This window comes from Chiloscyllium plagiosum, chromosome 1, assembly GCF_004010195.1.
Source record: "Chiloscyllium plagiosum isolate BGI_BamShark_2017 chromosome 1, ASM401019v2, whole genome shotgun sequence".
Taxonomy (NCBI): Eukaryota; Metazoa; Chordata; class Chondrichthyes; order Orectolobiformes; family Hemiscylliidae; genus Chiloscyllium; species Chiloscyllium plagiosum.
In genome coordinates this window covers 127,799,883-127,871,971 of record NC_057710.1, presented here as the reverse complement: position 1 = coordinate 127,871,971, position 72,089 = coordinate 127,799,883, and the positions used below count along the sequence as shown (strand labels likewise).

Sequence of the window (72,089 nt, the reverse complement as noted above, 5' to 3'; positions counted from 1 at the left end):
AGTGGATTGGGTGTAGTTATTGTAGAAAACTCTATATCAGAGAAGTGAGTGTCTTTCAAAAATGAAACAGTGGAGGTTCAGGGTCAACATGCTCCTGTAAAGGTGAAAGGTGGAACCAACAAGTCCAGAGAATCTTGGATGTTGAGGAACAGAGATGGAATTCTGGAAGGCTTTTGACAAGGTCTCACAATGGACACTGATCAAGAAGATAACAGCCAATGGGATCCAAGGCAATTTGGAAAATTAGATCCAAAATTGGCTTAGTGACAGGAAGCAGAAGATGATGGTCAAAGATTGAGTTATAGAAAAAGTGCATCTATGGAAGGAATTTACCCTTTCATAATGAGTCAAAACCTAGGGGACACAAGTTTAAGATAAAAGGCAAGAGACTGAGAGGCGAATTATAGAATAAATCTTTCACCTAGATGGTAGTGGGTGTCTGGAAAATCTATCTGAAAGGGTGGTAGAGGCAGGACATATTTAAATAAACAGATGTTGAGCCATAGCACATAAGGCTACAGGCCAGTTGCTGGAAGAATAGATAGGTGACTGATAACTGGTAGAGACACGTCACATCTCTTTCCATGCCGTAAAATTTAGATCACAGAATTTTACAGTGTATCAGATTAGGAGAACTGCCAGGAGTACATTGGGATAGTGATCATATAGAGATAAATCAGGCATAATTGAGGATCTCAGCAACAGAGCCATGGAGTTATACACCACAGAAACAGGCCCTTCGATCCAACTCGTCCATGCCGACCAGATATCCTATATTAATTTAGTCCCAGTTTCCAGAACTTAGCCCATATCCCTCTTAACACTTCCTACTTAGTTACCCACCCAGATGCTTTGTAAATATTGTAAATGTACCAGCCTCCACCACTTCTCTGACAACTCATTCCATACACACACCACCTGCTGTGTGAAAAACTTGCCCCTTCAATCCCCTTTAAATCTTTCCCATCTCACCCTAAACCCATGCCCTCTAGTTCTGGACTCTTCCAATAGATGAATGAAACAAAAGATGAAGTCAGGTGATTGTACAGAGGTGGAAATAAGCCATCTTGGAAATGGTAGGAATGAGGTTAAAGTTCTTCTGGGGTAAAATGTGTCAGTAAGGCTGCAAAGAGATTAGTTTAATCTAAGCATGTTGTCAGGGAATAGACTTTAGATCAGAGATTAGAAACAATGGCTTCAATTTCCCCAATGATTAATTCGGAATTAAGTTTTCACACAGAACCATCAGCAAGCAACCAAATCGGAACATGACAATGTTTAAAAGACATTTGGATAATAACATGAATAGGAAATGATTTGGAGGTGCTGGTGTTGGACTGGGGTGTGCAAAATTTAAAAATCACACAACACCAGGTTATAGTCCAACAGGTTTATTTGGAAGCACTAGCTTTCAGAATGCTGCTCATTCTTCAGGAAAGATTTGGAAAGATCTGAGCCAGGAGCAGACAGGTGGAACTAGTTTAGTTTGGGATCATGTTTGGCATGGACTGGTGGGTTTAAGGGTCTGTTTCCTTGCTGTATGACTTTATGTGCATTCACCCCACATGCAAATTTTGATCAGGTAAAACACATACTTCCAGGAATTTCCAGATTCTATGACACTAGAAAATGGGAGCTAGCTAACCACCAAGTTAACAGGGCATTAGGAGTTAGATATGCTTCTTTAATCCCAGGATCATTTAAAACCTTTAAACCTGACCCTGTGTTACTTATTGAAGGTGCTGAACTATGTCACAAATAAGTGAATAAGAGGGATCTGATTCCAGCAAGGTTGTCTGAAATCTCAGGTGTTAAAGTCAAAATCGAACTATGTCAAAATGGAAAGAAAGGGAAAGTGCTGGTAATCTGAAATAATAGTTTTTTAAAAAAATGTTGACAATGAAAGCGTGTTAGCATCAGGACTATAGAATGAAAGGGCTGCAGCGTTACAAGCCGTTACCTGTTGACAAGACCGATGTGGTGGGGAGAGTGAGGAAATTTTACTTTAATAATGATATTGCTGGCTTCAAACTTTGAAGGAGAGCAGTATTTGGGAGGAGAGCCCTTCAGACACTATGCAGTAGCAGCCAGTGAGAGCCCTGGGTGCTCTTATACGTGGCACTCGGGGTGAGCAAGCTGACCGTCTGCACAACAACAAAAGTTACAACATCTTCCTCAAACAAAAATCTCTCACACACACACAGCGAAAGGGCAGCAGGAATGTTGTTCATTCGCAATTATAAGGCGAAACCTCACCAATTTCTTTTTTTAAAAACCCAAAGAAAACAAACCTTTTTTATTCTCCTGGCAGTGTACAGCCCGATACCTTCTTGCACTTTGGACGGTTTCAAGGAGAAGCGATCGGGGACGTACATACCGAGCATGGTGCCGGGCCCGGGCCCGCTACCCTGGCGCCAGGCCGGGAAGGAGCTCAGTTGAGGCTCGGCCCGAACGGGAAGCAGCTCCCCTCCCAGCCCCGAGCCGGCTCCCCTCCTGGAATAGCCCGCACAACCCCAGCGCTCTGATTGGCTCACCGAGCACTCTCCAGGCTCGACTTTCCTCCGTAAAAGCCGAGCTTTCAGCAAGGTTTCAACACCAGCTCAGCAGCAAACTTTCTCCAGCACAGAAACAGACCCTTCGCTCCAACTCGTCCATGCCGACCTGATATCCTAAATTAATCTGGTCCCATTTGGCCCATACCTCTCTAAACCCTTCCTATTCCTATATCCATCCAGATGCCTTTTGAATTGTGATTGTACCATCCTCCACCACTTCCTCTGGCAGCCCATTCCATACATAGAGTCAGACAGCATGGAAACAGACCCTTTCGTCCAACCAGTCCATGCCAAACAAAATTAGTACCATCTGCCTGTTCCTGGCCCATATCCCTCCAAACCTTTCCTATTTATGTATCTATCAAAATGTCCTTATATCCACCACTTCCTCGAGAAGTTCATCCCACGAGCAAAGCCTCTTATTATTTAAATCTCTCTCCTGTCACCTTAAAAATATGTCCCCTAAGTCTTGAAATTCCCTATCTTAGGCACTCTATCTACACGTCTCATTATTTTATAAACTTCTATTAGGTCACCCTTCAATCATCTACACTTCAGTGAAAATAGTCCCAACCTATCCAATCTTTCTTCATAACTCAAACCTTCCATACCATGCAACATCCTGATAAAATTCTTCTGAACCTTCTCCAGCTTGCTAATATCCTTCATATAACCGGTTACTCCATTGTCTATGTGAAAATGTTGCCCCTTAGGTCCCTTTTAAATCTTTCCCTGCTCACCTTAAACCTATGCTCTCTAGTTTTGGATTCCCCCACCCCAGGGAAAAGACTTTGGCCATTCACCCTATCCATGGTCCTCATGATTTTATAAACTTCCATAAGGTCACCCCTCAGCCTCCAATGCTCTGGGAAAATAGCCTCAGAATATTCAGCCTCTCCCAATAGCTCAAGCCCTCCAACCCTGGCAACAGCCTTGTAAATCTTTTATTTTTCAAGTTTCACGACATCCTTCCTGTAGCAGGGAGACTAGAATCAAATGCACTATTCCAAAAGTGTCCTAACCAATGTCGTCCCAACTTCTATACTCATTGCACTGACCAATGAAGGCACGCATACCAAATTTAACCATTTAGTTTCCTCAGGAATCAATTTGTGCAAATGAGCATAGTTAATTTACAAACTTAAAGAGTTGGAGAAATGTGTTGTGGGAATGCGTGCTTCAAATGTGAATGGATGAATTGCAGTATGTAAAGATTTCATGATTAATATACTCATAGACCAATGGAACTGGTGTACAAATTTTTCCAGGTCAATCACAAAATAAATCTTGATTTGTCTGTTACCTCATCGTGATAGAATGAAATAACCGAGAAATATACCCAACAAAGATTCAGTCAAAAGGCACAAGACTCTGTCTTTTTTCTGGTTCGCAGTCACTGGTATTCTTGAGGTAGTTCACTGCCACTAATCCTTCTTTCCATGGGCCAGCAGTGATAGGGGATAGACCTAGAGAATCTTATCAAGAAGAAGCACTTAGCTCACGTAACAAATTTTTGTTTTAATGAACCTGCTCAGAGGTGGTATTATACATCTCTGGAGGAAGTATGACTTGAACCTGGGTCAGGGTACAATTGACATTATCTATCAACAGGTATAATTGCAACTGTCAGGAGCAAGGTAAATCACATCTGTCTCCATATCTTATGCAAGACTTAGTGTTGCTCAACCCGAAGATCAAGTGACATCATCAGTTTGGGTAGAGCTCAATGCAACTCAACATTAATTCTGAATCATTATCTTATACAACAGTCAATCATTTTGAATATTCCTTGTTGTAAGTTGTACAGCTACCTAGTCTAAGGCATGGCACTGCCTCCTGAATTAGTGTCCAGGTAAACTCATTCCAGATGGAAAATAATATCTCCACATTGGGCTTCTATTCAATCAGTTGAAGCTGATGTTTGTCAGGATGAAGACATTTCCTGCAGATATGATTGGCTAGATATGCTGTTCACAAACTCTCACCTGCCACAAATGTGGTATGTCACTGGCGCCACCATTATTATGCAACTTTGATATATTTAAATCTTGTAAAGAATACTTTATTTAGTTTAAGTCACAGATAGATGAATTTAAAACTTTATCTTGAATGCAAACCAGAATATATAAGGATGATGACATCAGCTTGTATGAGAGGGCATAACTACAAATTGAGGGGTGATAGATTTAAGACAGATGTCAGAGACAAGTTCTTTACGCAGGGAGTGGTAAGGACGTGGAATGCCCTACCTGTCAGGTAGTCAACTCAGCCACATTAGGGAGATTTAAGCAATCCTTAGATAAGCTCAAGGATGATTTTGGGATAGTGCAGGGAGACGAGCTGAGAAATGTCCACAGGTCGGCACAACATTGAGGGCCGAAGGGCCTGTTCTGCGCTGTATTTTTCTATGTTCTATGTTCTAAGATGAAAAGCAGCTCTGCTGCATTCTCTGAACGAATATTCTACATATATTTCACAATTTGTGGCACACCACTCCGCACTGAACATTGTTCTGCATTTTCTTTTTGCTCCTAGATTACTTTATTTCTTCTTGGCTTCTGGTGCCCAGACGAAGTTGTTTTCCTGCAAGCGCTACTTCCTTGCCCCCAAGCAGATGTTGTAAATTTGAAATTAAAAACAAAAAATGATCACACCACTCAGCAGATCAGGCATCATCTGTGGAGAAAGGATACAAGCAAGGAAACAGAATTATTTTCCAGGTTTTTGCCCCTTAATTCAAACTAGTTCCATACTCTTCTCATTGTGTCAGGTCTCCTCCAAGAATGAATGATCGAAAAGGGAAATAATTTGACTACCATTGATTATTTACACTTCTTTAGCATTAATTAATTTAAGCTTTGTTCATACCTGCCAAGTTATAAATTCTCAGATAATCATTGTCAAATTGGATCAGTTTAGAAAACTGACACTTGGCCTTCCACTTTGTTTTTGCAGTATGTCTGCATCAGACCATTACATTTTTTTTTAAGATTAGATTACGAACAGTGTGGAAACAGGCCCTTCGGCCCAACAAGTCCACACTGACCCGCCGAAGCGTAACCCACCCATTCCCATACCTTTACCTAACACTACGGGCAATTTAGCATGGCCAATTCACCTGATGTGCACATTTTTGGACTGTGGGAGGAAACCGGAGCACCTGGAGGAAACCCACGCAGACACAGGGAGAATGTGCAAACTCCACGCAGTCAGTCGCCTGAGGCGGGAATTGAATCCGGGTCTCTGGCGCTGTGAGGCAGCAGTGCTAACCACTGTGCCACCGTGCCACCCACCAGTTACAGTTTGAAACACAGGCTGAAATGCTAAAGTATCTTCCAGTCAGCTGCATACATATTAGAACATTACTCCATAGGAGTGTTGATTCATGGGGAGAAAGTGGCAGTGACCTGGAAGGACTGGGCCCTAACCAGATTCCCATTCTCCTGCCCATAACTGCACTTCCAAGGCCATAAATGTCAGGACCACAATCCATTTTGTGACTGCAAGCAAGACAGCTCTCCATTCACTATCCATTCCTATCCAAAGGTATAAAAAATCCAAATTGTTATAGAGGATATCCCAGACTTAGTTTTCATAATATATACACATTTACAATTTACAACAATAAATTACATGTTCACAGTGGTTTTAAGATAATAAATGTCCCAAGGTCACTCATTGTCACTCATGTTTTATTGAGGTCACCATTAACTAAACTGAAGTGATAGTCCCCATACTTATTATGGATAATCTGTGTGGCTTTGTGCGAAGGAGGTCTTGTCTTAAATTTGACTGAGTTTTTTGATGAAGTAACAAAGATGATTGATGAGTGTAGGGCAGTGGATGGTGTCTCCATGACTTTATTAAATTTGAAAAGGTCCCTCATGGTAGTTCGGTCCAGAAGATTAAGACACATGAGATCTACGGTGAGTTGATAAATGGGATATAAAATTGGCTTGATCATACAAGGCAATGGATGCTGTAGAGAGGTCCTTTTTTGACTTGAGGTCTGTGAACAATGGGGTTTTGAAAGGATCAGTGCTGGGACCACTGTTGTTTGCAATGTATCCATGATTTGGATGAAATTATAATGGTTAGTAAGTTTGCAGATGATACAAAAACTGGTAGAGTTGTGAATAGTGAGGAAGGTTGTCAAAGGATACAACAGAATATAGATCAGTTGGAAAGTTGGGTGGAGAAGCGGCAGATGGAGTTTATTCTGGACAAGTGTGAAGTGATGCATCTTGGGAGATCCAATGCAAGAGGAAAGTGTACAGTAAATGGCAGGACTCTTAGGAGCATTGATATATAAAGGCATCTTGAGAGCAAGTCCATAACTCCCTGAAGTAGCAATACAAGTGGATAAGTTGGTAAGGAAGGCATATGGCATGCTTGTCTTTTTCAGTTAGAGCACTGAGTATAAAAGTTGGTAGGTCATGTTGCACTGTATAAAACTTTCATTAGGCAACATTTGGAGCACTGTGTGCAGTTCTGATCACCACACTGTAGGGAAGGATTTGGAGGCTTTGGGAAGAGTGCAAAAGAGGTTTACCAGAATGTTGCCTGGATTGGAGTGTATTAACTATAAGGAGAGCTTGGATAAATTGGGATTGTTTTTGCTACAGATGCAAGGTTAAGGGGTGAGCTGATAGGAGTATATAAAATTATGAGAGGCATGGATATGGTGGATAGTCAAGAATCTTTTTCCCAGGGTAGAAACATCAAATACTGGGAGGGATAGATTTAAGGTGAGAGAAGAAAATTTAACAGTGTGTGAGGCAGGATTTTTACACAGATAGTGGTAGGTGTCTGGAAGGTGCTGCCAGGGTAGGTGATAGAAGTAGATACAATACCACCTTTTAAGAGGCATCTAGAGAGAAACATGAACAGGCAGGGAAAAGAGGGATCCAGACCATGTGCAAGCAGATGGGATTAGTTCAGAATGACATTATGGTTAGCACAGACATGGTGTTGTGAAGGGTCTGTGCCTGTGTTGTACTGTTCTATGTCCTATACTATGTTTGTATCCATTCTCAATATCAGCATTAAGCTATGTGTTTTTTCTTCCTCAGATACGTCGCCAGGCAATGACAAAGGAACTACTGTGAGACCAGGCTAAGAGATCTCAGAGAAGGGTATAAACACTGAGGATGGATCATCCTTCACCAACACAAGTACCTGGGTGGGTGCTGCAGGAGGGCTAGCTAAATTGGCATTTGTTGAAGAGCACATCATATAGAGACAAGGGCAACAATGGAAAAACCCAGTAGGATGATGCAGGAAACTCTAAATGCTGCTCAGCTGGGCATAGGCTTGAGGAGTCACATATATAACAAATCTGTAGAGCAGCACCAGAAAATGTGTGTGCAGCCACAGGCATTATCAATCCATATCCTTGGAGAACAAATGAAGGAATGCATTTCCATCCATATCGTTTTGATGTCTCAAGTACCTCCATGGAGAATTTGACATACTGGACACACTCTGTCTCTTTACAAAGGTTTGAAGAAAGCATTGCCTCTTGGTGACTGAAAGCTTCACTGAGTGGTCAAGTGCTTTCTTGCTCTTGATTAACAGGGTCATGTGGAGAGCCCACGAGAGCAAAAACGGAGAAAGGACACATGGAACTGTGACACTCGCCCCATTTCTCATCCACTCACGTCACTCTCCATATCAACTTCCAACCACCTACTCCAGACAGAGCTCTACTTGCTCCCTTAGAAGAAGTTGAAGATATGAATGAGGTTAATGCTTTGCTGTTTGACTGTTGGAAAGAGATGTGTTGGTTGGTAAGGGGAACAGGATTTCTGAAGGAATTTCCAGGTGGCCGCATGCACACATTTTAATGAGTCCTGCACAGGCTCTATTGTAGCTAAGTGTGGGGTGCACGCAACATGGCACATCTGTCCCCTCCACCTCCTACTCTCCCTCCTCCTTGTCAATCTTCACCTTCCTCCACCGTGCAATGAGACACTTGATAGAAGATCCTAAAAGGTGCCTTTAAATCTGACCAGACACTTGAATTGGTGTCTTGATTATCCCAATGGCTTGAACTGTTATTGAGCCCATGGTGATGAGCTTCTGTTTTGAACTGTCTCTTATGACTTAGTGGTACGATTCCTCCCAGCACTCAGCAGGCAGATTGTCAGTGTCTTGTCCTTTTCCAGGTGCCAGCTGCTGAGTGGATTGGAGAGAACCTTTCAGAACACATGACTGTCACAGTACAAATGAGCAGCAGCAGACTGCTAGATATCTGGATCCGACCTGGATAAGTATCTTCCAATTGTTACCATCTAACTGGACATTGAAGGAATTAAATTCCTTAAGACGAATGAAGATATTTGGCTGATCTGAGGCACATGCAGTGTCACATGAAAGCAAATAATCACATCCTGCACCGGTGGGAAACCAGCCATTGGAGTAAAACTGATAGAACTCTGGATTTTACTGTCTTCATTCATAGCAAAGATCACATAAATGGCAGACTTGAAAATCAGGGCATGATGGACTGAGAGTAAGTGACCTTCTCAGAGACCATATTGTGAAATCCCAGCGATGTCTTCAGCAGATCCCTAGAAAAAGCTGGAGGGAGTTGTGGTGATCTTAATAGCTACAGGCAAATGTTCACTAAGGCTTAGCACAAGGTTAACAACTTTAGTCTTTAAAGTCTATCCAAACAGTCAGTTTCATTAAACACACATACCTCACTGCACTCTCACCTCCTGAACCCTGGCAAAATGCAGAAATCTCCAAGAACCACCTGTTAAGGCAGATCGCAATGTTAGAGTCAATGTTACTGACTTATTGAAAACTTTAGTTAGTTACAGGACAATTGCACAGATGCCCATAGCAATCCTGCCCGCACCAAATCTGCAATTGGGTGTGATCATGTTGGAGATTTAACCCCATATCCTTCACTGTGCCCAGCTTCCTTTGGTAATTAAAATTCTACCCGTTAATAGTGTTTCTGTTTTCCACAGATATGGCTTGACCTAGAGTATTTCCACAGCTTTGTATGTCATAACCACATACAAAGTCTGATTCAGGTGGTAGAGAAATAATGTTATACAGTAAATCAAGATATTAAATACATTCACATCCATGTACTATTACTTTGAAAGTACGAGTAGAAGTCAATCTGTTGCTGACCACCTCCATAGTTGTCAGCTGGTGTTCTTATAAATTGTAAAGTTTAATAAATATTGCATGCTTTAAGCCCAAAATTTGTGCAGTAGGTTATGTAAAGATTATTTCAAATTATTTTATGTGATTAATTACAAACTAATCTGGGCTTATTTGGATTGTATACTATGCTCGTTGTCACTTGGATCCTATCACATAGCTATAACATTGATTCTACCTGACAGAGTTACTGAAAATTCTTGACTATGAAATCTTTATAGATATCAAATCCAGCTTATGCATAAATAATATTGTAAGTGCAATCAGCCAACAGTGAAGTTGTTGCAGTGGCCTAGTAATCATTTGAAGAAACAAGTGAATGAGCGAAGTGGATGTATGCAGTAAAGTTTGTAGAATAGATTAAATGTCGGTGGGAACACAAGTGGAGAGGATGACACAAAAATTCTGCAGAGGATTTAGGACAGGTTAAATGAGTGGGCAAAAGCTTGGCAGATGGAATATAATGTGGAAAAATGGGAGATTATGCACTTTGGCAGGAAGAATAGAGGAAATGGATATTATTTAAATGAGAAAGACTGCAGAAGGATACAGAACTGAAGATCTTGGTCCTTGTACATGGATCACAAATAGTTAGTATCTAAGTTCGGCAGGTTCAAGCAAATGGAATGGTGGCCTTTATTTCAAAGGAAGTGGTGTGTAAAAGTCAGGAGGTTTTGCTAAAACCATATAAGATACAAGTCAAACCATAGCTGGATATGTAAACTGTTTTGAGCCCTTTAACTAAGGAAAAGTATACTGGTAAAAGATAGTAATCTCTGGAACTTTTTACCTTAGAGGGCTGTTGTGACTGGTCCATTATCCATATTCAGGGTTAAAATAAGCAGATTTTTAATTAGTAAGGGAATCAAGGGTTATAGAGAAAATACAGGAAAGTGGAGTTGAGGATCATCAAATCAGCCATGATCTCACTGAACAGAGACAAAAAAAAAACTGCAGCTGCTGGAATCCAAGATAGCCAAGCAGGAGGCCAGCTTGTATACCGTGATTTCATTGAATGGCCGAGCCGACTCAATGAGTTGAATAGCCTATTTCTGCTCTTCTGTTTTATGGTCTTTTGAAGAGTTGCATTTGAAAAGCACCCTTCATGATAGCAGGCTGTCCCAGATCACTTGTAGACAATGAAATATTTTCAAAATGTAGTTACTGTTGTAACAGAATGCTATATTTTATCACAAGAGGAATTGAATATAAATATGTTATGCTGCAGTTATATGTCAGAAAATTGGTGAGATCATTTCTTAAACATTGTATGCTGCTTTGGTCTTCTTCTGCAAGAACGAAGTAAATAGATTGGAGTTGGTTCAGAAGAGGTTTACTAGACAGGTTAATGAAATGGGTGGGTTGCTTTATGAAGAAAGTTTTACTCACTGGCTTGTTTTGGAAGTTTGGAAGGGTGAAGGGTGATTGTATTGAAATGTATACGATTCTAAATTATCTTGACAAGATGGACAACAAATCAATGTTTCTTCTTGTGGTGAGTCCCATAAGTGGCAGCAGCGTTTAAAGATCAGGTGTTACATTTTGATGAAGAGAATTTTGTTCTCTCATTGGGTTGTGTGACTCTGCCACAGAAGGTGCTCAAGGAAGGGCCAGTGAAAATTTTTAAGGTTGACGTAACTAGTTCTAGCCCACAATCTCTTTATTGAAAACGACCAATGTGACATCGGCCTTCTCGATTTCTGTGCTCCTCTCACCCGCTCTAACCTGCCCCCTTATGAAATTGCTGCACTTTGCTCTCTTAGATCTAACCCTAACTTTGTTATTCAACCTGCTGACAGAGGTGGTCCTGTTGTAGGCTGGTGCACTGATCTTTGTCTTGCAGAGGCTGAACACCAGCTCTCAGACATTTCTTCCTACCGGCCCCTGAACTATGACTCCACATTCAAGCATGATGCCAATGTTTCCAGGACTGTCACCAACCTCTTTATCTCTGGAGATCTTCCCCTCACTGTCTCTAAGTAGTAGTCTCCCAATCCCAGACAACCCACCTCTACCTCCTTCCCAAAATCCACAAACCAGACTGCCCTGATAAACTCACCATATCAGCCTGTTCCTGCTTGTTTCGTCCTACCCTGACTCCATCCTCTCCCACTTGCCCAGACCCTGCCCACCCCCATCGGTGATGCCCTCCACCATGTTGACCGTTTCCAGTTCCCTGGCCCTAACTGCCTCCTGTTCACCATGGATGTCCAATCCCTCTATATCTCCCCCACCAGGATGGACTGAGAGCTCTCCTCCACCAGAGGCCTGAACATTTCCCATCCACCACCACTCTCCTCCACCTGGCTGAACTTGTGCTCTCACTGCACAATTTCTCCTTTAATTTATCTCACTTCTGCCAAACCACAGGAGTGGCTATTTACACCCACATGGGTCCCAAGCATGCTCTGCCTCTTTATGGGGTCTGTGGAACGAACCTTGCTCTAGTCTTACACTGGCCCCTTCGCAAACTCTTTGCTCAGTACATTGTTGACTGCTTTTCTGCTGCTTCATGCTCCCCCCAGGACCTTGAAAACTTCAGTCATTTTGCCTCCAATTTCCACCCCTGTATAACTTCCACATCGTCCATTTCTGACACTTCCCTTCCTTGTCTTGACCACTCGGTCTCCATTTTGGAGAATAAACTGTCCACTGTCATTCACTACAAAGTCACTGACTCCCACAGCTACCTTCACTACAGCTCTTCCCACCCAACGTCCTGCAAGGATTCCATCCCATTTTCCCAGTTCCTTTGCCTACATCACATCTGCTTGGATGATATCACCTTCTAAAACAGCATTGTTGACATGGCTTGCATCTTCCATGACTGTGGTTTCCCACCCACCATGAGTGACCGGGCCCTCAACCACATCTGACCTATCACCTGTGTTTCCATTCTTGCCCATTCCCATTACTCACAACAGCGTGATCAGGTTCCCCTTGTCCTCACTTTTCATCCCACCAATCTTCATATTCAAAGGATCATTCTCTGCCATTTTAGACAACTCTAGCAGAATACCACCACCAAACATTTTCCCTCCCTCCCCCTGTCTGCATTTAGCAAGAATTGTTCCCTCTGGGACACCTTTGTCCATTTCACAACCACCAGCAATGCCCACCCCTCTCCATGACACCTTCCCATGTAACCACAGAAGGTTCCACACCTGCCCCTTCACCTCCTTCCTGCTCACTTCCCAAGGGCCTAAACAGTCTTTCCACATGAAGCAGCATTTCACCTGTACCTCCTCCAGTCTCATGTGTTGTATTCGCTGCACCCAATATAGCCTAGGCTACATTGGAGGAATGAAACATTGACTGGGTGACTGTTTTGTGAACATCTCTGGTCTGTGCGCAAGCATGACCCTGACCGTCCCATAGACAGTCACTTTAACACAGTGTCCTGCCTGCATGCCCACATTGTCTGTCCTCAGCATGTTGCAGTATTCTAGAAAATCACAGCACAAACTGGAGAAACAATGTCACATCTTCAGACTCGGCACTTTTACAGCCTTCTGGACTTTATATTGTGTTCAATACCTTCAAATCGTGAATATTTCTTCCCTTTCATTTAGCTTGTTATCATGTCCTCCCCTTCCCCCATCCCCCTTGCTGTCCTTTCAATCTGGCAGGAGACACATCATTGTTCTGCCATTCTCATGTCCCAGCCACTTAATCTGAACTATCGACATCTTTTCTTCGCTGGCACCCTACACCCACGCATCCCTCTTATACGATAGCATAAATGCTGTCCCCTCCACACTTTACTTCAGCTCTGATGAAGAGTCATCTGACCTTGAAATGTTAGCTTGCTCTCTCTCCATGGATGCAGCGAAAAATCACACGACACCAAGTTATAGTCCAACAGGTTTATTGGAAGCACTAGCTTTCGGAGCACCACTCCTTCATCAGGTGGTTGTGAAGCACAACCATAAGACACAGAATTTATAGCAAAAGATTACAGTGTCATGCAAATAAACTGATATATTGAACAAACCTAGATTGTTGTTAGATCTTTCATCTTTTAGAATGGGTTACAGGTTTTGGTTCATTAATATGTAAATCTCAGAACTTCGTTTAAGTCACATTCTCAAGATAACTTAAGTTTTATAAAAAAAGGTGACATCTCAGTTCAGACAATGCATTAAAGGTATGAAGCCAGAGTCTATCTGTATCTTAATCTTGAGTCAGACTGGTTACATTTCCAAAGCGGAGCTTACAAAATATTATATAGATTTACTGTCTGCAGATTGTGCATTTTTTTGAGCAAAATAGAATGTCCTGGTGTGTTGGCTTTGTGTGTCTTCAGAAGGCAATAGAAATCCCTATTATGTGGAATTAGACCATGTAGGGAAATCTGAAAGATTGGATCAAAAGTCTTGATCAGCATGTTTAGTTCACGCATGTGTTCTTTGGTTGGATCGGCTGGTAATTGCCTGTAGTGTTCCTGGTTGTTCAGTTGTTGGTACACTTCTTTGCAGAAGTCCATTCTATTTTGAATGACGATGGCTCCTCCTTTATCTGCTGGTCTGATGACAATGTTGTGATTGGTTTTGAGAGCGTGGATAGTGTTGTGATCAGGTGATGTTTGCTTTACCTTATGGGTGCGGCTGATGAATCTGGCTTCAACCAGGATCTTGGATTCATTTCACACAGCAGGTAACCCCACTACACTATACCCTGTCTTACACACGCATAGATATTCACACACTCTTACATACACACACACTCATACAGACTCTCTCTCTTATGCAATCTCTCTCCCATACAAACACATATACCACCCAGACTCACAAGGTTATACCCCATCACACTAAACACACACTTTTACAAGCTTGCACACATGCGAAACAGACTCTGTCACGTGCACTCACACTCACACGCACACACTCACATGCATGCATTCACTTTCTCTCTCTCCTGCAAGCGCGCACACACATATAAGTCTATGGGGTGAACTTTTATTTGGAGGGTTATATTTGCAGAAACATTCTGTTTTGCTCAAAAAATGCACAATCTACAAGCTGTCAGTCCATATAATATTTTGTAAATTCTGCTTTGGAAATGGAACCAGTCTGACTCAGGATTAGGATACAGACAGACTCTGGCTTCACACCCTTAATGCATTATCTGAGCTGAGATTTCACCTTTTTTTTAATAAAACCTTAAGTTATCTTAAGAATGCGACTTAAAAGAAGTTCTGGGATTTACATATTAATGAACCAAAACCTGTAACCCATTCTAAAAGATGAAAGACTCGACTACAATCTAGGTTTGTTCAATATATCATTTTATTTGCATGACCCTGCAATCTTTTGCTATAAATTCTGTGTCTTATGGTCGTGCTTCACAACCACCTGATGACGGAGCAGCGCAACAAAAGCTAGTGCTTCCAATTAAACCTGTTGGACTATAACCTGGTGTTGTGTGATTTTTAACTTTGTCCACCCCAGTCCAACACCAGCTCCTCCACATCCATGGATGCTATCTGACCTGTTGTGATCTCCAGCATTTGCTGTTTTCAGTAGCTAGTTCTTGGTAGGTAAGGGAATCCAAGGGTAGGGAAGTAGGTGGGAATGTGGAATTTGAAGTACAAACAGATCAGCCATGATCTTCTTGAAAGGCAAAGCAGACTTGAGGAGCCAAATGGCCTGTCTGCTCCAAATTGGTATGCTTGTTTGTAATGTTGGAAACATGGCAGCCAACTTATACACAGCAAACTCCCACAAACATAGAAATGACACTGACCAGATCATCTGCTTTTGTGATGCAGAAGGATCAATGTTGACAAGAGACCAGGAGTCAACTCCATACATTTATTCAAAATACCGTTTTGCAATCTTTTATATCCAATATACAGGGCCTTGATTTGATATTTCTTCCAAAAGGCAACACCTCCAACTTTGTTAGTATTGCATTAACTTTTGTGCTCCAATCTGAGAGTAGAATGTGAAATAAATCTCCTAGTTTACAGAAAGTAGTGATATTAACTGAGCAAGGTCTGACATTCAGTCAAGCATGTCAAAACAGTTTAAACTGCTTCATTCCAAAGCTCTTCAACCATATTTTAACTCCTTCCAAATTGCAAATACTTCATCTATGTGATCAAAATTTAACTGTCCAGTTAAATTTTTAAAATCTCATCATTGTTTTCAAATCCCTTTGCTTTACCCTTTCCCATTTCGATGACTTCCTTCCAATGTGGCAGTATCAAGAATGCTTCAGATTTTAACTCTTGTCTCCTGGAATTTTTGAAGTATAAAATTACATAGTAACCATTTCATTTATTGTGTTTTTAGCTCTTTGTCGAGCGATCCAATTAGACCCCTCCTCTACTCTTTCCAAAGAGCTACAGCATTATTTCCTTTTCAAGTATATATCATTTTCCCTTTGAAATAGACTGAATTTATAGAATCCTCCTCCTCTACTTTTAAGGAATGCAACCCCCACTTCCTTTTTTTCACCATTGGTGGCCAACTCATTCAGCTGCCTAGGCCCAGTGCTCTGGAATTCCTCTGCCTCTTTACCAGTGTCCTGGTATACATTTAAAGAAAGAGGTGAAGATTTGCATTTATATGGCAACTTTCAAGATTATATATTGTTCCAAATTGTAGCTAATGAAATATTTTCAATCTGCTGTAACAGTTTGTTTCATTGCAAGAAGAGTCAGACATAAATTTAAATACATTATGCTTCAGTTATTCTCAGATTCTAAGCCCCTTTAGATTTCTTTCCTCCTCTGAGATTGTCCAAAATGTATTCCACTTTTGCTCACTTGTCCTAATGAGATTTTCTTTGGCTTAAGGTAAATTTCTGATGGATTATAGTGCTTGGCTTTAAAGTCCATATGGACCTTAAGGACATTTAACTACATTGAAAATTCTATATAAATGGCAGGTTATTGTTGGTTTGTTTCACTTCTGTTTGAGGAACCTTGGTGTATCCATGGTGTTGCTGCATTTCTCCGAAAACCAATCATTTCAGCTCTTTATTGTTTGAACTTCTTTGGAACTTTCCAACGACTTGAATGACACTAAATAAATGAAAGTCACCCTTCTCTTTTCTCCTTCTGTCCAAATGGGATACATTGGAACTGTTTTCCACAAACTGCATCTGAAACTGATTATTTAAAAATCCCTCAGATTTCTTAGTCAATTATTACTGGATGTCTTAAGTACTAACATAGTATCACAGCTAATGTCTAATTAGTGAAGATATTAATTAGCCCTTTCAATTTGCCCCATGATCAAAACCAAACTAGCTGTGGGATTTGGCTCATATGTATCTTCTGTTTCATCTTGCGATATATTTTGTCAATTTGTTCATACAATCGTCACAAGAACTGATGAATGTGAGTTTTTTTTATTAGTTCAATAAATATGAAACACCAAACGGACGTGATGCAAGATGCAAGAAACATTGACAAGGTCACCAAACTATACATAAACGATGAGTCCTTGTAAAGAAAACATCAATGCAATTTCTCTCAGCACCAAGCATTAGAAACTGATTCAGAGTGTAGTCAAATAGATAATTAGAATTGTATTTTAATGGGGATGATTCTTAAAGTTTACAATCATAAAAACATAGACATTTAAGACTGAACTTTATTCTTATAAAATAATTTACAGATTTCCTATGTCCTATATTGCATGTACGATTAACAGGGCAGCTAGTTTCAAGCGGCTTGGAAGGTGAAATAATTTAGATGCAGTTCATGCAATGTAGAGGTCAAAAAAACTGACAGCACTTGAGTGATCTCCTGCCACTGTAGACCATTATTATTCAATGTCACATGTGACAAAGGACCTTGCGGTCATGCAGCTACAAAAGCCCAGTGCCATCTGAGTGCATCAGCCTCAGTCTCTTCAAATAACCACTGAATTATGTAAACATAAATATACAAGTTGATATCTTTCTAAATAGTACAAATACATGTTGCAACATCTCAGCTGTATAAGTAGTCAGTCTGTATATTTTCATCTAGTGAAATAGTCCAATAAATTTTTGAGTCTATACATGGAATCACTAACAAGACCTCCTTGTTTTGACCAGTTTGCTTTGATACTTGACCGAGTGGCCCCCATGTCCTATGACATAAACATCCAGAAGGTACGATTTGCCTGGCTGCAGTCCTCTGATTGTCTCTGTCGTCACTGCTTTCTGGAGAATATGACTGTGGAAATATTTGCAGACCACCTTCTCAGATTTCTTTCGGATGTCTGGTCCAATACATTGGTTCTGCTCTCTTTTCTTCTGCTCTTCACTGTAGTTATTTTCCACAAGCTTTTTATAAACACAGAACTTGTTTCGCTCCTGCGTGCCTAGCCAGGCCACTGTGACTGAGGAGCAGGTACGTAGCTTGTCAAAGGCTTTAATGCGTGTGTCTTCAGGTACAGATGGGAAGGGTTGCTTGTTTGGCCTATTGGTGGCTAGGATCTTGAGCATAGATGCACCTTTTTTACTCCCTTTCAGCCGGATCAGGTACTTGGCTTTTGGTTTCCCTCTCAGCTGGAAGTGGCGAACACCTTCCATATTCTGTGAAAGCAACAGCTTCCCATCTCTCCTGACCTGGATTTGGACTGCATCCAGACATGAGTGAACATAAAGCATCATCTTCTGGTGGGAGGAAACTGGAGCAAATCTCAGGAACTTAACACCTTTCCGTTTAATAAAGATGTCAGTCACTTTCCCATCCTTCAGTTCAATTGTCTTCTGCTTAGCTTCTTCCTTGGTTTTTGCAAAGGTTCCAACATAGGCGGTGCTCATATTTGAGTTGGTGTTTACGGCAAAAACGTCAAAATAGTACTGTGTGTCTGGTTTCAGATCAGATACAGTGAAAATGTTTTTGTTGCCAATGCATATCTGCTGAAGATCCACTCTCCGTGCTCCAGCCATCTGCCGTGACACCCATGTGGTGAGCGACTTGACGCCGGTTGTTCGTTCTCTGCCAGGGCCGCTGTCTGAAGTAAAGCCAAAGTATGCAAAATCAAATGGACTGAAATCTAATCCAGGCTTGGGAGCTGTCATAAAGGCATCATCAGCATTCAGTTTTGCTTCCACCGCACAAAGACTCTTAAAGTTGTGCTCCTTATTAATAATCACACAATATTGAATAGGCTGTTGCAGTTGTGAAATGGTAGGACTAGGCTTCCACGTTAATGTGACGGTTGTACGACCAAGAGCAGTCACATCCACCCGTGGGTCATAGGGGAGCTCAGGATAAGGCTGGTCTGACTCAGGAGTGGTTGTAGCATAAACCTTGAAATTTGTATCTTTTTCTGTTGAAATCAGTTCCAAACGGTACAAACCAGAGGGTGAATTGGGTGCTAAGTATGATTCAACATCATTGCCTTTGTATGAGTACAGATCGGTACCTAGTTCATTCAGTACATGCTCTTGTTTCTTCTGCTGGTCTAGTGGTTCTGGGTCTCCTGAGAAGATAAAGAATAAATTAATAAAACGTGATTGTATCTCATGTGCCATTACACTATTCCTAAAATTCCAGTACTGGTTCATTAAATGGATCATTGAATTGGATAATACTTGGAAGAAAGCTCTTATTCTAGGTTCCATGTCCATAGCAATGTTCACAAGTCATTGAAATTCATTCACAGAGGCTTATCTAATTTTTTTTTGCATTCATGGGACGTGGGCGTCACTGGCTGGGCCAGCACTTATTGCTCTAGCTGCTCTTGAGAATGTGATGGTAGCTGCCTTCTTGAATCATTTCAGGCCATTTAGGGGGTGAAATCCAGGATTTTGCTCCAGTGACAAGGATATATTTCCAAGTGAGGATGGTGAGTGGCTTGGAGGAAATTTGCTGGTGGTGGCGTTCCTACTACCTATGTCCTTTTAGGTGGAAGTGGTCTTGCATTTAGAAGGTGCTAAGGAGTTCTGATGGATTTCTGCAGTGCATCTGATAGATGGTGCACACAGCTGCTTCTGAGTGTTGGTGATGGAGAGAATGGATATTTGTGGATGTGCTGTCACTCAAGCTGGTTACTCTGCTCTGAGTAGTGCCAAGTTTCTTGAATATTTTTGGAGATGCATTAATTTTGTAAATTTGGCCATTTCAAGGACTGGCATTTATGCCGTTTTTGTTGATGTGATTCAAGCACCTAATTTCTTTCAAAGTAATTATATTCACCCAAAATGGTCCAGAAATTGATAATGATTCTCTACCATTCTTTTACATTACAAATTGTCTCCCACACTAACTTTTAATGTCCATTAGACGATGACCAAGTGAATGCTAATATTTTCACTGACTGGCTATCTAATGCAGACTCATGTTTAACGGTGCACATTTTTAAGTAATCAGCATAATAAAGTGAAAAAAAAGAAACTTTCTCCTTTCCTTTCCTTTCCTTTTATTTCCTTTCCGAGTTTCCTTCAAAATTTCTTTAATGATACTAGTGTTGAGGAACAGATAATTGTTGCCTCATAGTGGCTCCAGTGATATCACGGAGGCAGGCACCTTGGACTAGCATGAGAATCAATACCAAATCGGCATGTTCAACTGGTTAAGACCATTCTGTGTTTGGGTGACTCTAGGTCTGTGGTCACACTATCATCCATTAAAGGAATTGGAAAGACTATGCATTCCAGGCGGACCCAACAATGGCATCACTGGAATAACTGGGAAGTAAATTCAAATTAAGTTTGAAAATTCTACAGAGCAAATAACAAATTACATCATCATACTTCATGAGCATGGACAGTGAACAAAAGGTATTTTTCACCTCATTTCATCTCCTTCTAAACGAAATACATTCTAAGTGATTCAGAAAGTTATTTTCTAAAATGGAGACACAGAAGCACTTGTTTTGTATTCCCTGTTTTCATTAATGATCTGTTCGCTGTTCCAGCACTGAAATTGTTGGTACATTAACTGTAATTGCAATAATGCAATAATAGGGCAGCACGGTGGCACAGTGGTTAGCACTGCTGCCTCACAGCACCAGAGTCCTGGGTTCAAATCCTGCCTCAGGCGACTGACTGTGTGGAGTTTGCACATTCTCCCCGTGCCTGCGTGGGTTTCCTCCGGGTGCTCCGGTTTCCTCCCACAGTCCAAAGATGTGCAGGTCAGGTGAATTGGCCATGCTAAATTGCCCGTAGTGTTAGGTGAAGGGCTAAGTGTAGGGGTATGGGTGGGTTGCGCTTCGGCGGGTCGGTGTGGACTTGTTGGGCCGAAGGGCCTGTTTCCACACTGTAGGTAATCTAATCTAAACTACAGCTGAAATCAATTTTTCATTTTCAAATAAGATTGTAACTACATTATGTACAAAAAAAAAGAAACAAGAGCTTGTGGATCCAAATATTTATGTGATGTGAGTATTTTGTGAACCGAGACTTCAAAATATGTAGTTCTGTATCAAAATTTGAGTGAAGTATTGATATGATTTCTGAGGACAGCACAAAAGGAAAAAAAAGGTTGTAAGATAGTCCTGCAAGTTTATTTAGGGAAGTTCAAGGTTGTGCAAGCTTGGTGGTAATGTTCACAACACTGTAGAAATGTTTACATTTGCTACTGGTTCCCTTCTGCATCTCTGATGTACATATTTATAAAGATATAGTATTGCAGTGACATTTCAAATGGGCTGCTATCCAAGTCTACATTCTGCAGAATGGGAGGCAAAATGGATAAGAGACAGGTTAGTATGATACCTTAATGGTTCCCGGCTGTGGATATTTCATGGTAAAAGTCTAATTGTCGTTTAGAATGTAAAACGCCAGATACTAACCATTTAGCAGGCGGACATAAAATGGGAAAAATTACCTCCCCTTAACCTGTATGGAATTATGTCACACTCAGTTTCCACTTTACAGAAATTATTTTCTGCTCCTGTTAAAAATAGCGTATACATAAACTGACCCTAATAAATAGATTTTGCTTTACTCTGTTAGGGATGCAAAAGCTGAATTATTAACACTGTGTACATTATAGAACAGGGAGAGAAATTCAGTCTACATGTAATTAGGGCAAATCAAAAAGCCTTAAAGGATGAATTGTGTCTTACAATTTCTCATGCTCAACCTCCTTCCAAAAGTACAGAAGCTGCCAAATTAGATGTCTCCTTTCCTCTCAATCTACTTTTGATTAATTAGTTGAACTAGTTGAAATTCCTTTAGTCCATCAATGAGCTGCAGTGAGTTATCCAATTGGGATGAGTTGATATTTTCCCCTAAATGTTCTAATCATGAAATACCGATATAAATCCTGTATACCTATTTTAGCTTATGCTATGGAAACTATCCCAGTGATTTTATAAGATCTATAACTTTCAAAATATTTATTTATCATAGAAATGCAACTTATAAAATATTAGTTGAAACAGGTTTTCTGTTTATGTTGCGGTACATAGTATGTTTCATTGAATTGTTCTGAATTCAAGCTAACATCATCATGGCTGCAACCCAACTTTATTACATTTTGTTTGTCTATTTGTTTATAGGCTTCCAAAGATATCAGTGCTAGATGAAGAATGGACAAGTTTATTTCTATATGCTACCATTCCATATTAAATCAGGAAATTATAAAAATGTAAAGATGTGTGCATATGATACTTCATTCTGTCTTACATATCACACTGATTCATCTTCTCCACAATCTGATTATCGAGCAACTTTAAGTCATGCAACGTAAGTTGATCTTTTCATGATCCGTATTAAGGAATTCCTTTATATTCATCACTGTCTTACCAGAACCTTCTCCACTTGACTCCTCTGGTAGCTCTTGAAGGGTTAGTTTCCATTCTAAGGGTGCATCACATGGTGTCATGGTAATTGACAAAGGTGTATTGTCTTCTTCAACGACAAAGTAATATCTATAAGTTTAATATATGACCAGTTAACATTATTCCTTCATTTGTTTATGTCTTAAATACAGATAATTAGAAAACTAAGATTTTTTTTAAGTTATGTGAACTGTTGCATGAACAGATACAAAACACAGCAGAAGTACACCATTATAGGGAAGTATATTTATTGTGCTGATTACTTTCATAAATTGAGAAAAGGGAGAAACTTTGGTTAATCAATTGAACCCAGGTGGTTAGTAAGGGACTGTGACTTTGGGCAATGGTATTAAGTGGATAATAATGTATTGACAGCCCATTTTATCAGCTGCCTAATATTCCCTTTAAATAAAAAGAAAAAACAATGATGCAGTGTGTCATGGGTGGTTAATACAACATCGCTCACTCTACATCATAAATCTAAATCGAAAAGTGTGCTGCTGAAAAAGCAAAGCAGCTCAGGCAGCATCCGAGCAGCAGGAGAGCTGACATTTCGGGATAAGCCTTTCATCAGGAATGTGGTGGGTGGTGGGCTGAAGGGGGCTGAGAAATAAGTAGGAGGATGGGGGTGGGCATGAGGTAGCTGGGAAGACGCAGTAGGTGCAGGTGCGGGTGATGTTGATAGGTCGGAGGGGGGTGGAGCGGGTCAGTGGAAAGGAAGGTGGAGAGATAGGACAGTTCAAGAGGGCGGTGCCAAGTTGGAGGGTTGGATCTGAGATGGGGTGGGGGGAAGGGAGATGAGGAAAGTAGTGAAGTCGATGTTAATGTCATGTGGTTAGGGGTCCCAAGGCAGAAGATGAGGCATTCTTCCTCGAGGCTTCACGTGGCTTGGATTTGGCAGTGGAGGAGGCCCAGGCCTTGCATGTTTTTGGTGGAGTGGGAGGGGGAATTGAAGTGGTTGGCCACGGGGTAGTGGGGTTGGTTGGTGCATGTGTCACAGAGATGTTCACTGAATCTAAAAGGATCCTTGATATCCATGGCGGCTTTTTGTCTCTAAAGTGCTGATTTTACAGGGTAGTGGCCCACTCCGTCAGGGCACTCTCCAGAGGAAGACAGTGGGCCGAGAATATTTGAGGTTTATAAACCTCTGCTTTCTTTGTATTCTCTGTGCATGCAGTTCAAATTTTACATTCTGCTTGTGATTTCTGCTTGCTTCTTCTACTAACACCCTTCCAAAACAGTCAGCCTCCACATGTTGTGGTTGTCAGTGACTATTTTCACTCATGGGATCTGGGAGTCACTGGCTGGACCAACATTTATTGCCCATCCCTAGTTGCCCTTGAGAAGGTGGTGGTGAGCTGCCTTTTTGAACTGCTGCAGTCCACCTGCTACAGGATGACCCACAATGCCACTCGGGAGGAAATTCCAAGATTTTGACCCAATGACACTGAAGTGACAGTGATATACTCCCAAGTCAGGATGGTGAGTGGCTTGGAGGGGAACTTGCTGTTAGTGTTCCATATATCTGCTGCCCTTGTCCCTCTAGATATAAGCGGTTGGGGGTTTGGAAGGTGCTGTCTAAGGAATTTCTGCAGTAGATCATGTAGAGGGTACACACTGCCATTACTGTGTGCTGGTGATGGAGAGTGGATGTTTTTTGGATGTGGTGCCAATCCAGCAGGCTGCTTTGTCCTGAATTGTGACAAGCTTCTTTAGTGTTGTTGGAGCTAAAATCATCCAGTCAAATGGGGAGTATTCCATCAGACTCCTGTCTTGTACTGGTCGATAGTGGAGAGGCTTTAGGGAGTCAGGAGGCTGGTTACTTGTCTCAGGATTCCTCGTCTCTGACCTGCTGTTATAGCCATTGTATTTGCCTGGCTATTCCAGTTCATTTTATGGTCAATGGTAACCCCCACAATGTTGATAGTATGGGATAAGGTAATGGTAACACATTTGAATGTCAAGATGTACTGGTTAAATTGTCTCTCAGGATATTTGTTATCCTGTATTTGTGTGGCATATGACTCTATGACCGCAAACTTGGGATATTTTCCATGTCTTGCTGCATTTGAACATGAACGGCTCCAGGATCTGTGGAGTCACAAATGGTGCTGAACATTGTGCCATCATCGGCTAACATCCTCACTTCTGACCTTTTGATGGAGAGATCGTCATTTATGAAGTAGCTGAAGATGGTTGGGCCCAGGACACTACATAGAGGAACTCCTACAGAGTTGTCCTCAGGCTAGATGATTGACCTCCAACAACATCAAACATTTCCTTTCTGCTAGATATGAGACTTTAACCAGCAGAGTGTTCCCCTCCATCTTCCAGTTGTCACTGTCAATATCCACCATCCTCAACCCACATGCAGCTACCCTTGTAATATAGCTGTAGGTGCCCCGGAGGTCATGGTCTAGTGGCCAATTCACAGTAAATGTTTCTTTGGGTAAGCAACTCTGACCCATCCAACAACAATGGCCAAACCAGTATAGATGTCATCGGGTTAGGAAGGAGTGTACACAGATAGAATTAGCATGCTGCTGACCTTATCCTGAAAGGTTGCCGATGATACGCTTGAGACAACAAATTTGGAAACTATTTGGCTTTTTCTCTCTGCTCACATTTGTGTCGAGGTCACTGTGGTGGGGTACACTATGGATACAGACCTGCTGGATGGATATTCTGGCCTCTCAGATGGGTTGTTGTTTTTTCACACTACCTAATGGATAGAACAACTACAGCATTTGTAATGTGTAACAGCCATGATCGGATTGAATGGCAGAGCAGACTCGATGGGCTAAATGTCCTACTTCTACTCCTATGTCTTATGGTCTGATTAGTGTTTGTCAATGTCAGCATTGAGTGACAAATTGCTGGTGTTTGCAGGACTAAGTTGTGCGAAACTCCAGTGTCACGGTGTCAATACTGAGAGATGGCATTCTGGATCATGACATTTTTCTTCTTCATGTAGAAGAAGGAAACTGATGATCAAGCCAAACAATTTTTGTCCATTTGCAAATGAAAGTGTTCTTCAATATAGAATGGTATTCCGGAATTCTCAACACCAAGCAACTGTCTGACAAAAGGGCTTGATAAACCTTTAGGAGAAAGGGAGGACTGCAGATGTTGGAGATCAGAGTTGAGAGTGTGGCACTAGTAAAGCATAGCAGGTCAGGCAGCGTCTGAGGAGCAGGAAAATCACGTTTCATACATAAGCCCTTTATCAGGAATGAGGCCTTAGGCTGAACAGCTTTTCCGCTGTTCTGGTCTGTAAATGAATTCCCTCTGTAGATGGCCTGCAGCATACGAAGGCAGCAAAGAGGAGAATAAGCTAAAGAGCATCACAGCCAAAACACAACTCTCTTTGACCTCACCGCGGGTTTCAATGTTGCCCTATCATGACTGACCTTAACCATTATGTTGCCTCAGAAAGTGGAAACCATATTGAACAGTTTCTCAAGGCAACCAGTTTTCCCCAGGTAGCCTAAATAGACTGCCTCTGCGGACATGGTCAGATGTCTTGGATGTGCCTGAAATTGATAAATACAATACAGGGTACATACTGCTGTCCTTCGTTCAGTCGTTTGTTCTGCTGCTGCTGGACTGAGAAGATCATGTCGTTGTAGATCTTCCAGTTCTGCAGCCACACTCGGAATCAGGATGTGTGGTTACATCTGGTCTTTTTATGGTTTTATATGAAGTGAGAAGCAATATTTAGTGGATTTTCTATAATGGTAACAGATGCGGTTTATAGCAATGCTGATCCACTCTCATGTTATATCTAAACATTCACATTCACATTTACAAGAAACTCTGTTTTAACCAACACCTTATGAATTGGTATTCTTAATAAACCAGCCAAAATAATATGTCTCAAATACTATGAAGTCTACCTCAAATAGCAGATGATTACTGTATTATCGCGATCTCTACGATGTCCAAGTAGCCATTTGAGGGTGTGAGTGAGAAGGCCCTCTGCTGATAAGTTTTATTTAATGTAAAGTTGAATTATTATTTGATTAATTTATGCTGTAAATAAAGAATAGCAGTGATGTTTGTACCCACTGCATTATATTTCTATTACTTAGTATGTGTTTTTTACACTAATTATGTGAACCTTTTGATATCCAGAATATTTGATCAGTTACTACACTTCTGGTCCCATAGGTGTTGGTTATTAAAAGGTTTGCTGTACTTCCAGTCCTGCTATTCTGCAGTAACAATTTTCTACCACAAGAGCCTGTAGTGAGTTACGTGTCAATGTCAAAACATTACTGTTCATTCATGTGTGATCTTGCATTTACCAATAAATTGGCGTAAACAGCGCACATAAAATCTGAAGAAAAGCTGCTGGTTCAGTGTCACTCCGAAATCTGCCAACAACCTATTTAATTAGTCCAACAATATAGTTAGCATGGAAAAATACTAGTTGTAAAGTCAAAACTGATACACTAATTGAAAGTTTAGCTGCATGTCTTAATTTCTACAATTTTCATTTTTAGTGTTCCAGGACCCATTCCCTGGAATGTCCTCCCTAAGCTCCTCAACCGCTTTATATAATTGTTCTGTTCATAGGCCTCTTTTACTACATCTTTTTGAACAAGCTTTTTGAAGCCTCCTAATAGCTAGTTTGTCTCCATATCCATTTTCGTCTGATTACACCCCATGAAGCCCTGTGCATAATTTTCCACAGAACTGTATAATTCGAAATTGGTGTTGTTACAGTTTTCCTGAGTGCTATCATTCAGTAACATAATGCATGGTAAAATACACGATTGCACAAGCAGTCTATATGTTTGGTTCTTTATTCAGCACCGTAATCAGCCTCAGTTGGGTGATCATAGCTAAGATGTGGGAGACGGCCGTGGGTTTTGACATCGACCAGTGTGTATTTGGTTAGACATGACAGTACGTGTATGTTTTTCAACAAGAAGAGGACTGCACTGAGGTACAGTATATAGGTATATTCTTACTTGTGTAACTTTATTAGTAACTGAAGTAAACTTAGAACAGGACAAATCCATTTCTGATAGAATTTAAACTGTATTCTGCATCCTGATGCACTTTACTCTGTCTCATAAATATTGTAGCAAAGGAATTGATGACTATTAGGATAGTCCAAAGCCAAAATGAACAAATAGTGCGGAAGACAAAATGGTTCAAATTTGCTGGATCAAATACTGTTAACTGTGAATGGTCAAAATTTCAGTCATAAGATCTGGGGATGCACAGGCAAATAGACATTTTCTTCATTACTTTTAGGAACAGGAACTATTTAATTCATAGTTTGCATTCAAACAAAGTGTTTCATTTTCCAATGTAATTCTCGATGGGGGAGTTCACCAGCTCCAAGAATTAGTCATCATTTCATGTTCATTATTGTTTAACTATGGCAATGTGTAATTGTTAGTATAAATTCCTGACTGTAAGTATCCTCTCATATACAATAAATAATGCAATCTTGGGACTAGACAGACTTGCATGAAATCTCTGTTCTCTCAGATCTAATTTTGATTTTTTGCTCATTCTTTCACTGCATGTGAGACCATTGGCTAGGCCAGCTATATAGCCCAACCCTAATTGCCATTAAGAAGGTGGTGGTGAGCAGTCTTCTAAAACTGCTGCAGTTTCAGTGATGAAAGTGCACCCACAGTGTTATTAGGAGAGAATTTTGATGCATTACATTGAAAACAATTCACAATATCATTACAAATTAAGATGGTACATGGATGGAGAAAATTTGCAGGTGGTGGTGTTCCCATACATCTGTTACCCTCGTCTTTCTGGGGTGAAAGGTTGTACATTTAAACGATCCTTTCATGGAATTTTTAATTCTGCTTAATGGGGAGAGGCTTAATGCAGGGTTTGTAATGGGTCATTCAAGGCAGTTTGGCAGTTGCGGAAGAAGAATTCAAAGGTTACAAGTCATTGAAGAAGGAAATTAGAACAAAAGGGCATTATGTGTTAGGCAGTGCTGCTGTTTGTAGTGCTGTCAAAGACAGTTGCACTACATGGGTTTTGTGTAGTCAAGTTTCAGGGAAGGTTTGAGATTTGTCAGGGCTCAGAGGAAGCCATGTGCCACAAGTGTTTAATCCAGCCGAAAGAGGGTATAGAAAATTCCACAAGCGATATTTGCTGCAGGCAACCCAGCAAGATTAGAGCTCAGAGAAAATCCAGGAACAGTGCTGGCTTGGTGAAGCTAGCTCTCAGTGAAAAGCTGGAGTTGTGCAATGAATAACGAGTGGAGCGCACTTTCTAGAATCCAGGAGGGAGGGCAGCGATCCAGAAAAGGGAGGGATCAACTAGAACAGGAGCAAGCTTTAAGGCAGTCAATGATGGATCGACTCGGAGTTTCAAGGCCTTGTGGAAAAAGTGAAGAATCGTGATTCCTTGTGAAGTTTAATGAGATTTGATGACCAATAACATCAATAGCATCTTGGAGGGGAGTTACAGAGAAATCTGTTTTGAGCATATTTGCTTTTTGATGTATACTGTAGGATGTTTGACCAGTTTGATACCCATAAGGATTACTATTCTGATGTTGGAATGAATGTTGTATGTTCAAAACCATGGAATATTATGCCTTTATTCTCTTAGAAAGTCTCTCCGATTTCTCACTTTGTCTACTCAAAGAGAAAAAGGTTAATGGTCTCTAGCCAGATAATAAAAGAGTCGAGAGTGTGGTGCTAGAAAAGCACAGCAGGTCAGGCAGCATCCGAGGAGCAGGAGAATCAATGCTTCGGGCAAAAGCCCTTCATAAGGAATGAGCCTCTTTTGAAATTCATTTTGAATTTCAAAAGTAGATCATAGATCATATATTCTCTCTTGCTTGGTATATGTGTGGTGAAAATATTGTTTGCCATTTATTAATGTTGCCCAGGTATAGCTGGCTACATATAAGGACTGCTTCAGAGTCTGAGGAGTCACAAATGGTTCTCAACATTGTGCAAACATCAGCAAATATCCACAATTCTGGTTTTGAGGTAAAGTATTTGATGAAGCTATGGAAAATGCTTTGGGTTTAGGACTCTGCTACAAAGAACTCTGTGGAGATGTCCTGAAATTATGACATTTGACCTCTAACAACTGCAACCATCTTTCTTTGTGCTCCAACCACCGGAGAGTTTTACCCTGATTCTAACTGACTTCAGTAGATCTTGGGCTTCCTAATGCCATATTTAGTCAAATGCTACCTTGATTTTTATGTTTTGAGCAAGACTGCAATTAAGTCAGGAGCCAAGAGCATCTGGTAGGGACCAAACTGAGCATCAGTGAGCAAGTTATTGCTGTGTAAGTACCAATTGCTAGCATGGATCAATGACACCTTCCACCACTTTGCTGATGATGGAGGGTAAACTGAGAAGTTAATTGATGGATTTGGATTAGCATGGCTCTTTTCTGGACAAGATGCACTTGGAGACTTTTCTGCATTGGGGAAGATGGTGGCAGACAACATAACATCACTGGGCTGGTAAACTAGAGGCACAGAGCTTGAATTCATGACAGCATTTAAAATTAAATGAATTAATTCAGAATTGAAAACTACTCTCAGTACTGGTGACCATGAAATGATCATTAATTTTTGAAAAAAAGCATCTGATTTGCTAATGTCCTTTACAGAAGAAAATGTTCCATTCTGCATCTGACTGCAGACCTACTGCAGTCTGATTGGCTCTTACCTGCTCTCTGAAATAACTAAAAAGCCAAAGTTAAAGGTAATGAGGGAATGACAAAAAAAAAGAAAAAAATATATGGGTTGTTATTTTGGAGCAGTGCTGGAAGGACATAATTAATTTTGTAGCAGAATTATTCACTACCACTACAAATGCCCATGGCAGTATCCAGTGCCTTGAACCATTCGGTGATGTCATGTAAAGTGAATTGACATGGTTGATGTTTGGCGTCTTCAATGCTGGAGATTTCAGGAGGAGACCAAATAGATAATCCACCCTGCAATTCTGACTGAGGTTGGTGCAAATGTTTCAACTTTCCTCATGTGCACTGATGTAGTGGGTAAAGAATGTGGTGCTAGAAAAGCACAGCAGGTCAGGCAGCATCCAAGGAGCAGGAGAATCGATGTTTCAGGCATAAGCCCTTCATCAGGAATGACCTGATCTACTGGACTCTCCCACCCTTAAGGATGGAGGTGCTCGTGAAGGATTCTTCACTGGTTAGATATTTAATTGTCACCCACTATTCACGAATGAATAAAAGTGGCAGGACTGCAGAACTTTGGTCTACATGCAAACATACAGATTAGGAGCAGGAGTAAGTCATGCAGCTCCTTGAGCCTGATCTGTCTTGTTGTAAGATCATGGTAGATCTGACTTGCAACCTTGAATGGTCACCTACTCTTAATAAGAACCTATCTATCTCTGTCTTAAAAATATTTAAGAACTCTTCTCCTCCCCCACCCGACTTATGACCCTTAAAATAAATCACATTTGGCTCATTTCTGTTTTAAATGGGTAACCCCTGATTATTAACAGTGACCCTTAGTTATCAATTCTACCATAAACAGGAAAGATCCTCTCAACATTTATCTTGTCGAGGCTCCTCAGGATCTTAGATACAATCAAGTCACCTGTTAGGCTTCTACATGCCAGCCAATGCGAGCTGAGCCTGTCTGACATCTTCTCATAAAACAAACCCCATTCCATGTATTAGTTTGGTAATCTCTGAACTGCCTCCAATGCATTGACATCCTTCTTTGAATAATTGTTAAACAATACTGTGCACTGACACACCAGGGTTTTGCATAAGTGAAACAAAACTTCCCTACTTTTGTATTTTAATCCTGCTAAATGATAACATCTGATTAATTGGTTGTAGATTATGAAATGGTTAATGGTTAGTTCTGCCTATTGCATGTGTTTGCCTTGTTGGCATACAAATAGCCCTGCAATATTGCTTCACCAAGTTGACACTTCACTTTTCCATATACAAGGTGTTGCCTCCAACATGCTTCCTACACTGTTTACTGAGCTAATCGTCATTCCCCCTTCAACTTGCAGCTTGATGATAATGATAGAGTCGTGATAGGTGAGACCTTCAACTTACAGATTGTGGTTGAATGCAATTCTGCTTTTGCTGATGGTCCACAGTGCCTCAGGTAAGTTCAGTTCTGAGGTGGTAGATCTGTACTAAATATACCCCATTTAGCATGTCATAGTGTCACACACAAACAAATCAATGGAGGGTGTGCTCAGTGTGTATACATGACTAGGTCTCCACAAGGACCAAGCATGGGTCACTGCTACCATAAACATATTACTCTAACTTCTATCCTTAAACCCTGGGAGTAAATTACCTTTTAGGCGTATCCCGGAAGAGAAAGCCGCTGATCTCAGCACCATCAGGGATAATAGATGAGTCATGGAAGAGAGACTTGTCTTGTAGCTGCATCTGGAAGAGCTCCTCATCTCTGGTGGGTAGCTTCTGAGTCCTGGAATTTGTTGCTAAGAGCAGCAATGATGTCACTGCCCAGGACATTATTAACATAATCCTAAACCAAAGACAATACAATTATTAGGTAGGTATTAACAACTTTTGAAAAACAGAAGATGTACTGATTTCATGACTTTTTAAAAATATCATCATTTCTAGAAGACAAATTAAATCACTGTGCTCTAAGAAGAACTAGCACTATGTGTTCTTTTGAAATTCACACACAGGATGTGAATGTCACTGGCTAGCCCAGCATTATCGCTTATTCCTATTTGCTGTTGAGAAGATGGTGGTGAGTCCCTTCCTTGACCCATTGCAGTCGATGTTCTAAATGAAATAATGATATATGATGGATCATTACAGGTTTAGAAACATCTCCCAGTCACTAGGCAATAAGTTTGCAATGGTACCCATTGAAAATATTATGAAATATATCTTATAATGAGTACTCATGTGGGTCTGCAAATGTACATCTTCATCTCTCGTTCCTTACACCCTCACCAACACAGATATTTGCTTTTTGATTAAAAATTGGACAGGAGAAAAGAAACTTTCTGAAGTTCCATTCTCATTTTAAATAAAATATATTTTAGGTGGATAAATTGAAGTTATTATTTTCTGGATTAACTAGCTCTCTTAACATATTAATTCAAAATCCATCCCCCAACATGAAACAGGCCACCAGAGAGACCATGTGAGCCCCAGAGAGGCAACTGCCATGACCAGTTAGCCTCAGTGATCCTTTACTAAGGAGAAGCAAAAGGAAATTGCTATTTAACGATTGCAAGTTTGTAGGAGAATCAAGCTCAATTTAAAAAGTCAACATTAAAGATTTAGTCTCTTAAATGAAAAATAACCAAATATATGAGGTTGGTGTCTGTGAAATCAAACCTTAACAAAATGGCAAAATCAGAGTGAAGAAAACTGGGGGAGAAAATGTTCACACCATAATAATGCACACTAGTTATTTGAGTTATATTTTCATTTATTGTTATTGTTGTTTTATTTGATTTTTATCTTATTTCATTCATTCTCCTCCATTTTAATTTTCCAAAAAGGATTGATACAGTATTTTGTATTCTCCATTCTGTTCATCTCAAAATAAAAATAAGGAAAGAGGCATGATGTTTGGAATGGGTGGGGAAATGGAAAGATTAACTTTCACTCAGAGTACAAGTAAACTAATAACACTGAGATTCTAGATGGAGACACAATGATACCTAGTAGGGGGCATTGCCCTCTCTGCTTTTTCTGGCTCTTCTCCTGCTGTGAAGGAAATTCCTTTCATAATTCACAATTAAAAATTGATAACTTTGAGGAAGTTATTGCCCAGGAGATCCTGTCAAAATAATGTGCACACAGAACTCTCAAAGAGGATCTATGGAGTGAAGAATATATTCCCCAAGTGAAGAATAACTGATAATGAGAGAATCAGCTATTACTTCCTCACAAGTGTAGCGTTTTACATTACATTGCATTATTTCTTTTCCATTTGTATGCACTGATGTTTCTCTCAAAGTGGAAAATTTATAAAGCTAGTAAATGTTTTGAAGCTCATCATCTTAAAAATAAAGATGGAAGGGGGTAATTTTCTGACTTTGTGCTCTCGGCAATGTTTTCCATCAGGAAAGTACAGTTTAAAAATTAACCCTGTAAACAGCAGAACCATGATAACTACAAACTACCCATCTCCTCACCATCCTCCCTGTGTTCTGTCTCAATAAGCCATTATTGAACTTAATTAGTGTTTTGTCAGTCCCTTCTCAAAAGTACTTCCACTATCAAAAGTCAAAGTAAGACCACTTGGGTTGTCATGACCAATGTGACAGTTCTTCTGGAGGATGTTACACACGGACTTCATTTGTTCGCTGTACTGGCACACACAACATTTGAGAGTTGTTGGAAAATCATACAGCCGCAAGATCACATTTTTGAGAAGAACTGTGATGAGGTGAGATACCCACTGGCAGTGCATAATTGGGCAATTAACACTTTAATGCTTCTTTATTGGGCTTTTGTTTCTGTAAACTGTCTCCAAGCACACTTTTCTGGATTGAAATACATTCATAGACAATTAATGTGTAGTAGTTACTAAATGGGTAAGTCAATATAGTAGCTAAGCATTGTTTTAGGTACATACTTTTAATCTTTTTTGTCTTTATACTAAAAAGTTAAAAGTATTATCCTAACATCATATTGATATCCCAATATTTTGTGCTTTTTGGCTGAGACATCCTCATCAATTTTAATCCCTTCTGGCAATTTTTCAATTTAACTAGAGTTGTGGGGAGGAAAGATGATGATCTAATCCATATCATTATTACATGTCTCGTCATATAATTGTTCAGCATTTATTATTACAAGGATACATTTTATACACCTCAAAATCATTTTTCATGGCAAGATCTGCTGAACAGAAAGCTGCAACTAAATAGAGTGTGTTAAATGGAAATGATAGGGCTCCATCACATGCAGACAGGAGGCAGGCAGCTTGGATCTTTGGCCTGCAATTTCCTCCCTGGGCACAACTTGAGGATGCAGTCATCCTCATAATGATCCTGATGAAGTTAAGTTCAAGTTTCCTGCCAATCCTATTACAATATATCCAAAGGTGAAAATGGGCATTAAACAAATAAAACAATTGGACCTAAAGAGTCAAACTCACACCTATTTTTTGTTAAGTATGAAGATTAAAGTTTCAACCAACCATTATTTATGCATTTTAACCATTGCATGTTTAAGAACCTGAAATTGAGGAAGATTTGCAAATTTAAGTGCAACCTTTAGAGCTGTTATAAAGATGTAAACAGAAAATACAGTATGGGTCTCAGTCAGGATAATTGGGTTTTTTTTAATCAAGACATTGCAGTAGAACACCAGACAAATTACTTTGTTTCCTGCTGTGTCTGAAAATCTGGTCAAAATTTCAACAGAGACTTTGATCAAGTGCAATTTCAGGAAACTGACATATCAAGCTCTGTAATTTAGAATGTGGTCATTATCATTGTCGGGAATGTATTTAGGAGGCGAGATCAATAGAGGTTTGTAAAATTTGAGTATCTTGCCCATATGCCTACATCGGACTAGTGTTTAAAGCTATGCAATCTTTGAGGTCACATATTTGCTTTTCCTCCAGTTAATATATCTCTGATACACAAAAAATTACAACCCATGGTTGTTTTATCCTAATCTACTCCATTACGACGATTGTTTTTGTTCATGCTATTATCAGCTGATGCTCCATTAAAGTTTGGATTAAAGATTCCTAGGCTCTGATAAACAGACTTCTGTTAAGAAAGAGAACACCTTTGTTTCCTATTAACTTGTTAACTACAATATTAGTGGGTTAGATATACTTCCATACAAAACATGTGGTAATGTACAAACCTATATACTTACATATTCATATATATACATGCATACACTTACATGTACACAAATACTCTCATGTAACCCCACAATGGAGATCAATAAACAGATGCTAAGCATAAAATAATGAGTACAATGTATGATTTACATTTAAATATCACCTTCGGTATAGGAAAATATCACAAAGCACTTCAGGGGAATATAGTAAAATAAAAAGTTAACACAGAAATATGTCCGTACACTCATCTATACGTGTATGTTCAATGGTAGCCTGTGAACCAAGGCTGAAATGTGTTGCTGGAAAAGCACAGCAGGTCAGGCAGCATCCAAGGAGCAGGAGGATCGACGTTTCGGACATAAGCCCTTCTTTAAGGCACCAATTTTATTAGGAGAACAAACTTTGAAATGACAGTAATAAAGATTCAGCTAAGATGGACTGAAGTAAAGATTCAACATAATTTCTTTGCATTCTTCTCAATGCTTTTATTTATAAAGCCCAGAAAACTGAAAATCTTATTAATTGCTTTTTCACCCAAAGCTGCACCTTCAATGAGATGTGCATACCTACTCTCAGGTCGCATGCTCCTGCATACTAACACACAGATAAACATACCAATTAAGAGCAGGAGTAAGCCACTCAGTCCCTCATGCCTAGTCAAATTATTCATGAAGATCATTGCTGATGCGATAATTTCACATTCCTACCTCGGAAGGAATGTGAAATTATCGCATCAGCATATCTCAGAGCTCCGCAATCTCTCACCATTTAGATAACGTAGAAACATAGAGCAGATGACGGTCAACTGGTCCATCACGTCTTCTTCATCATTCAACATGATCATGCCTGATCCTCTATTTCAATAGCATTTTTTTTATTAGATTACTTACAATGTGGAAACAGGCCCTTCGGCCCAACTAGTCCACACCGATCTTCCGAAGAGCAATCCACCCAGACCCATTCTCCTACATTTACCCCTTAACCTAACACTACGGGCAATTTAGCATGGCCAATTCACCTAACCTGCACATTTTTGGACTGTGGAAGAAAACCGGAGCACCCAGAGGAAACCCAAGCAGACACGGGGAGAATGTGCAAACTCCACACAGACAGTTGCCTGAGGCGGGAATTGAACCAGGGTCTCTGGCACTGTGAGGCAGCAGTGCTAACCTCTGTACCACTGTACAGCATTCTAGCACTTTCTCCTCATACACCTTGACACCTTTACCATTAAGAAATCTATTTCTTTCTTAAGTATATTCAATAATTTGACCTTCTCAGTCTTCGGTGGTCAAAAATTCAACAGGTTTTCCAAGCTCTGAATTAAGAAATTTCTCTTCAGCTTAGTCTGAAATGGCCTAGCATATACCCAGAGCCCAAACCTTTAATCTGATCCTCCACAACCAGGGGAAACATTATCCCTGCATTCAGTCTATCCAGCCCTCTGAGCATTTTATACATTTTAATGAACTCTCCTCTCATTCTTTTGAACTCTAAAGATTACAGGCACAACTGACCCAATCTCTCCTCATATAGCCAATGTACCAACCCAGAAATCCATCTGGTGAACTTTAGCTGCTGAAAGTATATATGTTCTTGATAAGGAGACAAAATCTGCACACAATGCCTCATGTGTGATCTCATCAAGTTCCTGTAAAGCTGCCGTAAGACATCTCTACTTTCAGACCCAAACCCTCTTGCAATAAAGACCTCTATACCACTTTCCTTCTGAACTGCTTGCTGCAACTATGTGGTGACTTTCAGTGACTGCTGGACAACAACACCCAGATCCCTTTGTAAATCATTATTTTCCAACCTATTTCCAATTAATTAATACACTTCCATTTTGTTTTTCCTACCAAACTGGACAATGTTCCATGTTACACTTCATCTGACATGTATTTTCCCACTTAACTGGTCTAAATTGTCCTGAAACCTCTTTACGATCTCCTTATCAGCCATACTCCCATCTAGTATTGTGTTGGATGATTTTGCATTCTGCCTGCTAAAATGGACCATTTTACATTTTCCAATTTCCAGTTGCCAAATCTTTACATACTCACTTAACCAATCTATGCACAATAGAAGCCATCCTCTACCCTTAACGTACTCTCCCACCTATTTTTGTGTCAATAGCAAATTTAATAACCATATCTTTGGTCCCTAAGGTAGTTGTGATTCAGTGGTAGTGTCCCTACCTATGAGCCAAGAGGCCGGTTCAATTCTCATTTGCTCCAGTAGGTGTAATAACATCTCCAAACAGGTCGATTAGAAAATATCTAGCTTTCATCTCTTAACTACTGAGTTATAGAAACATGGAACTGTTGAAAACTTTACAACCCTTTTAGTATTGCATCCTTTATTTTTAATATTTCTTGGCTCTTCCTCCCAAAATTCTCTGCAGTAAATGTCACTTACCATGTAAATTTCCACTGAAGATTATCACTATCTTCCCACAGTTTACAATACACCCACGTTTGAAGTAAACTGCATCCAGCTAGCCTCAGAAACTAAAATAAAATCATCCCTCTGATCAATCCAACAAAGCCCTGCATGTGAGGACAGTATAAACATCAGAGTTTACATTTGTTTGAGAACCCACGACTTGCATTATTTGGAGATGAATCACAGGATCACCAATGACCAGGACGTGAAACGTACACATTAGTTCAGGCCCTTGTTATTTCTGGACCTGCCTATTGCAATGAACTCCTTACCTTCCCTCTCCCAAAACCTGCAAGGCATCCAAAACAATCCTGCCCACGTCCAAACTCACACCATCCCTTTGCACTTGCCCTCTGTGCCTGTGCTTAAAACTCTCTCCTGCCTGTCACAGGTTTGCCTGACCTAGTCCTTCCTGTCTGTGTAATTGCCTCCAGTTTAACAGTAGTGTGACTCCTTTACCCCACCAGCAGGGTTGCCGCTTGCACATTCTTCTTCAGCACACTCCTTATAAATGGCATCTTTCACCAGGTTTTTGCTCATCTGTCCTAATGCCTTTCTTTATGTGTCTTTGATGTCAAAGCCCGCCTGATCATAATACTCCGGTGAAATGCCTTAGGACATGTAGCTCTCCACGGTCACACATCCGCATACAGCAGAGCTACTTGAGAAAGACAAACTGTATTTTGCAGGAGTTAGGGATGAAATCGCTTATTTTTCAGTAGAAAATACATCGGTTGTTAATGCTTAGTTAAATGAAAAGACCTTTATCCACAGTTTGCCCTTTCTTGGATAACTTATCACCCCATTGTACTCAATGGACCGACCCATAGAAGTGGATTGTATTGAAGTACTGGAGGCACTGGGCGGCTGGGAGAGGAGCGGATGTGAGATATAGCATCCAATCTCCAGAATACATTGATCGTTGCCATGACCCCTCACAAAGTCAGGCATCTGATGGGATAGGGTCAGCACCTCGGGTGAGGCTGGACGCGGACTGTCAGTTGATATTTACTCCCGGAGCACGCCCTCCACCGCGCTCTGCAAATATCTCTTGCATCTCCAGACATTGCTTTTATTTATGAATGCCTGTGTTTTCTCTCTCTCTCTGGATCAATGACTGGTGATGGAAGGTCTTCCCTTGCGCCCTGTTGGCGATTGTCTAACACTTTGTCATTTGGTGCCGGCTTTAAGCGCCTGGCCTCCTTATGAACCCAATAAACATATTTCTTGACAAGTTCATTTCCACGCCACTTCGCTTTTTTACGGTTTTTCATTATCCGGCCTCAGTTAACAGCAGCGAGCCGCGCTGCTGGTGCCTGGACACATCGCCCTCCCGTTGATCCAGTTAAAGGGGCAATGCAGGCACATCTGGGCACTGTGTGCAGGCTCATGTTCAACTGCATGCCCCATGTCAAAGGCCGCTACTTGATCGTTTTCATCATGAAACGTGCCTCTCGGAATTGTCAGCGTTATTCCGGCTGTGAATTGCATATATTGATACTATCATTTCGAAAGTTCAGATTTTACAAATGTTCCTGCACACAGACAGGAGGCTGACTTAATTGCCATTGGCACATCAGGTAGACTGCCCTTTTTCAACGTACAGCAGGCAGCTAACGCGCTTCGGGGAACATCATTATTCCCACTCAGAGCAGAAATATGAAAGTTGTAGCTGTCACGAATGAGATTGGGTTACAGCTCTGTCTATCTGTCAGTATATACTCTATTACATTCTCTGCTTATGTTGGATTACAGTCTCCCTCTGAGTGAATGCTGAATTACAGTCTCTCTAACTGTGTTTGTGTTTTGGTTAGTAACTCTGTGTGAGTGCATGTCACAGTCTCTTTCTCTCTCTCTCTCTCACGCACACTGTGCATGTATGTTACCTTCTCTGCCTGTGTGACTGTATGTTGGGTTACAGTCTCTGTGTGTGTATGTGGGGTTACAGCTCTGACTGTGTGAGTGTATGTTGGCCTACAGTCTGACTGTGTGGGTGTATGTTGGGTTACAGTCTGAAACTGTCTGGGTGTATGTTGGGTTACAGTCTCTCTGACTGTGTGAGTGTCTGTTGAGTTACAGAGCTGAAAATGTGTTGCTGGAAAAGCGCAGCAGGTCAGGCAGCATCCAAGGAACAGCAGAATCGACGTTTTGGGCATGAGCCCTTCCTGAAGAAGGACTCATGCCTGAAACGTCGATTCTCCTGCTCCTTGGATGCTGCCTGACCTGCTGCGCTTTTCCAGCAACAGATTTTCAGCTCTGATCTCCAGCATCTACAGTCCTCACTTTCTCCTCTCTGTTGAGTTACAGTCTCTCTGACTGTGTGAGTGTCTGTCAGGTTACAGTCTCTAACTATGTTGGTGTATAGAATCATAGAGTCATAGAGATGGACAGCATGGAAACAGGCCCTTCGGTCCAACTCATCCATGCCGATCAGATATCCCAACCCAATCTAGTCCCACCTGCCAGCATCTGGCCCATATCCCTCCAAATCCTTCTATTCATATACCCATCCAAATGCCTCTTAAATGTTGCAATTGTACCAGCCTCCACCACTTCATCTGGCAGCTCATTCCATACACGTCCCACCCTCTGTGTGAAAAAGTTACCCTTTAGGTCTCTTTTATATCTTTCCCCTCTTACCCTAAACCTATGCCCTCTAGTTCTGGCTCCCCAACCCCAGGGAAAAGACTTTGTCAATTTATCCTATCCATGCCCCTCATAATTTTGTAAACCTCCATAAGGTCACCCCTCAGCCTCCGACGCTCCAGGGAAAACAGCCCCAGTCTGTTCAGCCACTCCCTAAAGCTCAAATCCTCCAACCTTGGCAACATCTTTGTAAATCTCCTCTGAACCCTTTCAAGTTTCACAACATCTTTCCAATAGAAAGGAGACCTGAACTGCACGCAATATTCCAACAGTGGCCTAACCAATGTCCGTACAGCCGCAACATAATCTCCCAACTCCTATACTCAATAGTCTGACCAATAAACGAAAGCATACCAAATGCCTTCTTCACTATCCTATCTACCTGTAACTCCACTTTCAAAGAGCTATGAACCTGCACTCCAAGGTCTGTTTGTTCAGTAACACTCCCTAGGACCTTACCATCAAGTGTATACGTGCTGCTAAGATTTGCTTTCCCAAAATGCAGCACCTCACATTTATCTGAATTATACTCTATCTGCCACTTCTCAGCCCATTGGCCCATCTGGTCAAGATTCTGTTGTAATCTGAGGTAACCCTCTTCGCTGTCCACTACACCTCCAATTTTGGTATCATCTGCAAACTTACTAACTGTACCCCTTATGCTCACATCCAAATCATTTATGTAAATGACAAAAAGTAGAGGACCCAGCACTGATCCTTGTGGCACTCCACTAGTCATAGGCCCCAGTCTGAAAAACAACCCTCAACAATCACCCTCTGTCTTCTACCTTTGAGCCAGTTCTGTGTCCAAATGGTTAGTTTTCCCTGTTGTCCGTGAGTGTTGAGTTATAGTCTCTCTGGCTATGCAAGTGCATGTTGGGTTACAGTCTCTCTGACTGTGTGAGTGTCTGTTGAGTTACAGTATCTCTGACTGTGTGAGTGTATGTTGGGTTACAGTCTCTCTGTTTGAGTGTATGTTGGGTTACAGTCTCTGACTCTGTGGGTGTATGCTGGGTTACAGTCTCTGTGTGAGTGTATGTTGGGTTAAGGTCTCTCTGACTGTGTGAGTGTATGTTGGGTTACAGTCTCTGACTGTGTAAGTGTATGTTGGGTTAAGGTCTCTTTGACTGTGTGAGTGTACGTTGGGTTACAGTCTCTGACTGTGTAAGTGTACGTTGGGTTACAGTCTCTGACTGTGTGAGTGTATGTTGGCTTGCAGTCTCTGATTGCATGAGTATATTGGCCTACAGTCACTTTCTAACAGTGTGAGTACATGTTGGGTTACAGTCCCTCTGCAACTGTGTGGGTATATGTTGGCTTACAATTTCTCTCTGGTTGTATGTGTTGGTTTACAGTTACTCTCTCTCTGACCCTACTAGTGAATGGTGGGTTATAATTACTATGTCTGATTGTGAGTGTCTCACTGTGCGAGTGTACACTGGGTAACAGTCTATGCCTGTGAGTGTATATACTGGGTAGCAGTCTCTGCCTGTGAGTGTATAATGGATAAGTCTCTTTCTGACTGTGTGTGTATTTTCAGTTAGTCTCTCTGTCTCTGTGAGTGCATGTTAGATTATGATCTCTGACTGTGAGACTGTATGTCGGATTGCAGTCTCTCTCTCTCTCTCTCTGTGAGTGTATATTGGGTTACAATCTCTGACTGTGTGTATATTTGGTAAGTCTTTTTGTCTCATTCTATGTGTATGTTGGGTTGCAGTCTCTGTGAGTGTATGTTTGATTACAGTCTCTGTGTGAGTGAATGTTGGGTTCCAGTCACTCTGTGACTGTAAGTTGGTTAGAGTCTCTGTATGTCTCTGATTACAGAATCTGAGTGTACTTTGGCTTACATTCTCTCTATGAATGTGGTTTGGAGCATTGCACCCTTCTCTGTGCGTTTGGGTTAAAAACCCCTTCTCTCTCGCTGTGCTATGTGATTTTGGTTTATCGTCTGTGTGTCTAAGTCAAGAGTACCTCTTACTCTGAACATACTTGTGTTGTGGTCACAGTCTGGCCCTGAATGTGTGAATCTACGCTTCGGATTAGAGCCCACTCCTCCGCCTCTCTTTCACTCTATGTCAGTGTTGGAGTCGGATGTTCTCCTTTGGTCACGATGCAGCCTGTTTTCCGATCTGAATTGCTTACATGGTGGTTATGGACCTGCGATGGGAACTCTGACTAATACTTCTGTTAGTGAGATTCAGTCAAGGGTTTACTCCGTCCTGTGCCCCAGATGCAACTTGCAGCGTCTGGCATTTGCCGAACAAACGGTGAAAGACAATTGCTGTGGTCAAATCTTGCATGGACAGAGCTGAGATGAACCTAAACACGTCATTGTCGAAAACACACGGTTTAGCTGAAAGCTCGACATCTGGAACAAATAAGGTTCAGCATTTTCTGATAAGGAATGGAGCAGAAACGATTCGGAAGTACAGATAGACGATTATAAGGCAGTGCAACAGAGATTGTTAACTTGTTCTGCAGCCTTTTATGTGACACTGTAATTAAATAAACAAAGGAATTCGAGAAGACCGCAGAGGTTTGATGCCAGTTTGGAATTCCCCATGTTCAGCGTGAACTGGAAAGTGCACCCCCACAACTCTTGCACTTGATCTAAGCCACTTACCCACTTGTTTCTATCCTGTTCATATTTTCGAAAAGGACATTGTCAATTAGGTTATCTGATTCGGGCTTTTTCCTCTCAGAAGTCATTAAGGGGCTTCCGTTTAAATAAATCCTTGTTCTACCTCTTCCGGTGATTGGATAAACACTGCAGACTCCATATTACTAACTAGCTCCTCGGTCACGTTTTTGGTCATTTATCCTTACTCCTTATATGGTTCCCTTTCAAAGCCTTTTTAAGTTGGTGTCAGCACGGCGCTAGAACAATGCAGATTGTTGTTTTGCTGTACTTGTGACATCAGGCTTGGCTCGACTACAAAGCCATCAGAGTGTCTGCTAATAAAAAGGCCATCAGCCCGAAACGTTAACTCAGTGCCTCTCTCCCACAGATGTTGCCAAAGCTGCCGAGCAATTTCCGAATGCTCTGGGGTTTTCTTTGTAAATTTCAGGCTCCCCAACATGGGCAGCACTTCGCTTGTGTGCCGCTTCCTCTGCAGGAGGAGGCAGTGTAACTTGACCCGGGGGGCCCCGGCTCAGGTCAGTAAAGGGGTCAGCTTATAGGTGTACAGTTGATATTGGTGTCTGAGCTGACAGTGTGATATAAGAAGAAATACCATTTTATCACTTTAACTCGACCCTGCAGCAACACGGTCTCTTTAAGGCTCAGAGGGTGAAGATTGAACTAAAGCCAGTAGCAGTTTTGTATTTTTCATATTCATTCATGGGATGTGGTCAGTAAATATTACCCATCTCTAATCGCTTAGAGGGCAGATGGGAGTTAATCATATTACTGTAGGTCTGATTCTGCGAACACAAATGTGAAGTCAAATAATTATTCAACAAATCATTCCGACATCTCCCAGTTCGCGTCTGGGAAAGAGGAAAGTTCAGACAAGGGAGCAGAAGGTCAGGTGACCTTATAGAGGTTTACAAAATTATGAGGGGCATGGATAGGATAAATAGGCAAACTCTTTTCCCTGGGGTTGGGGAGTCCAGAACTAGAGGGCATAGGTTTAGGGTGAGAGGGGAAAGATATAAAAGAGACCTACGGGGCAACTTTTTCACACAGAGGGTGGTACATGTATGGAATGAGCTGCCAGAGGATGTGGTGGAGGCTGGTACAATTACAGCATTTAAGAGGCATTTGGATGGGTATATGAATAGAAGGGTTTGGAGGGATATGGGCCGGGTGCTGGCAGGTGGGACTAGATTGGGTTGGGATATCTGGTCGGCATGGACGGGCTGGACGGAAGGGTCTGTTTCCATGCTGTACATCTCTATGACTCTATAATCCGAGCGATTTTTGTTTGTTAGCTGGTGATATGGAGAGGTGTATGGTGCTGATTTGCTGTTCATCTCTGGCCTAACGGAAAGAGGAACCAGCTGAGGGACCCAGTGGCCTCTTCCCGACCCAGTGAAACAGAAATCCGCAGAGCAAGTGGGACAGAGAGAAAAGCGTTGCATTTATGTAGTACTTCCCGCGTCCAAGGTGCGTTTCAGCCAATGAGGTGGAAATGTGAAGGATGGTCGGTGGCTATAGAAAGGCAAGGAAGGTAGCAACCAATTTGCAGACTGCGATCTCCCACAAAGCAAAACGTGACCCTGACCAATCTTAGGGTTTTTTTTAAAAAAAGATTTGTGTGTAATTATGTTTGAGGAATAAATGCAGATCACCAGCGAAAACTCCTCTGTTCTGCATAGCGCCTAGCAGCGGAGCAACATCCTTCTGGACAACACAGAGAGGCAGTTTCCAGCCTCCGGAGTGGGACAGGAGAATTAGATAGAGAGAAAATTAAAACGAAGGGAGAGATCATGAGTCTGATACTGGTGGTGGAGGAGGAGGAGAGTATGGGGGAGACAGCGCTAGGCAGACTGAAAGAAAGAGAGTGAGCCCCACTCAAGTGGAGAGTTGACAGTGGAATATCAAAACAGATAATAACAAACAGCTTGAAGCAGAGGCAGCGAGGGGCTGAAGTATGGAGGACCCAGACGCAGACAAACATAAAGCTATAGACAGTAATAAAGCGAATGAAACAGCCAGAGGCAGAGCATGTTAGAGCGTTACTCATCAATGAATAAGAATGTGTGCTGGCCAGCCCTTGCCTTGTTATTTATAAACAGCCCCCTTCGGTGCTCTGGGTGCTCTGGCTTGTTTTCTGTGTCAGTGCCACTTGCCATTGAGCCTGTCTGAGGCGAAAGAAGGGTTGAACAGGTGGGACTACAGGTGGTATCGGGACAGTGACAGGGAGCGGGAAGGGAACCTGCACATTTCCCCACTGCCATGGAGAAGGGAACAGGTTCGGGGCCCCCACCTCAGATCCCAGCCGGAAACTATTTGATCTCGAGCAGGCCCAAAAAAGGAGGCGGGAAGTTATTGCATGTCAGCGCGCATTTCATCTCCATTGAAGGGTCTCCAAATATTGCACTGGATTGTCCTCAGCCACATCACATCGAACTTTCCAGATGCCTTCCAAACGTTTCCTTACTGCAGTTTCATTATTTCTGCGCACAGCTGAGGTGAGTTTACGAAAATAACTGCATGGCAATGGGAAGGGGGCGATCGTTGGAAATATTTTGAACCTCTAATTTTCCGTGCCAAAGTCTCTATTATTAGATCTGTAATCTAACGAACTAACAGATGGATTTCAGCATATTCCGATCAGCAGGGCGGGCGATGAAGGGAAACCATCTGAATAAGCGCTCCTCAGGGATGGTCTTCAGTCTGATATGTGCAGCACATTCGCGCAAGGAGAGCTTGGTATTCTGCTTTGATTCATGTTGTGGTCAGATCGCATGTTGTATTAAAGAGAAGCAGAGATCAGATTACACGACAAATCCTCTTTCTTGATCCATCTCCGTTTGAACGCTGCCCGCAACTATGTTGATTAAAACAGCGAGCTCTAAACCACAGAAGAAGTTTGTAACTTTGAACTAATTGCATCTTTTTTTTGTCTTCAAGGAAATTAAAAAAAATGCATATATTGTGGCCGCTAACTATTACCCCTGGGCCAATTGTACGCTAAAGACAAGACATGCGTTTGGAAAGCATGCATTTATTTCTCAGTCTAATGTAACCACTGACCAGATTGCAGCTCTGCCCACAGTATGTACTGTCACTGAATTATCCTGTTAGTCATTAACAACTCCCTCAGAGAGCCGTGCTCTTGGTGGAAACCATGCTTCTCATTTCAGGATTATTACATTTGTGAGCTTTTAAACTCGAGATGTTGTCCTGTTTTGTTGGCTTCAAAACAAACTTGGCAAAGGCACCTTCCCTCGGAAAGGTAGACGCAACACGGTAACCCGAGGACCGAGGGTGTGGGTTGTAACCGGGCGACAGGAGTTTTCCCGTGGGGGCGGGGGGAATTGAATCTTCCTGGATGGTCGACATTTTAACGAGTTCCACATCAGACAGTCACACAGCCAGGGTCAGCACATTGCTCATCTCACCTAAAGTGACCAGTTTCTCTCCCGCTCCCACTGCAGCGGGCCAAAGCTCATGGTGCCGAGCGACTGACCAAAACACTAACAACTGGCACTCTGCCTTTTCACGAGATTATTAGTTTTCCATATTGGTGTTCGCTCGCAAGTTAACCTGACACACCCGGTGCTGAAAGTGTATTTGGTGCCTTTAGATAGCGGCAGGGCCAGGAAAGGGTTAAAGCAGCCCAGAGATAGAGCGAATCTGCGCCAAAGCGCTTTGAACTGTGAACATTATTTTTAAAAAAAACGAGTTTAGTAGTGTCTTTGAGCTTGATTGATTCAACTATTTTTCTAACCCTGGAATGTTAAGGAAACGTCAAAGCGGAGATGAAGTTAAAGGGTAGACAACAGGAACTGATGTGATTAAAGAGGACAGGAATAAATAAAGAACAACTGTTGAAAGAAATTGCTGGGGGCAGAATTAGACACCTAGCGATGGAGAGAAAGGAGCAGGCATCAGCTGGAGAAGCCACATCTAAAGCTGGGTCTGATCGTTCCGCTCTAGACCCTCATCATTGATTTGGGAGTTTCTGGAGTTATGCTGTGGGGATCAGACTCTGAGGACAGATTGGAGACGGGATTCTGATTAAAACGTGGAACTCGACCTACAGTCGAGTTGACCGGATCTGTGCCTTCGGTCTGTCTAAATCACAGCCAATCTACATAGGAGTCAAGCTCCAGGCTAGCGGCTTTCAGTTCGCTCTGATCAGTGATAATGTGTAAAAGCAGGGAAACAGTTTATCTGCCCGGAGTTGAAGATGGGCAGAGTCCGGTCATGGGACGGGGTTGACAATCGGGGAGCTAGTCTGGCTCCCTTGCTGATGCACTTTCCATCTGTGTTTGTGAAGGCGAGCGCAGTTAAGAGCATCCTATAAACACGTACATACAAGATGACGACAAGGGAGCCCTGGTCGGGTTGATTGGAATTGTAGAGTGACTTCCGGCATGCTATCGATAAATGTAAAAGTATTTGCTTTGCAAACACGCCTGAACCAAACTACGCGTATTGATTTACTAGTGAATAAAAAACATCAGCAATTTCACATTCTCTGACGTGTGTAGCGCGTTTCCAAGCAACTTGCAATATTCCATGCTCTTAGTTTACTCCCAACCCCCCCCCCCCCCCCTTACTACCCTCCCCAACTACTAGCAAACTGTCACTTCACTGTCAAACTCCTCTATAGTACTCGGCAAGTGAGTGAACTCGATTACCATACAGTATTGTGGGGCGAAGTTAGGTTTCCATTCCATACCGACCATACGTGCTGCAAAGGTCAACTCCAATACTTGGACCTCTTCTGCACTAAAGAAAACTCAAACAATGATATTTCCCATGGCCTGGGAATATTATATTGAAAGTTTCCTAAGGTTATTACCAGCTCCAGTCAGGATACCTGATTGTTGCTGTCCCTCAAGCAAAAGTGAGTGTCGATTAAAGAAGAGAATCAATATCACAAATCCATAACACCTCCACGAGATTTAATAGCAATGGCTCGACTAATCACCTTGGCAGTTTTATTCTAAGCCGACAAAATCTCGAACATGTCTAATATATACCCGTTCTAGACAGTTATAAAAACGTATGATTTGTTCTGCACGAAATCTCGAAGTTTAAAAACAAAGCCAAAATATGTTACTTTTTCTTATCTTTTCCGAACATATGTTAAAAGTGAATAGACGAACATTGAGATCAAATAGAAGTGTGTTAACACCGTTACAACACTTTATTTATATAACAAGTGCATTGCTATGACTTGTACGGTCTGGGTTATATACAACGTGCGTATATTAAAGTAATCAGCAGCATGCAAGCAAGGAATTCTGCAGCAATATATGACACTGAATGTATGCTAGAATTCAAGAAAGTAACTTTTATAGTGACATATATTTTACTACGCAATTTTCTGGGGTGTGGAAATAGTGTTTCTTACCTCGAAGCAATCATTTGCATTGCAAACTTCGAAATCTGTTAGTCCAGTTTATTTTCCCTCGTTTAAAATCCCTCACTTCTTTTTGAGAAGCAGGCAGGAGGGCAAGGTTAATGCGAGTGCAGTGCAGGCAGAAGCTGGAGAATGGCCAGAATGAAGCTATCCTGGTTTTGTGTATGTGGCTTTTCCCCCCACCCCCCCCACCCCTTTCCCTCTCTACTAGATTCCGCAAAGCCGAGTGTGGAAGCAGCGGCGAGCTGGCTGTGTGTGCTGTGGCTCTGGCAGACAGTGAGCTGGCGTTTCCCGGCGCTGAGCTCACACTCACTCCCAAACTGGACTCCTCCTGTGCCATTCCCCGCCCAGCCAGGGCTCCCCACCAATCAGGGAAGGGGGATCCCCCTCCGACAATCGAAAGGGAGGACCCCGGCAGCGCAGCCCACCAATCCGCGGGCGGGATCGCACCGGATTGACCAATGGTGAGGTGGCTCCGCGTGCCCCGCCTCTGCCCCTTTATGAATGAACGAGATGCGCCGGGCTCCGACCAGTCAGCGCACGCTGCGTTCTGGGGCCACACCCACAGAGAGAGAGAGAGAGAGATTCACGGCCACTATCCCACACCCCTGTCCCCAGTCAACATCCCCAGGAGCTCTCTCCACATCCCCATTCATCATCCCTTACCACTCTTTGTTCAAGGACACAGCTTTCTATTTGACGAAGTTTAGGTGTTACAAGTTGGAGTGGTCTGTGCTATGTTCCTTTTAATTGTCAATCTTTATTTGAAGAGATATTTATTCTAGTAAAGTGCTCTAACGCCGTCAGTTTATTCTTTGAAAAATAAATACCTTTCCCAGCAACTATTTAAATACCGACATTCTTCCTCGTAATTGAGAAACTATACAGAATGGGGTTGTATTCTTGAGAGCAGAGAGGGCTCAGGTATACAAAGTTTGAGGGGCAAAGATACGGTACATAGGGAGAAAAGTTTCCCCTTAGTAGAGAGGTCAGCTGGGGCATAGTTTATAAGGAAATGAACGAGTTTTCGAGAGTATTTTTGAGGGTTTTTTTACCCTGAGGGTGTTGGCAGTATGGAACGCACTAATAGACATTTAAAAAGTATTTAGACGACCACTCGAAACGTCATAGTATTCAAGATTTGTGGGCAACGTATTGGAAAAGGGGATTAAAATAGATGGATGCTTGATGACTGGTGCAGACACGATGGACCGAAGGGCTTCTTTCAGTGCTGTCCAATCTCTATGACACTCAGACTTTATTTCGGGATGAGCTGCATATTTTGACACACTCTGGCTTCGAGTGCTGGGCGGTCTTTTTAATGCAGTCTATGTGTGTGGGGTTGGGGGTGGTCAGTGTGACATTGGCGCGCTTAATGTGTTTTTATGGTCACACCGCGACATTTATAGCTTCAAGGTTTTCAATACAAAGAGCTTGTCACAAATTGTAGCAAAAAGCACCTGGTTGCTGATGAATTGAACGATAATGTTTTATTTCACGCAGAGATACAGAGACAGGACGATAGACTGGGCCAGAGCAGCTCAGACAGAAAAGATAAACAGAGTCAGTGAAAGATAGAAATGGGAACTGACTGGTCGAGAGAATAATGTAGAAATCTTGAAACACTTTACAGTTCTACATCTAACTTGTCTTATTATAAACATGATATTGTACATAGTTGATAACCGGATTTTAACTTCGGATCATAATCCCTTGGCAATTAGCAAAACTATCCATCATATGTGTTGTCCGTCTTGAATCTTTGTACGCAGGAGAATACTCTGGTTGTAAATTCTGGATACTTATACGATCTGATAACGCCTTTAGAACTAGAGTAACATTTGTTGACAAATGATATACCATTGGATTGATACCCGCAAATCAAAAACAAAAAAAAACCAATAACCTTCACATCGTTACTCCCGACTAATAATAATCGCTGACTATACACAGCTGATGTGGCGGGGTCCTCAAAGGGGACGGATTACTGCTTCCTTGTTCAGTCGCCAGCTCATCTTTTTCTTGTTTTAGACCTTGGTATGGACCAGCTTGGTATTTCCATGAGTTAGTTTCATGTTCTCACGCGGTTTGAAGAATTAAGTCTAATGCTGGCTCTGGCGGATAAAGAAATTGAGTCGCGTAGTATCGGAACAGATTACATACAGTTTAATGAACCAGCTTGCGAATGGAGTAGCTTTAGTTTGGAGATAACAATTCTTTCAGCGCTGACAAAACCCAATCTTCTATATCTGCAAAAACAAATGTCATTGCTTTCAAACGGTAAACAGCTGCAGATGAGTGGCGTGCTCTGAGGCTGTTTCAGATGCAAGAAAACCAATTATAAACTCACGGAGGCAGCAAACAGTCTTGACACAGGAGCCATCTAGCGGCCGAGTGGAACAGTGCTCTCCCATGAGATTGTAAAAAATGACCTTCCTGCTCACTAATGTCTCTATAATTTGCCGGCGCTGTTTCAGGGCTGATATTGCTGATTTAAAAAAAATAAACCTGCCATTATTGTCTTAAAGTGGGCTGAAAATAAAAACCACCCGTTGACGGAAACGCCCGTCTCTAATCTAATTTAAAAGCTATTTGGAGCCGAAGCTATCAGAAATTGCTGGTAAAATTCAACAGATCTGGCAGCATCTGCCATAGAAGCATATGCACAGTTAATGTTCCATGGAAGGGTCACTGGACCCGAAACGTTAGCTCTGGATTCATTGCACAGAGGCTGTCAGACCTGCTGAGCTTTTCCGGCGACTTCTGTTTTTGTCTCTGATTTACAGCATCCGCAGCTTTCTTCGGTTTTAATGTTTCAAGAACATTCCTCAGACCCTGGCGTTTGATTCAGTATTATTTTCTGAATTCGGTTTAATACTAAGTTGGTGATCTATTGCAGCTGACGCAGTTAGAACGCCACCATCAAATGCCCTGTGACAGAAAGCTGTTTGAATAAATTGTTTAATCATATTATCCTGCACTGTACTTTCCAACAGTTACAAAGTAAGGATTATAGTGTGATTGCTGTTTGATAACACATGGCTTTAAAACACGTTATTATTGTCTATAGCGAAGCGTTCTTGCGACTATGTTTTGTTTGATACCGTTTCATTTACTCCCCAAAGTCCGGTATATTTCCAACTTTTTCCATCAATAGACGCGTGAGGGGGCATCCTTGCCTCGGAGAAACCAGCACGTTATGTGCACCATCCTGTGGAAGGAGAGTGAACTGCAGGCCTCCGCGCAGCTTCGAGAGCCAGGAACGCATTGGCAAAAAAAGTAACACTATCAACCAAATGGTGGTGTCAGTGCGATGTCATCAGGAAAGTTTCTATTCCAGAGGGTCTGCTGTGGAGGAGGACATCGTAAACATTTCAATACTGTTCAAAGATTGTAGCGGAAACAAAAACAGTAAGTAAGGGGGAAACTCAGCAGGTCTGGTAGCATCTGTGGAGAGGGAAACTGGGTTTACCTTTAGAGTTCAAATAAATCATACTGAGTCGAAACATGAGGTCTCTTTCTCTCTTCACAGATGTTGCCAGACCTGCTGACTTTCTCCAGCATTTTCTGTTTTATTTTAACCTGAGATTCTTTGCTGTCCTATCATGACATTCAGTGAAGCTTTTGACTAGGTCTTGGATTGCAGGCTAGTTAAAAAAAAGTAAGAGCCCATAGGATTCAGGGCAATTTGGCAAATTGGATCCAAAATTGGCTTAGTGGCAGGGAGCAGAAGGTAACGGTCGAAGGATTTTTTTGTGATTGGAGAACTGTGTCCACTGGTGTATCACAGGGACAGCGGACTGGATTTGATTTCATGACTAGGGTGGAAGGAGTCTATGATTATGTTGGCTGCTTTCCTGAGGCAACAGGAAGTATAGATGGAATCAGTAGAAGGAAGGCTAGTTTTGAAATGGGCTCAGCTGCATTCATGACTCTGTAATTTCTTGCAATCTTCAGCAGAGCAGTTGTTATACCAAGCTGCGAAGCATCTGGATAGGATGCTTTCTATGATGCATCTGTAAAAAATTGGTAAGAATCATTGTGGATGTGCTGAATTTTCTTAGCCTTCTGAGGAAGTAGAAGCATTGTGTTTTCTTGACTGTAATGTTGATATGGATGCACCAGGGCACATTGTTGGTGAACGTTACTCCTAGCAACTTGAAGCTTTCGACTACCTCCAACGCAGTACCATTGATACTGACCAGGGCAGGTCCTCCACTCCACTTCCTGAAGTCAATGACGAGCTCCTTTGTTTTCATTGGGTACTTTGCTGTTTGTTATGGACATCAATGATCGAGACATGAATGTACTTTCAATAATCATTACGTTCGCAAGTGACACAAAATTGCTGATGTGGTAAATGGTGAGGAGGAAAGCCTTAGATTAGAGAACATTACAGACAGGCTGGTCAGAAGGGCTGAACAGAGGCAAATGAAACATAACCATGAAGAGTGTGAGAATTTAGTTTGAGAGGATTAACAAGGCAGGGGAGTACATGTTAAATGGTAGAGCTCTAGGAAGTAGAGGATCAGAAGGACCTTCGCAAGCACATCCATAGATCCTTGAAAGGCAACAGGTAAGGAAGACAATGTGGCAAAGAAGGCCAATGGGATATTTGTCTATCAGTCAAGAATACAAGAGCAAGAAGATTATGACAGAGCTGTATCTCACATTCGTTAGGCCATGGCTGGAGTATTGTGTAAATTTACAATGCCACACAATAAGGACATGATTGCTCCAGAGAGGATGAAGAGGCCAGTTATCAGAATAAATGGCTGGGCTGGAGTCAGTCAGCTATGAAGAGCCTGGGATTGTTTTCTTTAGAGTGGAGAAGGCTTGAGGTGCACAAGTTTCTGAGGGGCATGGGTAAGAAGAAACCGTTCTATTCATACAGAGTTCAATAACCAGGGCACAACTTTAAGGTAAGGAGTAGATGGTTTTGAGAGGATTTGAGGAAAAATATTTTCGCCCAGCAGGTTGTGGGTGAAGGTGGTAGAGGAGGAACCCTCAAGTCATTGAAGAATTAATTAGGAACACTTAAAACGCTACAGAATAGAAGGCCATCCGGGCCAATGGCTGGAATATCTCTACAAATCTAAAATATTTTAACCCATTTTAAGATCCTAGTGGCAGCAGAACATTTCTTGATGAAATGCGTGAACAACAATGTCCTCAAACTGATGGAGGTGCAACAGCAGAACAGCAAATATAGGATATTGTGGATGTATGTTTAATTATGACCCATTTATCTTTGTGCTGTTTAATTGACAAATCCATTTGGACCATCTGGGTTATCTGATGGTTCTTCTTCTCTGATTTCCATCTTTACTGAATGCCATCTTATCTGAATTCTATTAACAGTATTTAATTACATCTCTCTATTAAAACTTCAAAACATCCTGTTAATAGAGATGTTTAGTTATCAGCTCTAGGATTGACATACTACCACTGAGCAGGATTTTCAATATGGGCTTCTGAACACTGTAATCAGATTGAAAGATGCATCAGCAATTCAGACCATGGGCTCAATCTTGCTGGGTTTTGTCACTTTCTTGTTTCACTGAATCTCCCACACACTTTTGCCATGCCCCTGGTGGGTCATCCACTTGGAATTACAACCCTGAGGGTAGAGGTATTGCCCAGCCAGCCTGCAGCTCTTGGATTCAGCACCGCTGCAGAGGAACCCATGACTATTAATGGAAGAGCATCCCCAGAGACCCAGAATAGCGGAGGATCCATGTCAGAAATCGAGGTGTGTGCTGTCACACTTATGTCATCCTTAACTGACCACTGAAGGGCCTCAGTTGGATGCAGGGCAGGAAGGTCCATCATGGTTATGGTACACCACAACTCTGCCTCATTAACTCGCCTTTCTGTCTCCAGGCTCACCATCACAGGTTTAGAGGATTCCTCCCTCTGGGAGAATCAGTCACCTCTTGTCTGATTTTCCCTAAGGTGGCCAGATCCAAGTATCTAAACTCACTACACCACCCGTGGAAGCCTACGGACCAGATGGAAATTGCTAGCTGTACTTTAATTGGCCTTAGGTGGCCATTATTGAGCTGTATTGCCTGCCCACCATTCTGAGGGTAACCCTGCCTCACCTGATCTTACCTGTGCAAAGATGACCTGCGGACTCAATGGAGCTGGAGCTCAGATTCTTCAGGCGGGCAGAGCACTTTTTAGCTCCAACTGACTTCTGTTGCAACTAGAATGGGGTGCTTTAAAGTGCTTTTCTTCTAAACATTGTGCTACTTACAGTGGTTGCAAAGAAGAGAAATGTGTGATCATAAAGCAAGAGGATGGCAGATTGGGGTTTCGCATGTGGGACCTAACTGACTGCAGGAGTCAGTTAGCTTTTTATTGGCCATGAGAACATATCTGAACTTGAAAGGTTTAACCCAATACGTATTGTAGGAGACAGAATGATTGTCATTCATTTTCTTTTTGAGAAATACTACATTTATCCTTGCCCTAAACTCAAACATTCCATGCCAAATTGCATTGGTGCACAGATCCGTCGAGATGTTGATTAGCAATCACGGAGTCATAGGTTCAAAGAGTTATAGAGCACAGAAAGAGACATTTCCCAAACTAAACTCTTCCCATCTGCCTGCCCTTGGCCCACATCCCTCCAAACATTTCTTATTCATGTACATATCAAAATGCATTTCAAATGTAACTGTACCCATATCCACCACTTCCTCTGGAAGTTCATTCCACACACCAACCACTCACTGTGTAAAACGTTTACCCCATTTTTTAATTAAATCTTTCTCCTCTTACCTTAAAAAATGCCCTCCAGCCTTGAAATCACAAACCCTAAGGAAAAGACATTTGTTATTCAACTTATATAAATCCATCATGATTGTATAAACCTCTGTGAGGTCATCTCTTAATCTCCTACACTCAGTGAAAAATGTTCCAGCCTGTCCAGCTTCCCATTATAACTCAAACCCTCCATTCCTTGCAACATCTTGTAAATCCCCTCTGAGCCCTCTCCAGTTTAATAATATCCCTCCCAAAGCAGGGTGATCAGAACAAAGATGAACAATTACCACACTCTTAATAAAGTACTTACATGATTCATTTTTTGACTTAATTGTTTGTGCCATAACGAGTAATTAATGCAACAACTTTATGGAAGTCACCAGGAGGTTAAGAGTGAGATGCTGATTTCATGAAGCTGAAGGCCATGTGGCGCACGTCAACTAGCAGTTTGTGGTAATCACAATTTGCGGATTATCTCTCCCTCACTTTAAGTTGCACGTTAATAATGGCATGTATCATTTAATTACCTTTTCAGAAAAATCTGATCCAATATGACTTAAGGCATGTAACCTGCAACCAATGCAATACCATCTGTTTAGCACTTCAGTCAAAAATGAATTCTTTATTGTATTGCAAGCCTGTCAGAACCCCAACCTTTCCCTGAAAACTAAACTAATTGGAGGTGCATTGGCTGCAGAGCTGGAAAATGTTTTGAAATTTAACTTGACAAAGTGGACTTTATATGAACTCTCTTAAATTAACGTTTCAATGCTCGAAAGTGCACGTGAACTTCACTGAAAGGAAATTAATCCTAAAAGGGGAATGAAAATCACTATTGATATAGTCAAAACACAATTTTCTACCACTTTGCTGTAACTATATATGATTACTTCAGAAATTAAGCGCTGACTAGAATTAGGTCTTTCTTACTCAAGTAAAATTCAATATGATAGCAACATAATATTTTCTAGTGTTGAACATGCCTTATCAAGGGGTCATAAATACATTGTAGGTGTTGGCAACTTTAGGGTTAATCCAAATTTATAGCTCCACTGAATTGCTGAATTTATGTTTCTCACTGGTCCAACCCATTGCACAAATATGTATCAAGTCTGGCATTCATAACATCTCAGGTTACAAATCCCAAGTCATGTCATAAGAACTTGTAATTCAATTGGTCCCTGATCTGATCATAAAAGTGAATTATAAGACTAATCATGAAAAATATATCCTATAATAGCACAAAAATACATATAAAAGAATCACATTTTAGTAGTGGCTAAATGTATTCCGGTAACTGGGGAAATGATCTGAGTAACAAAGCACGATTTCAGAAAGGAAAAATACACATTTGTATCAAAATTGAATCTGTGATCCAAAATAGTGGATCTGTTTTATTTCACAATCTTCTTTAAGCCAGAAAACTACTAAAAACAAATCTGTTCGAGTTATTTGAAAAACATACGTAATTCACAAAAAATTGTGCAAAGTAATATGGGTGACAATGCTATTTTCTTATTCTGCTATTTGTTTTTATTGTGGAACACATCCTAGAAATTGCTTTAATTGTTTATGAACAAGTGATGGATACATTCAAACAAAGTTTATTATTCACCAAAGACTTTGATCTGTTTATTTTAAAGTACCACCATTGATAAAATATGGAGGGGGCATGTAATACATACTTAATTAAGTATCTGTTAATATTAATTATAATGTTGGACAACATGCCATTTTTTTTAGAATTCTAAGTCAAAAGTGTGGCTTGGAAGTAGATTTAGTCATTAATTTTAATGCAGAAGAGGTGACAAATTGCTGTGATTTACAAAGGTGAAAAAAAAAGTATACTTACTGTTCATCGAGTAATATTATACCGTGAAAGTCATAGTAAGCTATTTTTACCACCTAAGCAGAGCAATTCCAGATGTTATCGTGTAGCATCTTAAGGTCATCATTAATGATAAAGCTATGGTATTGCAATTTGTCTATTGAAAGCTTTACAAGACAAATATTACTAGTATTGTCATATGATCAAATGACTAGACATCTGCTAGAGTGTGCACATAAAATAAAAACATTATAGAGGAATACAAATAGATGAATTTATCAAGATATGAAGAAAGGCAACAACATGGTTAACATATGAATATGTAAAGTATGATTGTATTGTTGAAATTATGCAGAAATTTGATGAGGAACCAATGTAGAAATTAAAAGAATTACTGTAGGAATCCATCTCAGGTTTCTAAACTTCATTAAGATGATCAGTGTTCTGATTAATATATTTTATAGTAGCAGCAGGAAAAATAGATGATTCAGAGGAGTACATATGAGAAGTAGAGCATTCAGATAACATTTTTTCTTGAAAGGATAACATATGAAACATTTGATTGGATGTAATTGAAACAAAATCATCCCAATAAAAACTAAAAGCAAGTATTTTTGCTAAATTGATAGAAAAGTGGTATATTTTTCAGCAAAAACTATATTCAAAGCTGAATGACTTTGCATAGAAATTGGATAGTTTCTGATACTTTGTGTCTCTTTATGTTTGTAAATGCTGTCAGAGGTTAACCATAAAATCTAGCAGACTAATCTAGTAAACAATGCAATTTGATTGGCACAAATTAACATCAAGATTTTATTTTAAAATTCTTTGCATTTATAACTTATCATGAGATGGTTACATTTGGCTTTTAACAGCCTGAATGTTATTAAACAAAGGTTATGGAAAATTGTTTTTAGAATTCATAATTAGAATACATGAACACTGTAATTGTTTGCTAATGTCAACAAACTAGATCCAGGAAACATCATACTGCTATTATAGCATGTATGCACCATATTTCACTCTCTTATTAAGGCAATAATCATTATTGCAGTGTTGACTGATTTGTTGCAACTTCTGTGGTATTGTGATAGTTCAATTATTATTGTTCTTCTTGTGGATTTTCTTTGATTATTACAAATGTTGACTTTGTCTTGACTATACTCAGGATCCTTGACAAACATTTTTATTTCTTTAAGAGCTCATCAAACATCATTAATGGACTTTCAAGCAGACAATACACATTGAGATATAATTAAATATCACCACGTAAACAATATCAGACTCAATAACGTATACTTCAGAAAATGCGCTGGCACGAAATTGCAAGCAAAAAGTGCTTTAGCCAAGGACCAGTGATATTTGCCTGATTGATTGCATAGTCACAGAAGAGAGTACCCTTGTGAAAAGTTTCCCTAAGCTGGTCATCTAAGGTACGTTTATAATTGTACATACGCAGGTTATCAAGCTATACACGTGCTAATGCACAAAGGTATAAAAGTTTAAAACACGTTTCAACAGATTTAAGAATAGCTTCTTGTTTGCTGTTATCAGGCTTATGAATGGACCCTTCATATATTAGAGTTGATCTTTCTCTGCATCTTCTCTGTAGCTGAGGTACTATATTCTGCATTCCATTCTATTACCCTGGTGTACATACAGAAGATATGATTTGTCTGGTTAGCATGTATAACAATTGTTTTCACTGAATTTGGTACATGTGACAATAATGAATCAAATCAAAATGAGAAAAAAAAACTTACTTATGCAGATAAATAGTCAATGTGCAAAAAGCTTCTGGGGTGCTTTGATTTAACCTCTTGGATATTGAGAAGAAATTGATATCTCTACAATAACACTGAAGCAACAGCAATGTACAAGAATATATACTCAGCATATTAACACTGATAACTTGTATTTGTAAAGCACCTTTAAATAGTAAAATGTTATAGGTGCATTATCAAACAAAATTTGACACATTTTAACGTGATAAATCATTTGATCAATGAGGTATGTTTTCAAACAACATTTTGAAAAAGGGAGAAGAATTAGGAAGGGAAAGCGATTTAGGAGAGAATTCCAGAGTTTAGGACTCTGATGTTGAAGCAGTGGTTCCAATAGTGCAGCAATTAAAACTGAGGATGCCAGACTTGAAGGAATGGAAATACCACAGAGGATTTATGGAATTCCTAAATGTGGAAGCAGGCGATTCAGACCATCAAGTCCACACCAACCTTCCAAAGAGCAGACCTAGCCCTCTATCCTAACCCTGCATTTACCATGGCCAATCCATATAACCTGCATATTTTTTGGACTATGGAAGGAAGCCAGAGCACCCAGAGGAAACCCACACAAGGAGAATGTGCAAACTCCACACATGCAATCAAGTAACTGGCACTGTGAGGCTCTGGAACTCTGGCACGGTGAGGCCCTGGAACTCTGACACTGTAAGGCTGTGGAACTCTAGCACTGTGGAACTCTGGCACTATGAGGCCCTGGAACTCTGACACTGTGAGGCTCTGGAACCCTGGCACTGTGAGGCCCTGGAACTCTGACACTGTGAGGCTCTGGAACTCTGACACTGTGAGGCCCTGGAACTCTGGCACTATGAGGCTCTGGAACTCTGGCACGGTGAAGCAGCAATGCTAACCATTGAGCTATTAGGCGCCCAGACTGTTGGGTTGGAAGAATTGTTGGAGAGATAAGCTACAGCATCTTTTTACTTTCCTCACCTTAGCTCTTTACTAATGTTAGGAAATGATAGGTTCAAGTCAGAAACACAGTGACAAATTTGTATATGTAGAAGCTGAGAGCTTAGTCCAACTATGCTCCAAACAAAATTGTTGCCAATAGCATTTTGCATCAGCTGTATCATTTATGCAAACCTCTGATAAGGCTTTTTATGCTAGAAGAGTACAGGTAATGGCCTGTGCCTCTCAGGCTATGTTCCTCCTAACTTATACATGAGCATACCATAGGTGAGGAAAGGTCAACATCAGAAAGGTTACAATCGTTCATAGTTACACCCTGATTCCATCTCCCTGCCCATGTAAATGATATAAGTTTGTAGGGTCAGCACATTGTAGAGCTATTGCCATAGTGTTAGACTTATTCTGCCTTGCCCCATTACATTTTGACATGTGAGATTGCCAGACTTTTTAAAAATAATCTTCAACTTTGATATTTAACTGTTGTCAATTGTACGTTTCACCTTGATAAATGTAATGGTAGATTTCATCGCTTAGGATGAGCTTGTCCAAGCTGGTTCTATGCATAGTTACAGCGTCACCATTTTAGCCAGATTTTAGTAGTGTTAAGAAGAATTTATAACTTTACGTTTAATTTATATGTTTGCATTTTGCGTGTTAAGAAGAGGAAAACATGATTTAGGTTCGTTGTTTGATTTGTGAATGATGCAGGGAAGTCTGGAGATTTGTTTTATTTTCATGTATTTATTCACATCTGATACAAAACACAAGTAAATGTACTACATGCGCTCATTTAATCAACAAATATTTACCATTATTTGGTGTGAAACCTTTTGGCTTTTCTCTTTGATCAAAATTTTGAGTTCCATTATTAATTTTTCAGAAACAGCACATCCAAATCTTTATCCAGCAATTAAAATGTAGTATTTTGGCTTTCTTAGAGTCATTACTGAGAATCCTACACATAAAATGAAGGACTCATGACAAAACCTACTATTTGTTCAGTAGTTGCTTGCTCTTTGTGCTGGCTGAAACTGTTTGTTATTTAATGGGATTGTTTTTGTCTACTGGTGATTGTTCAAACTAATCACTAGCCAGTGACCCACAGGAAACAATGTCGCTGGTAATTCACAATGTCTTATGTTTTTCCCTGTTGCAAGCATCAGTTTTGCAGATGAACAATAAGCAACAATCAAGGCAAGGTAAACACTCACAGCAATCAACAAATCTTGCACAATTTTGTACAGAGGAACTTTGCTTATCCAAACGACACAGGGGAGTATTTTGTTCGCATAATTGAATGTTGGGATAACGTTAGCCAAGCATTGGGAGCTTGCGATCTTGCCGGATAACCTGAAATTCAGATAACCGAATGCTGGATAATCGAGATTCCTCTGTATTTGGTTTCGCAACAAACGGCAACAACTTGAACTGATATAGTGCCAAATGATCCAGCATATTTCACAGTCAAATTACGTAACAAAATTTAACACCAAATCACATAAGGAAATATTAAGTCAGTTGATAAAAACCTTGTTTAAATAGGTAGTTGGGAATGTAACATTTTTAAGGAAAAAGGTGGCAAGTGAATTTTCGAGAGGAAAGTCTCGAGCTTAGGCCTGTGGTATGATATAATGGTTCTGAAGGAGTTAACCTTGGCTCCACCCATTCTTCTGATGTTGCACGTAGTTTGTGGGTGGATTTCCACTCTAGCTTTTGGAAGGCGCAGATGTATCCACACCAGCTCCCTAAGGTCCTATTAATATGTCTGATTGAACAAAGTTATACTTATTGCCATCGTATAAAAAGCCTTCTTGTTATCTAAGAATGATACTTTTTCTGTAGATACACTACTTCTAATCACCACATAGACAAAAGACAAAACAAAGACAAAGACACCCTTACCCAGTGCCACATTGCAAAACCCACAAAATACCAGCAATGGTCATCTTGTAACATACTACAAAGTCTATTTTAGCACTATGTAAATGCACAAACATGTTAAAATGAATGTGTGTAGGCATGAGTACTGAGATTACATGTCCACCAATAATATCTGTTCCTCATTAGTTTTACATTTATTAATCCAGAAATCTATTAGCTGCATCTAGGATCCTAATAAAGCGTATGTGACAAATGGTTGGTGTATTGGAGGACACGAGACAATGGAACTTCTAGATAACACTGATCTGGAGACACCAGTCATGACTTCAGTTCTAGAATTTTAACCTTCTCTTCTTAGTTACTCTTTGCTTTCTAACTATCTGGTCTTGGCTTGGACAAGTTTTTCATTTACATTTGTTCAAACTACCTTTAAAGGTCTAAAGAAATAAAGTTTGATTTTCAAATTGCTTCAGAACCTTTGGAGTTTAGCTTTCAGAGCAATGTGGAAAAATAATTTACCTTCTTAGATTCTGATAATTGTTAATGATAAGCTTGGGGACTGGCTGGCTTCATAATTTAACATATCAAGATTAAGATGATGAGCAATTTGATTGAAAGGAGATGAGATCAGTGCTTTAAAAGTAATCTACAGAAGATAATGAATAGACTTTGGTCACTGCTGATTGAAGTGTAGCGATTTGTGTTAAAGAAAGTTAACAACACTGCATCATCCCTATTGGAACAGAAGAACAGCTGCTTTCTTGCCTGAAGATAAATGTTATGGCACACCGCCAAAGTGGAAACTATTAAGGTCTGTACATTTATTGTGCATAGATCTGTTTGGGGATTGTAGACTTGGACATTGTTGATTATTGAGTGAAACTTTCTTGGAAAGAACCTCACTGATATTGAAAACAGTACTTTCGTAACCACATTTGTGAATTTCCTTTATCATTATTTAAATATTTGTAGCATTGCTACAAATATTCTCATAATATAGTATTCTACTTTTTCTGACTATATAGCATTATTCAGTATGTCATTTCCCTCTTCAACTCTTTGGAGGCTTGACTATATGTTAACTGCTTCTGCATTGTGGCAGTATGGTAACCATTCCCCATTTCATCAAAGTACATATTTTTCAGAATTTCGCTAACTGTAACATAAGCAGAGCACTGGGTATCTTTTTTATTTACTAATTTACCGGGTTCCTTGTTAGTTTCTTTTGCATAACGTGATCTTTATGACCATCATTGTTATTTTGCATGGCAACCTCTTTGGAACAGAATTGCTTGAGATTAATCTCTGAACCTGTACTTGTAGCTCCATTAACATTGAATCTCCATAACGTTCTGTTGGATTACAATTGTTCTTTGAAAGACATTGATTTAAATATCTTATAATCCAGGCATTCTCAACCATATGCACATGCATTTCCTGCACGATGGCTCAGAATGAATATATCAACAAGGCTGCTCTAAACTGACATTGCAAACTTTTAGAACATAGAACATAGAAAAGTACAGCACAGAACAGGCCCTTTGGCCCCACGATGTTGAGCCAAGATTTAATCCTGATGTAAAATACAGTAACTTAACCTACACACCCCTCAACTCACTGCTATCTATTCATGTGCATGTCCAGCAGTCGCTTAAATATCCCCAATGACTCTGCTTCCACCACCACAGCTGGCAATGCATTCCATGCATTCACAACTCTCTGTGTAAAGAACCCGCCTCTGACATCTCCTTTATACCTTCCTCCTAATATCTTTTGCCAGATAAAGCACAACTTCAACTTACATCATTTTTGTGGGTCACTATTTTGATGAAGATGTTTTTAGGAAATCACATTTTTATTTGTAAAAGAATGAATAGAAGAAGCATGTGCCATTTTGGACAATGTAATGATCTAAGCAAATGACATGATGGTTTACAGTGTGATGACTTGATCATATTGCTTATAAATTCTCTAAAAGCAGTTTCATAACGTGTTGATGAAGGTACTTGGTTACTGGTTTTAAGCATCCTTTTCAGTTTAGATGTTGTAGACCATGAACAGTTTTATATTTTTACAATTATCAAATAGTGAAGAAGACTTTTGGTATGCTTTCCTTTATTGGTCAGAGTACTGAGTACGCGAGTTAGGAGTCATGTTGCGCCTGTACAGGACATTAGTTAGGCCACTTTTGGAACACTGCGTGCAATTCTGGTCTCTTTCCTATCAGAAGGATGTTGTGGAACTTGAAAGGGTTCAGAAAAGATTTACAAGGATGTTGCCAGGGTTGGAAGATTTGAGATATAGGGAGAGGCTGAATAGGCTTGGGGCTGTTTTCCCCTGGAGAGTCGAAGGCTGAGGGGTGACCTTGTAGAGGTTTATAAAATCTTGAAGGGTATGGATAGGATAAATAGGCAAAGTTTTAATATTAATTTTTATTTATGCCTTTAGTTCGGTGTCCTACCTCAGTTAATTTGTAAAGCTAAATAATACAATTATTGCTCTGAATTAAGCAGAGAATACCTGGTGCTATGATTTAGCTCTTGTAGTGAGTCTCCTCTCCACCACCTTAGCACTATGCTGACAAGATTCTCCTTCTCAAAGTGGAACAAATTCTCAGCGAATGTGAAGTGATATGTTGATGCAGTTTTTTTTATCCCTCAATCATGTTGATTGAATCTTAATGCGTTGACTGGAGTGATACACATCATTTCTGAAAGATTCCTTAAATGAGGCCCTCGTCACTGATATGGCTGTCAAAGTACCACTGAATTTTGCAAAATAACTTGTAGTTTGCGTTGTACAGGAAATCCTATGTAAATAATACAAGTTCTGAATCTTTTCTCACACTCATTAGATTTTTACCGTCAGTCACCAATGATTCTGAAATATGAAACTACAACTTCTGACAAAATAATTCTGATGATATTTATGTTTATAATCAATGTATAACTCAGGCGTTTGACAGAACATATTTTGGTCAGAGGTTTGAGTATTGTGAAACAATTATTCATCACAGATGGCAGTAATTAACTTTTGATTTCAAACCCACAGGAACAAGCCTTTAAGTAACATGAGTAACACTGTGCTTGTAAACTCAAAGACGCAATCCTTGGTTGGAACAGTACACGTTTTGAGTGAGGCCTCTTTAGTTTTTCACCTTTCTACCAAAACATCAATATACTTGCGCTTGTAAATGATTGAAATGAACAGCTTTTAATAAAACACTACTGTTAAGAATGATTGTGAATCAATACAGCCCTTCCTAATCAAGTAAACCCTGTGTCCTCTGCTGCACAAAAGACAATTTTAGGAAGAAAACAATAAGCAGCTTGATAACAGAGTTGAGCCAGAAATTATATTGTGAAAAGGAGTTTTAATTCCTTTGGGAGCATTTAACTTCAATGGTTGCTAGAAATAGAAAGATTCAGGAAAAATAGACTGGGGAACCAATGGCAAGTAAAATATTCCCCAAAAGATATTGTTGGCTTGTTTCCTCAGGGACATGGTAACTTAATCAAAGATTACGTTCACAAATCCACTGTTTACTTTTCCCAGGTTTTCAGGTTTGTTCCACTTCGGTTCTCAATGTTGCTTTTGCCGAACACACTTTGAACAAGATTAGATTACCTACAGTGTGGAAACAGGCCCTTCGGCCCAAACAGTCCACACCGACCCTCCGAAGAGTAACCCAGCCAGACCCATTTCCCTCTGACTAATGCACCTGACACTATGGGCAATTTAGCATGGCCAATTCACCTGACCTGCACATCTTTGGACTATGGGAGGAAACTGGAACACCCAGAGGAAGCCCACGCAGACACGGGGAGAATGTGCAAACTCCACACAGACATTTGCTCGAGGCTGGAATCGAACCTGGGATCGTGGTACTGTGAGGCAGCAGTGCTAACACTGAGCCATCGTGCCGCCCCTTGTTACAGGAATGGATAAGCAAGGAGCCTCAGTGACTTGAGTTGTATGTTATCCTTTCACTGGATCTTAGTCTAAAGCAGACTGATAATTTTCTCTTTTGTCAACTTTTAAGATCTCATGTGAAATGAGTTCTGGCACTTCCATTTCAGCTCTTAACACGCAAAAGTTAAATGTCTATAATTTTGATACAAATAATCAATCTGACTCAGAGGTTCCATTAAGTTGAATGCCCCAAGTGCTAAAATATTGTAGTATTTCCATCCCTTTCCCTTCCTCAAACCAGAAACAAAGTAGCTGTTGGAAAATTGTTTGCAGCTTAGAAACAGTAGACGTCAGCAGTAAGCATCATTTGACCAGTGAAGATGGCATGGACTTCAGGAAAGCTTGTGATGCGTATGGTATGTAAAATATGGGAGGTTTTGGATCTGCAAGACATCCACGATCGTCACATCTGTATGAAGAGCTAGAAGGTAGCAGTCCTTGAAGAACATATGAGAGAGAGGTTTCTGGAACAATTGTACCAGAAAGTGGTCACTCTACATCGTGATAGGCAGCAAGGAGGAGTGTAGGGATGACAGGAGAGTGGGTGACCATTCATCAAAGGGAAAAGAGATAGCAGGTCCAGAAAAGCCCAGACTCCTTGGAGCTGTCTAACAGATATGAAATTTTAAATGCCGACTTACTGAGCAACACGACTGAGTCGGGGTGGATGACTGGAAGAAAAACCACGGTACCATGGTGCCCAAGGCTACTCTGGGAAAAGAGAGGGAGGCTGATGGGCAGATTAGAAAGATAATAGTAATGATGACTCAATAGTTTGAGGGATAGACATCCTAGTCTGCAGCTGAGATTGCAAATTCTGTGTGGTTTGTTATTTCCTGAGTGCAAGGGTTCAGGATTTGACAGATTGGCTGGGTAAGTAGAAAGGGACAATGAACAACCAGTTATTGTGGTTCATATAGGAACCAATGACACAGAGAGGGACAGCTTGGAGCTCTTGGAGGATTAGTTTCCGAGTTAGAGAGAAGGGTGAAATACAGGACCTCTAGAGTAGTAAGCTCAGAAATACTACCTGTACCACAAGCTTCACCATTTACACAAAGGCAGATCAGAGAGGTAAATGTGTGGCTTGAAGGATGTTGTCGAAGAGAGGGTGATGGACTTCACCTGAGCAGAAATGGAACTAATCTCCTGGCCAAGAGAGTAAATACTGTAGTGGGGGTGGATTTAAACTTGTAAGGTGGGGGTGGGGTTGAGGGGTTGACTAATGGGCCTATTTTGGAAGTTTCAGTGAGGGAAAAAAGAGAGAAGACAAGGAATGGGGTAAAGGAAATGAGGGAAGGCTTTAGTGTTGACAACAATCAAAGAAATGGCTGCCTTCCAATGGGCGAGAAAGAGACAGGGCAGGGTTACATTGCATTTATTTAAATGTACAGAGAATCCGGAACAAAATTAGGGAACTGGAAGCAGAAATTGCTCTCGGGGATATGGTATAGTAGCATTATAGAAAGGTGGCTCAAGCCAAAACACGGCTGGTCCTTAGCATCCTGGGTTATAGGGTTTTGAGCAGAAGCAGTGTGAGTGAAAGGGGAGAAGGTGTAGCAGTGCTGGTCAAAAATAGTATCAACACCCTTGAACAAGATGCAGTTCCTGAACTGGAATCTAGATGATTGGAAGTGAGAAGTGCCGAGTCCAACAGGAAGGATGTGAGCCTGAGACGGGTGTCTATTCCTGATAGCGGGGGCCTGCAGGTTAAGGCCTCCCTGTACATGGATGACGTCGCCTTTTTCTGCTTGGATCCGCTGTCCATGCACAGACTCATGTGCATATGTGACCAGTTCGAACGGGCCTCGGGGACCAAAGTAAGCCGAGGCAAGAGCGAGGCCATGCTCTTCGGGAACTGGGCCGACCAATCCTCGATCCCCTTCACCGCCAGGACCGACCACCTGAAGGTGCTGGGTATTTGGTTTGGGGAGGCTGGGGCGTGTGCCAAGTCTTGGGAGGAGCGTATCAGCAAAGTGAGGCAGAAACTGGACAGATGGAAGCTACGGTCGCTCTCCATCACGGGAAAAAAACCTGGTCATCAGGTGTGAGGCACTGTCATTGCTGTTACACGTGGCACAGGTCTGGTCTATTCCCATAACCTGTGCCGCTGCAGTCACCCAGGCCATCTTCCAATTTATATGGAGATCAAAGATGGACCGGGTCCGAAGGGACTCGCTGTACAAAGATCTGGGCAACGGGGAAAAAATACACCCAATGCCACCCTTACCCTGATGGCCATCTTTGTGTGTGGCTGCATCAAGCTGTGCGTGGATCCCTGGTACATAAACACCAAGTGTCACTACGTACTGAGGTTCTACCTGTCCCCGGTGTTGCGAAGGATGGGCCTGGCCTCGCTGCCGCGGAACGCTCCGAGTAGTTGGACCGTTCCGTAGCACCTGTCCTTCGTGGAGAGGTTTATGAAGAAAAACACCTTTGACCACAAGTCCATCAGGAAGTGGTCAGCACGTAGTGTCCTTGAGACCCTTCGGGAAAAGGAGAGGGCGGATCCTATCGAGCGGTTCCCTGAGCAGACTGTCAAAGCCATTTGGCAGAATGCCTCATCGCCAGAACTTCCCAACAAGCACCAAGACATGGCTTGGCTGGTGGTGAGAAGAGTTCTGCCTGTGAGATCCTTTATGCATGCCCGGACTCTCAGCCACCCCACATGCTGCCCTCGAAGCGGCTGCGGGGGGGACGAGACTGTCACACACCTCCTTCTGGAATGTGCCTATGCAGAGGAAGTCTGGAGAGGAATGCAGTGGTGTTTGTCGAGGTTGATCCCGAGCAGCGCCGTGACGCGGGACTCCATGCTCTACGGTCTGTTCCCCGGAACGCACACCGAGACGAACATCAACTGTGCCTGGAGGATCATCAACTCGGTGAAGGACGCTCTCTGGGCGGTCCGAAACCTGTTGATCTTCCAGCTGAAGGAGTTGACCCCGACTGAGTGTTGCAGACTGGCACATTCCAAGTTCCAGGACTACGTGTTGAGGGACGCGCTGAAGCTTGAGGCAGCTGCTGCCAAGGCGCGGTGGGGAAAGACCACCGTGTAATGTCTGCCTGCCTAAAGAAGAACAGGAGGCTGACGCAGTAAGGGGGCTCCACTGACCCCCCCAGCTAAATATGTGGATAGTAATCGTATAAACCTGTATATATAAATGATTACTCTGTCTCTGTATGCAAAAAAATTGAATGTTTACGTATTTATGGCATGACCAGTTGTACAGATCATCAAAATATTTTATGAATAAAGTATATTTTTGAAATAAAAAAAGTTTGGAAGTGAGAAACAAGAAGGGATTGATAGATTTTGTTGGGCATTTATAATAAAACTCCAAATAATGAGGAGAAAGTAAAAGAAAGCATTTCTAGGCAGATTATAGAAATCTACAGGACAATTAGAGTTGTTGTATTTGGTGATTTAATTACCTGAGGGTAGACTGGAAAAAAAAAGGTTGAGTATGGGGCACTGAAGGGAAGAAATTCTTGCAATGCATGTAGGAGAAGTTTCTGGAACATGACATTTTCTGTCCTCCCAGGAAGGGAGATGTGCTGGATCTGGTCTGAGGAAATAACTTAGGCCAGCTGAAGAATGTCAGTGTCATGGTACATTTGGGAAATAGCAATCATAACGTAATACATTTCAATCTTAAGTTGGAAAAGGATAAAAATCATTCAATGGTTGACATCCCAGATTGGATAAGGGCCGATTTAAGAGGTCTCAAAGTTGAACTGGAACACATTGAATGGAAGCACATTTTGGTGGATATAGGATTGTATGAAAAATGGAAGTATTCCAAATAAAAAACAATAGGAAGAAAAACAAGGCCTATGATGTATACCAGAATATTAATGATAATAGAAATCAGGAAGCTATCTCAAATGCAGAAGAAAATGTTAGGCTGAAATAAGGAAGACCAAGACAAAGCATGAGGAAAGGATAGAAAGCTGCACTCAAACAAATCATAAAATTCTCTTCAAACATATGTATTATTAAAGGTTAGTGAAAGATAGAATGGGGTCTGTAAGGAACAAGCAAGGTTGAACTGTTCGCTGAAGCATGACCCTTCGAACTCATCCATGCCGACCAGATATCCTAAATTAATCTCACCCCATTTGCCAGCATTTGGTCCACAGCCTTCTGAACCCTTCCTATTCATAAACCCATCCAGATGCCTTTTAAATGCTGTAATTGTACCAACCTCCACCATTTCTTCTGGTAGCTCACTCCATGCACACACCACCCACTGCATGAAAATGTTGTCCCCAGGTCTCTTTTAAATTTTGGCACTCTCATCTTAAATCTGTGCCCTCTTGTTTTGTACTCCCGTAACCTGAGAAAAAGCCCTTGATTATTCACCCTATCCGTGCTCTTCATGATTTTATAAACATCTATAGGGTCACCCCTCAGCTGCCTATGTTCAGGGAATACAGCCCCAGCCTCTCCAGCTCCGCACCATCCAGGACAAAGCACTGCACATGATTGTCATCTGATTCACTATTGTCAATAATCAGTCTGCCTATCAGTGATACACAGTGGCAGCAGGTTATGCATGTGACAAGTGCATTGCAGCCACTTGTCAAGCCTCCTGTGACAACATCTTCCATACACACAACCCAAACCATTAAAGGAGCAAGGGCAGGAAACACATAGAAAAACACCACCTGCAAGTTGGCCTCCAGTCACATACCATCTCATATTGGAACATTATTAGCATCCCTTCATCATCATCAGCTCCAATTCTAAGGATTCCTTTCGTAAAGCACTGTGTACTTACACCACATGGACTGCAGTTCAGGAAGGTGTTTCAGCAATACCTTTGCAAATTCAATTCTAGATGGGCAACTGATCTGGCAGTTTGCAATCTTGATTTTTATTGTAAAATCTATAGGATTCCAAAAGTGAAATATATATTTAATTTTCCAGACCTCATATGTTGGATCTGAATACTCAGATGAGTGCAGCTCTGAGAGAATATTTTCCCTTCAGATCCTGTCAAATGCAATGGCCAGAGATTTGATTAGTAAGTTTTATTACCAAATCCAGGTCACAGCCAGACAGATTGAGAAGATGGCTGGTAGTTGGGAAGTTAGGTATTTGGCACAGGCAATAGACAGGGAGTAGACTGTGAGGAGAATGGGGTCAGAAAGGCCAAGCAGGCAAGATGGTGGGAACTGAGATCACAGGCCAATGGGCAGATCTGAAGTTGGAGCAGGAGATACATCAGAGGCCAAAGAGAAGATTAGATTGAATGCCTCTTGGCGAAGACCAAAACATTGGGGGGGGGGGAGAAATCAGGAGGATTTGAGGGGGGGGGGGGGTGAGAACTTTAAGGTTTAGCCAAGCAATTAAACTTTATTGAATGGATAAGTGAAAAGGTTCAATCCTGCTGAATCCTCATCTCTCTTTAACTGTTGGGTTTCCCAGACCCAAAGAGCTCCTTTGGCTGGTGTTGACTTTTAATTAATCCTTAAACAGAGGGCACCCAGATTCATTATAACATGTAAACTGCTGACATCCATCACCTATCAATAAAAACTGATAGCTGGCATTCCATCTGACCTAAAATTGCATGTTGCTGGGAACTTAAACATCTCGGACATTAACGGATGCACAAAACATTAAGTATTAAAACCATTGCTTATTTTGATGTTTTCCCAACTACATTCTGGCTTCCAAACATGTGAAGTTGTGATGGTCAATACCTGAGCCCCAGTTTTCTGAGATGTCATGTATTGTTTCAAGTCTTGCTGGTGGTGGAATATCTAGCATTTAGCAGTCTTCATGTATTTGTGGTAAACTTGATTTGCAAATATTGTATGCTACAACTCCAGATCTGTTGTGGATCCTTTCTTCAATGTGCCAGTCACTTCCTTAATCAGAATAATATTTGATGGGAGTTAATATTTAATTGGATAACAGCAAACCGTGATTATAGCAGCACACCCTTGTGACCTGGTATAGTAACTGTGGGTGCAGTCTTATCGGGCTCCAAACATTGTGGACTATGGTGTGATTTGTGATAAAACTGGGCGACTGGTGCAGTGAGGCCCATCTCAGTGTCACAATCACCTCGCTGCACCATTATGTTTTTCATAAGCAGCATAGCTAGGTTCTCACTAGGCAGTGGTGATATACAATTGATGGGCATTAACGTTTGTTAAATGCCTTGTTAAACCATAAATTGCTTCATTAATTCTGTTGGATTCAACATGCTGCTTGCTCCATACTGCCCCCTGTGTTGGCTGTGAGCAAACTGCAGCTCAGGGTAAGATGTATGGGCCCAAGCCACACTCACTCCTCCTCGTTCATGTTCATGTGAAAGGACATGTGTCTGGTCTTCTTAACTATACTGGCATTTCTGTTGTATGTGATCTGGGAGAAAACACTCACCCGGCAGGACTCATCAGTAGCTTTCATTGAAAGGCGGTGGTGGGAACAGTCTGTGCACAGGGTCAGGCTCTGAGCTCACAGACTGGACCAGGCTGCAGCTTACCA

At 41.2% G+C, this 72,089-nt stretch overlaps 2 protein-coding genes across 7 annotated transcripts in view; both read right to left on the bottom strand.

Annotated features, from left to right (window-relative positions):
* Positions 1 to 2,651, bottom strand: part of prdm5 (PR domain containing 5) — a 345,097-nt gene extending 342,446 nt beyond the window's left edge. Inside the window, exon 1 of one of the 5 annotated variants that reach the window (XM_043696631.1) lies at positions 2,292 to 2,651. In XM_043696631.1, coding sequence (XP_043552566.1) covers positions 2,292 to 2,384 — 93 coding nt within the window. In that variant the 5' untranslated portion in view covers positions 2,385 to 2,651. The remainder of the gene's footprint in view (positions 1 to 2,291) is intronic. The other 4 variants (XM_043696605.1, XM_043696615.1, XM_043696623.1 and 1 more) reach the window with 4 other exon arrangements.
* Positions 2,652 to 17,066: 14,415 nt separating this feature from the next.
* Positions 17,067 to 48,685, bottom strand: ndnf (neuron-derived neurotrophic factor). Of its 2 annotated transcripts, none has more exons than XM_043702011.1 (4): positions 48,416 to 48,685; positions 31,788 to 31,982; positions 22,440 to 22,564; positions 17,067 to 19,168 (listed from the first exon to the last, which is right to left on the bottom strand). In XM_043702011.1, the coding sequence occupies exons 1-4, from the start codon at positions 48,433 to 48,435 to the stop codon at positions 17,763 to 17,765; spliced, it is 1,746 nt and encodes a 581-aa protein (XP_043557946.1). In that variant the 5' UTR covers positions 48,436 to 48,685; the 3' UTR covers positions 17,067 to 17,762. The 2 variants fall into 2 exon arrangements, with proteins under 2 accessions (XP_043557946.1, XP_043557956.1); XM_043702021.1 differs by lacking the exon at positions 48,416 to 48,685 and adding an exon at positions 47,372 to 47,386.
* Between the last annotated feature and the right edge of the window lie 23,404 nt (positions 48,686 to 72,089).

Coding starts and splice junctions, on each gene's coding strand:
- ndnf (XM_043702011.1), bottom strand. CDS start 48,435: ATGCAAATGATTGCTTCGAG. Junction 22,565..31,787: donor TTCCGGGATACGCCTAAAAG/GTAATTTACTCC, acceptor TTAAACTTATAG/ATATTACTTTGTCGTTGAAG. Junction 19,169..22,439: donor GTCAAGTGGAGAAGGTTCTG/GTAAGACAGTGA, acceptor TTATCTTCTCAG/GAGACCCAGAACCACTAGAC.